Source organism: Mizuhopecten yessoensis, unplaced genomic scaffold (genome assembly GCF_002113885.1).
Source record: "Mizuhopecten yessoensis strain PY_sf001 unplaced genomic scaffold, ASM211388v2 scaffold917, whole genome shotgun sequence".
Classification (NCBI taxonomy): Eukaryota; Metazoa; Mollusca; class Bivalvia; order Pectinida; family Pectinidae; genus Mizuhopecten; species Mizuhopecten yessoensis.
This window is the reverse complement of record NW_018403786.1, coordinates 22357-94445: the sequence shown is the minus strand read 5'-3', so window position 1 is coordinate 94445 and position 72089 is coordinate 22357. Positions and strand designations below refer to the sequence as shown.

The 72089-nt window shown below is 34.8% G+C and overlaps 4 protein-coding genes across 6 annotated transcripts in view; 2 read left to right on the top strand and 2 right to left on the bottom strand.

Annotated features, from left to right (window-relative positions):
• Nucleotides 1–8372, bottom strand: part of LOC110454438 (PI-PLC X domain-containing protein 3-like) — a 17086-nt gene extending 8714 nt beyond the window's left edge. Inside the window, exon 1 of one of the 2 annotated variants that reach the window (XM_021503936.1) lies at nt 8207–8372. In XM_021503936.1, coding sequence (XP_021359611.1) covers nt 8207–8303 — 97 coding nt within the window. In that variant the 5' untranslated portion in view covers nt 8304–8372. Of the gene's footprint in view, nt 1–5917; nt 7461–8206 lie in introns of those variants that run through there. The other variant, XM_021503944.1, reaches the window with a different exon arrangement.
• A 7664-nt stretch (nt 8373–16036) lies between these two features.
• Nucleotides 16037–49681, bottom strand: LOC110454420. The gene is made up of 18 exons (XM_021503911.1): nt 49664–49681; nt 49197–49311; nt 30636–30851; nt 29890–29979; nt 28987–29085; nt 28079–28177; nt 27709–27810; nt 25491–25582; nt 24828–25170; nt 24257–24442; nt 23723–24000; nt 22324–23045; nt 21604–21752; nt 20853–20980; nt 20321–20406; nt 19850–20001; nt 18462–18586; nt 16037–17334 (listed from the first exon to the last, which is right to left on the bottom strand). The coding sequence occupies exons 2-18, from the start codon at nt 49305–49307 to the stop codon at nt 17238–17240; spliced, it is 3075 nt and encodes a 1024-aa protein (XP_021359586.1). The 5' UTR covers nt 49308–49311; nt 49664–49681; the 3' UTR covers nt 16037–17237.
• On the top strand, nt 37177–46208 carry LOC110454428. Its single transcript, XM_021503924.1, has 7 exons — nt 37177–37390; nt 38944–38992; nt 40553–40663; nt 40993–41114; nt 41763–41907; nt 42708–42854; nt 43890–46208. Exons 1-7 carry the CDS (start codon nt 37286–37288, stop codon nt 44342–44344), a joined length of 1134 nt encoding a protein of 377 aa, XP_021359599.1. The 5' UTR covers nt 37177–37285; the 3' UTR covers nt 44345–46208.
• A 286-nt stretch (nt 49682–49967) lies between the features above and the next one.
• On the top strand, nt 49968–59324 carry LOC110454405. 2 transcript variants are annotated; one of them, XM_021503900.1, is made up of 8 exons: nt 49968–50466; nt 51356–51416; nt 51944–52060; nt 53304–53422; nt 54086–54203; nt 56148–56228; nt 57478–57621; nt 58290–59324. In XM_021503900.1, the coding sequence occupies exons 1-8, from the start codon at nt 50350–50352 to the stop codon at nt 58868–58870; spliced, it is 1338 nt and encodes a 445-aa protein (XP_021359575.1). In that variant the 5' UTR covers nt 49968–50349; the 3' UTR covers nt 58871–59324. The 2 variants fall into 2 exon arrangements, with proteins under 2 accessions (XP_021359575.1, XP_021359568.1); XM_021503893.1 differs by having other exon boundaries at nt 57475–57621.
• The last annotated feature ends 12765 nt before the right edge of the window (nt 59325–72089 follow it).

Genomic DNA, 72089 nt, shown 5'->3' with positions numbered 1-72089 from the left:
ACATACTTAACACATGGGACAACAGGGTACTTGATATCTCATATATATCAGACATACTTAACACATGGGACAACAGGGTACTTGATATCTCATATATATCAGACATACTTAACACATGGGACAACAGGGTACTTGATATCTCATATATATCAGACATACTTAACACATGGGACAACAGGGTACTTGATATCTCATATATATCAGACATACTTAACACATGGGACAACAGGGTACTTGATATCTCATATATATCAGACATACTTAACACATGGGACAACAGGGTACTTGATATCTCATATATATCAGACATACTTAACACATGGGACAACAGGGTACTTGATATCTCATATATATCAGACATACTTAACACATGGGACAACAGGGTACTTGATATCTCATATATATCAGACATACTTAACACATGGGACAACAGGGTACTTGATATCTCATATATATCAGACATACTTAACACATGGGACAACAGGGTACTTGATATCTCATATATATCAGACATACTTAACACATGGGACAACAGGGTACTTGATATCTCATATATATCAGACATACTTAACACATGGGACAACAGGGTACTTGATATCTCATATATATCAGACATACTTAACACATGGGACAACAGGGTACTTGATATCTCATATATATCAGACATACTTAACACATGGGACAACAGGGTACTTGATATCTCATATATATCAGACATACTTAACACATGGGACAACAGGGTACTTGATATCTCATATATATCAGACATACTTAACACATGGGACAACAGGGTACTTGATATCTCATATATATCAGACATACTTAACACATGGGACAACAGGGTACTTGATATCTCATATATATCAGACATACTTAACACATGGGACAACAGGGTACTTGATATCTCATATATATCAGACATACTTAACACATGGGACAACAGGGTACTTGATATCTCATATATATCAGACATACTTAACACATGGGACAACAGGGTACTTGATATCTCATATATATCAGACATACTTAACACATGGGACAACAGGGTACTTGATATCTCATATATATCAGACATACTTAACACATGGGACAACAGGGTACTTGATATCTCATATATATCAGACATACTTAACACATGGGACAACAGGGTACTTGATATCTCATATATATCAGACATACTTAACACATGGGACAACAGGGTACTTGATATCTCATATATATCAGACATACTTAACACATGGGACAACAGGGTACTTGATATCTCATATATATCAGACATACTTAACACATGGGACAACAGGGTACTTGATATCTCATATATATCAGACATACTTAACACATGGGACAACAGGGTACTTGATATCTCATATATATCAGACATACTTAACACATGGGACAACAGGGTACTTGATATCTCATATATATCAGACATACTTAACACATGGGACAACAGGGTACTTGATATCTCATATATATCAGACATACTTAACACATGGGACAACAGGGTACTTGATATCTCATATATATCAGACATACTTAACACATGGGACAACAGGGTACTTGATATCTCATATATATCAGACATACTTAACACATGGGACAACAGGGTACTTGATATCTCATATATATCAGACATACTTAACACATGGGACAACAGGGTACTTGATATCTCATATATATCAGACATACTTAACACATGGGACAACAGGGTACTTGATATCTCATATATATCAGACATACTTAACACATGGGACAACAGGGTACTTGATATCTCATATATATCAGACATACTTAACACATGGGACAACAGGGTACTTGATATCTCATATATATCAGACATACTTAACACATGGGACAACAGGGTACTTGATATCTCATATATATCAGACATACTTAACACATGGGACAACAGGGTACTTGATATCTCATATATATCAGACATACTTAACACATGGGACAACAGGGTACTTGATATCTCATATATATCAGACATACTTATCACATGGGACAACAGGGTACTTGATATCTCATATATATCAGACATACTTAACACATGGGACAACAGGGTACTTGATATCTCATATATATCAGACATACTTAACACATGGGACAACAGGGTACTTGATATCTCATATATATCAGACATACTTAACACATGGGACAACAGGGTACTTGATATCTCATATATATCAGACATACTTAACACATGGGACAACAGGGTACTTGATATCTCATATATATCAGACATACTTAACACATGGGACAACAGGGTACTTGATATCTCATATATATCAGACATACTTAACACATGGGACAACAGGGTACTTGATATCTCATATATATCAGACATACTTAACACATGGGACAACAGGGTACTTGATATCTCATATATATCAGACATACTTAACACATGGGACAACAGGGTACTTGATATCTCATATATATCAGACATACTTAACACATGGGACAACAGGGTACTTGATATCTCATATATATCAGACATACTTAACACATGGGACAACAGGGTACTTGATATCTCATATATATCAGACATACTTAACACATGGGACAACAGGGTACTTGATATCTCATATATATCAGACATACTTAACACATGGGACAACAGGGTACTTGATATCTCATATATATCAGACATACTTAACACATGGGACAACAGGGTACTTGATATCTCATATATATCAGACATACTTAACACATGGGACAACAGGGTACTTGATATCTCATATATATCAGACATACTTAACACATGGGACAACAGGGTACTTGATATCTCATATATATCAGACATACTTAACACATGGGACAACAGGGTACTTGATATCTCATATATATCAGACATACTTAACACATGGGACAACAGGGTACTTGATATCTCATATATATCAGACATACTTAACACATGGGACAACAGGGTACTTGATATCTCATATATATCAGACATACTTAACACATGGGACAACAGGGTACTTGATATCTCATATATATCAGACATACTTAACACATGGGACAACAGGGTACTTGATATCTCATATATATCAGACATACTTAACACATGGGACAACAGGGTACTTGATATCTCATATATATCAGACATACTTAACACATGGGACAACAGGGTACTTGATATCTCATATATATCAGACATACTTAACACATGGGACAACAGGGTACTTGATATCTCATATATATCAGACATACTTAACACATGGGACAACAGGGTACTTGATATCTCATATATATCAGACATACTTAACACATGGGACAACAGGGTACTTGATATCTCATATATATCAGACATACTTAACACATGGGACAACAGGGTACTTGATATCTCATATATATCAGACATACTTAACACATGGGACAACAGGGTACTTGATATCTCATATATATCAGACATACTTAACACATGGGACAACAGGGTACTTGATATCTCATATATATCAGACATACTTAACACATGGGACAACAGGGTACTTGATATCTCATATATATCAGACATACTTAACACATGGGACAACAGGGTACTTGATATCTCATATATATCAGACATACTTAACACATGGGACAACAGGGTACTTGATATCTCATATATATCAGACATACTTAACACATGGGACAACAGGGTACTTGATATCTCATATATATCAGACATACTTAACACATGGGACAACAGGGTACTTGATATCTCATATATATCAGACATACTTAACACATGGGACAACAGGGTACTTGATATCTCATATATATCAGACATACTTAACACATGGGACAACAGGGTACTTGATATCTCATATATATCAGACATACTTATCACATGGGACAACAGGGTACTTGATATCTCATATATATCAGACATACTTAACACATGGGACAACAGGGTACTTGATATCTCATATATATCAGACATACTTAACACATGGGACAACAGGGTACTTGATATCTCATATATATCAGACATACTTAACACATGGGACAACAGGGTACTTGATATCTCATATATATCAGACATACTTAACACATGGGACAACAGGGTACTTGATATCTCATATATATCAGACATACTTAACACATGGGACAACAGGGTACTTGATATCTCATATATATCAGACATACTTAACACATGGGACAACAGGGTACTTGATATCTCATATATATCAGACATACTTAACACATGGGACAACAGGGTACTTGATATCTCATATATATCAGACATACTTAACACATGGGACAACAGGGTACTTGATATCTCATATATATCAGACATACTTAACACATGGGACAACAGGGTACTTGATATCTCATATATATCAGACATACTTAACACATGGGACAACAGGGTACTTGATATCTCATATATATCAGACATACTTAACACATGGGACAACAGGGTACTTGATATCTCATATATATCAGACATACTTAACACATGGGACAACAGGGTACTTGATATCTCATATATATCAGACATACTTAACACATGGGACAACAGGGTACTTGATATCTCATATATATCAGACATACTTAACACATGGGACAACAGGGTACTTGATATCTCATATATATCAGACATACTTAACACATGGGACAACAGGGTACTTGATATCTCATATATATCAGACATACTTAACACATGGGACAACAGGGTACTTGATATCTCATACATATCAGACATACTTAACACATGGGACAACAGGGTACTTGATATCTCATATATATCAGACATACTTAACACATGGGACAACAGGGTACTTGATATCTCATATATATCAGACATACTTAACACATGGGACAACAGGGTACTTGATATCTCATATATATCAGACATACTTAACACATGGGACAACAGGGTACTTGATATCTCATATATATCAGACATACTTAACACATGGGACAACAGGGTACTTGATATCTCATATATATCAGACATACTTAACACATGGGACAACAGGGTACTTGATATCTCATATATATCAGACATACTTAACACATGGGACAACAGGGTACTTGATATCTCATATATATCAGACATACTTAACACATGGGACAACAGGGTACTTGATATCTCATATATATCAGACATACTTAACACATGGGACAACAGGGTACTTGATATCTCATATATATCAGACATACTTAACACATGGGACAACAGGGTACTTGATATCTCATATATATCAGACATACTTAACACATGGGACAACAGGGTACTTGATATCTCATATATATCAGACATACTTATCACATGGGACAACAGGGTACTTGATATCTCATATATATCAGACATACTTAACACATGGGACAACAGGGTACTTGATATCTCATATATATCAGACATACTTAACACATGGGACAACAGGGTACTTGATATCTCATATATATCAGACATACTTAACACATGGGACAACAGGGTACTTGATATCTCATATATATCAGACATACTTAACACATGGGACAACAGGGTACTTGATATCTCATATATATCAGACATACTTAACACATGGGACAACAGGGTACTTGATATCTCATATATATCAGACATACTTAACACATGGGACAACAGGGTACTTGATATCTCATATATATCAGACATACTTAACACATGGGACAACAGGGTACTTGATATCTCATATATATCAGACATACTTAACACATGGGACAACAGGGTACTTGATATCTCATATATATATCAGACATACTTAAGACATGGGACAACAGGGTACTTGATATTTCATATATATCAGACATACGTATCCGTTGGCTAATCTTGATACAGTCGGATATGTTTGATAGTAGAGTGGACACACTGGATACATCAGAAATATGATACACATGAATTACATATTTTAATAACATTGCCTTACGTAGTGGAGATGTTATAGCATTGCAAGTTTACCTTCTGTCCTGGCAAAAGTTCTGATAGGGTGTATTTTGTAGCTACAAAAAGATTTACAACGACATTGACACATTAAACATTTATCATTGCAAAATTCTGAAATACCACATCACTATCTATTGCAGTATGCTAATCACAGAAGTATTGGGTAACACCCATACAGTACGACAGAAGACTTCTCTGATAAACAAGCTACATTATCAGTGTCTGAATGGTGTGCATGTTTGTTAAACTATAAACTTTGTTTATTTTACAACAATTATGAAACATATCATGTCAACTTATATCAATCACTCCAGACGTTAGCGCCACAGGGTCTTAATGTCGGAGGAAACTGAAGCGCCCTGGGCAAAACCACTTGCTTATATGGCAGGTGACCCAATGTCTGATAGAGGAATCAAACTCTGGCCATCTTCTGAGAGGCGAGCGAGCTACCCACTGCACCACCCAACAACCCATGTTTGATCCCATAACATCCGAGGGGATGCTGGTTTGAATAGATTTTTTTACTTTCACTATTGGAAAAGAGACTTTATTATTATATAAGAGATATTAAAACAAATGTGGTCTGACATCTACCATCATTTTGCAAACATTTTCATGTTTAAAGAATTCACAATTATATTTTCAGACATTTAGATTCTATCCATCGACAGTGATTTATAAATAGAAATGATTTTTTTTTTTGTAACTCAAAGTATCCACTTGCTAATCATGCTAAGATGGCACATTAAATAACTACTATGAATCTGTATGATTGATTGAGATTTTATGCTTTGGTAAATATCCATGACACACAATGATTAGGATGTGATAGTCCATTTTTATTTGCCTTGAAGAAAATCCTGTAATATTTATTTTTTTTGTGTCAAGTTGCCATACAGGGAGGGAAATCTTGCCATACAGGGAGGGAAATGACTTTAACTGTTCAAAGTAGCATCATGGCATGCTGTGATAGGTCAGTGATTTAAGCTGTTTAAACATGTGTTGCGACTTCACTTGAGGTAATAGGCGACTGGTGACTAGCAGTTCATAGCAAACAGGGATTCGCTGTGACAGGGGTAAGGTGAATCATTTTGAGCATACAGATAATTGTGATTGATAGTATAGACTCTGTAAGTCTTTCATGGAAGCAAGGTCAAGTGTCAAGTTGAGCAACTCAAAGACTATCATGGTTCTTGAAATGCAAACAATAGATATTATCCAGGGTGTTACTAGAGATAGGTGTAAACAGCTATTGTCCCAGGTGTTGCAAGGAATAGCTGTACAAGCAATTCATCCAGGCGTTGGCAGGGGTATATGCTGCAAGCAATTATCCCAGGTGTTGGTAGGGGTATATGCTACAAGCAATTATCCCAGGTTTTACTTGGAATAGGTGTACAAGCAATTATCACAGGTTTTACTAGGGATTAATGTAAACAGGAGTTATCCCAGGTGTAACTAGGGGCAGGTGTCCCAGCTATTATCCCAGGTGTTACTAGGGACAAGTTTAACAAGCATTTAGTAGCCCCATGTGTTACTAGAGACAAGTTTAACAAGCAACTAGCCCATGTGTTACTAGAGACAGGTGAAAGTGTAACTAGCTATCTTTCCAGGTTTTACTAGGGACAGGAGTAAACAACAATTATCCCTGTTATTTCTAGGGATAAGTATTAGCCAGCCACCATCTCAGATGTTACCAGGGACAGGTGTAATCAGCAACATTGTATTGTCCATGTGTTCCTGTGGATACTAACAAATCTCCCAGATGTTACTAGGTGTAAACAGCTGTTTTATCAGGTGTTTCTTGGGATTGGCTGTAATCAGATAATGTTATCTATTTTCATGGACATTACCCAGGTATTGTCAGGAATGGGCCGAAACAGTTGGGAACAATAAATCATGACTCAGTGATTTCCTGTTTTGTCCTCAACCCTACAACCTGTACCTTATCTTCATTTGGAGGTCTAGCCAAATATTTTGACTCCCACAGTAAGTTAGCTTCGCCTGAAATGTTCTGGTTCATTACACCAAATAGGCATTCTGTCAGATTGATTGTCTCCCATATTAATAACAACTAAAATAACACATTAATTCATTTTCTAAGTAAGTCTAATGGAGAGAACCAGATAATTTCGGACCTAATTTGTAGTTGGTCTAATATAAAATATGTAATCTAGGATCTCCTAAACGGGATGCCAGTACAATTTTGAATAGGTAACCTGATCATAATAATTTTACCAACGCCCTGCTTAGGATATAAACAAGGAAAAATATAAAAGCGGAAGCTAAAGGGGATGAAAAGCACACCTGGGATAGCGAGAAGATTTAGCGGTGTCTGTAAGCAACTCTCTGGTAGTTGTGACATCCAGTCTGCTAGTTGGTAATCAGTCTTTAGACCTGCCATTCTGCAGAAGTCTGCAAAATATCAACTCCGCTGTAACGTTACATTACTAGAGTGATCTCCTTTGGTAATTTTCTTCGGAAAACCGCTCGGGACTTTCCGTGGGTTCTCCTAAAAAGCGTCTTCAACCGACATTAGTGTCTTCAAGTGACAACAAGCGTCGCCAGACAAAATCTATAAAAATAACGAATAAAGTAAGCGATATCAGAAGATATGTTTTTAATATGACTATACACCTCTATACCAAATTTCAATTTGATATTTGAAAAATTGACCGAGTTATGATGAATTAATTTATTCATTTTTACGAGTGATGCCAGAATCTCTTTTGTATTTCAGAAATTTGTTATACAATGCAAAGTACATTTGTAATAGCTGAAAATCTCACACACACTAATCTTGCTTCCACTTTCACGCACAAAAAAAAATATTGATTGTCATTTTACTACATTTTTCAAATGTTTACATCTAATGTCACATTGCATTTGTATAAGGAAAGCAGCAAAGGAAAGGTTAATAAAAAGCAAAAAAAGACACTAGTAAAGGAAAACAGGAGGGAGTAAAGAGCATGTGTTGCCAGCTGCAAATGTCAATATTCTTAAAACAAAGTTCAGCAAATCTAAGATTCAGGAGATATTACTTAACTTTTGCCATTTTTTCCAATCATTTTTAAAATTATTACTGTATTTGTCATCTTTACCTGTTGCATTATATTTTTGGGTTTTCCTTGATTGCCTTTTTACGACCATTTATAGATACATTTGTTTGTAGGCATGCTGAATAAATATATTGTTTCATACTCAAAATAATTGTACTGTCTATTGGTGTTCTTATTCCATATTGATTAAATAGTCCAAAGATAAAAGTCTCCTTATTGTAAGCAAAAGAGATCATTAAAGCATTTAATAAAATCTCAACATTTTGTAACATAACTTGCACCTTATCACATTCCCATAGGGTATGTTCTATTGTTTCAATATCAGTTTTACATGAGTTGCAATAAGAATGAGTTTGTTGTCAAAATGTGTTGATTGATTCTGTATTGAAGCCACTGTAATTTTGAATTTTTGGTTATATGAAAAGGCATTTTAAATATTTTCCTCCATGTTTCATTGTCAAAATTAAAAACGTCATCCCATTTTTTTCTTCCAGTGGATATTGTATTATTTTTACTGAGTAAATAATAAAACCTTTTGTCCCTTTTAGACTGCTGAAAACTATTTCTATATTATTGGTATGAAAGGATAGGTAGGACATGGTAAATCTTGTTTCTGTATATGTTTTCGAATAGCTGAAATAAGTCCTGGGTAATTAAGAAAGTATGAATTGGATTTTTACGATCTGTGTGCGGCGTGGCACGTGTGTGTATTAACCTGTACAGTTAAGATAGCGTCGCCAGACAATATCTTTAAACATTCTTACTAAAGTAAGCGACATCAGATGATTTGTTATTAATAAGACTTTTATTGATATATACTCCACCAAGGTACGGGATGTAATGGACAATAGACAAGTTGAAGGTGTGTGAAAAGTGATTAGTTTATCACAAGCTCCGTCTACTTGGAAAATGAACTCCCACATGGCTCACAATCTAGATGAAAACTAATTATACTATGCAACAAAACTTAAGTTAGCTGTGTCCAATTCCCCCCCCCCCCCCCCCCCCCCCCCCCCCCCCCCCCCCCCCCCCCCCCCCCCCCCCCCCCGAAATATATCTCGATCTCTTCTTTGTCCCCTCTCTTCCCTGCATTTCTTTCTTGTCATATGTATATTTAAGTAGCTCTAACATTGCGTGATATGTATTGTAATCAATTAATTTTTTTCGAAGAGGACTTCAATAAGTTGGCAAAACTTGTGTGCAATTCGTTTGCAACATCTGTTATTTGCAATAAAATATGTTTAAATCAAATCCAAATTTTAGCTAGATATACGATCGGTGGCGTGGCACACGTGTGTGAATAGAACTCCGCAGATCGTGAAGCGTCTTCAGCCTTTACATCTAAGATTAACCTATAAAGTAAGCGACATCAGAAGATGTGTTATTCATATGACTATGATACACCTATGTACCAAACTTCAAGTCGATATTTGAAAAAATGACAAAGAAATGACGATGTGAATTTTTACGATCGGCGGCGTTGCACACATGTGTAAAGAAATCTACAGATCGTGAAGTGTCTTCAAACTATATCTCTAAAATGAATCTAAAAAAGTAATCGACCTCAGACGCTATGTTATTCAAATGACTGTAACACACTTTTATACCAAATTTAAGTTTGATATTTGAAAAAATTGACCGAGTTATCGTGAGGTAAAATGTTACGATGTAAAAGTATGAAGATTTACAGCGTATCACACATGTGTGTACACATATATAAGGACTTCGCATAGCTGAACACGGCCAGTCCGGATTAAATTGCTGTGTAAACACTGATATAACATTTTGTTTGCTTTATTATTTGTTGTTTCCCTCATCAGAATGGATGATTTTTTTTTCAGTTCCATGGATGATTTTTTTTCAGTTACATCCTTTGTAGAAGTTACCAGACCGCTACGGACTCTTTGTCTATAATATATGATCGTGTGACTATATCTATGTAATGTGTTTAAAAACATATAAATACTGATTTTTTATTTGTAGACTTATAAATAAGAATAAAATGAAATAAATAACTTTTAATAAAGCTTAATGCTTAATACCGCCGGGTAGCTCAATCGGTAGAGCGTCCGTCTAGAGTTGGGAGGGTCCCGGGTTCGATCGAACCCCTGTCTGTCTGCTGCATTTTCTCTTTCTCCTGTTACAAAAGAGTCAATAATGGAGTAAAAAGACTAGTTAGAAATGTGGCAGGTTTTAATTGTACAAAGAATTAGGGTCGCCTTCTAGCTTTAGCTTATAGTGGTAGAGCGTCCGACTAGGAACCCCGGTGGAAGCACACTATTCTCTTTCCTGTTACAAATGGTGTCCGTGGCTGTGGTGACAGGGAGTAAGAACTTGAGTTGTGGTGTTCAAGGGCAAACACATTTAAAAAGGGGGAGTAGTGTGGCAGGTTTTAATAGGATTAAGGTCGCCTTCTAGCTTTGAGCTAGAGGGGAAATTCCATTTAGCTCAGTGGTAGAACGAGGGTTCGATCCCCGGTGGAAGCACACTATTCTCTTTCCTGTTACAGAACGGATAAGCAGTGGGGTATGAGTTATTAGATTGAAGGAATGGCTAGTGAGTTATAAGAATCACAAGCGGAGTATCCCGGCTAATATTCCCAGACAACTAGCACTAGAAATATCACCGGCACTATTAAACCTTGTTCAAATATCTTTAGATTCATGCACTGTACCACAACGACTGGCGTGTTTCACACATTGTTCCAGTATTAAAATAAAGGTGATAAGGAAGCTGCTGAAATTTACCATCTTCCTCACTCAACTGCATCACATGTAAATTATTGGATCATACTATTCACAGCAACGTTATGGCTCACATCGAACTCCAGATCATCCTTACTCATTAACAACATGGCTTCTGGGCAAAATAAACAAGTTGATAGACAACAGAAAGTCATACTTATCTGTACCAGCTCTGACAGCGCCCCGTCCTTTCCGGAGTACCCCAGGGGACTGTCGTTGACCCACTTCTGTTTCTAGTCTACATCAATGACACTGTCAGATCATTTTTTTTGCAACATCAATCTGTTTGCTGATGATTGCTGACTCTATACAGAAATTAATTATTTACATGACCGTCGCAAACATGATAATGATCTTTAGACTGAATTGGGAGGGTAAATGGCAGATGGATTTTAACGCTAAACATATTCTGTTATCAACACCTCTAAAAGGAAAAAAACCCATTACGTATAGTAACTCTCTACATAATCAAACACTGGGCAATTTAGATTCTATCAAATATTTAGGGGTCACCCTCACCACAGATCTAAATTTGGATAAACACATTCAGTCCATTACTAACAAAGCCAACAATACTCTAGGATTTCTGAGACGCAACCTGTCATCTTGCAACCGAAAAGCTAAAACCCTAAAATATACAACCTTAGTTAGACCAACCCTAGATTATGCTGGAACACTTATACAACAGACCAGGTCCTGGCTATTGGAAATGCACAGCGCAGGACTGCCAGATATGTGTTTAATGACCAAAGATCTAGAGAGCCTGGTTGTGTATCCAACATGATCGGATCGCTTAACTGGGAGCCAATAGCTCAGAGAAGAACATTACCAAAATCGGACATGTTGGTATCGATTTATCCAACTTTTCAAGTGATAGGAGAACACAAGGAGCCCACAGAATCAACCGAATTAACACCAACAAAAATCTTTATAAATATTCTTTATCCCCAGGACTTTTGTAAATTGTAATTCTCTTCCAAATCCTCTAACACAGGAGCAAAACCTGAATTCTTAATTCATATGTGCCCTTGCTAGTTCAAACTACAAACAGAGTAAGAATGATTAATGGAGCAACGATAGTCTAGTGGTAGGACGCCGGGCTCGTGACCGAAGGGCTGTGGGTTCGAGTCACGGCATGGTGACGTGTTGTATCTTTGAGCAAGATACTTTACTCCGTTTGTTCCTGTCTACTCAGCTGTAAATGAGTACGTGGTTGGGCAGTGCTAGAATTGTTGAATCCTAGCTGTGAGCGCCAAAATGGCAGCACCGTCTGTATGCTCCCTATGGAGTTGAGAAAGATGTTGTCTGATTGCAAAGGCCTTATAACCACGGATACTAATTTGTGACCCGCTTTGAGACGACCTACGAACTAGGTTGTGATAAAGCGGTATATAAAACCTCGAATTATTATTATTATTATACATTAAATAGTAGTCTGACAGCATAACATTTCCCAGTTTTGTTTCATAGACACATCTTCTTCACCATCTGCAATATCTCAAATCTCCGGTGAATAGATAGCTCTTATACTGAAATAAAATATATTTTATAAAAGATTATACTTGATATACATATGACCTACTGTAAATATCTTATATATATAACTGTATAAATTTTTACTTATATGATATAGAAGATAATATAATGTATAAGAGATCTCATAAAGTATAGCAGATATCTCATAAAAAAAATATATGAGATAGCTCAAAGTATATCGCATATCTTATAATAAACATTTTCATATATATCATATAATGAATAAAATATCTTACATATTTATGTAATGAAAACGAAAAAATAAATAAATCTCATATTTATTTATGGAACATCTCAATAAGTATACAAGACATTTTTAATCTTTTATGAAATATCATATATATTGTAAATGATATTTTAATAAAAAAAATATATGATTAAATCAGTATTGTACACATGAATCTATCTTTTAAAATATGAATTTGGTTAGAATGTATGAGCACGAAATTATTACTAACAGAACGTCGCACAAGGATAAGTCAAACACAGCCGTTTCTGTTCAAACAATTTATTAAATCTCATTATGGTTCTTTTCTAATGCTGATTGGCTCTGAAAAAACCGAATAAAGTGAAAAACTAAAAGTTGATGCATGAAAATATACTGTACATAAAGTGTAACAGGGTCGGTTTTATGTGTAACATTTCAAAACAATTAAATCTCGTTTCAAATACAGTAATATCATTATTGAATAAAACTGATGTATTTTACACATAAACAGTGCACAGACATACATAGATAAATGTACAATTATCAACACAATTATAGGCAAGACTAACAATTAAGGCTGTGTCATTTATGAATACATTATGTTATATTAAGAGTGAGCTTTCAAATAACACAGGCCGGTTACACCATCAATTTGATTTGGTTTGGTTTGGTTTGGTTTAGTATTGTTTAACGTCCTAACAACAGCTATGATCATTTAAGGACGGTACATCATCAAAACCACATCACATGACTGTGACTGACGAACTATTGTACCCAGCATTTTATCAACATGAAACCCAAATCACATAAATGCATTGTAGACCAAGTCCCAAAATAATACAAATCATCAAACAATGAAGAATCTTAAAAAAAGGAAAATAGAATAAAAAATAGAAAAGAAATGAATAATAACAAATATGTAAACAAAATAACATTTCCTTCATATATCTTCATCGTCTTCATGTTCAAAATGCTCACACGACACTTTAAAACTTGGCCAACCCCAATCTGTAAACAGAGTATTTCACATTCATGCGTGTCAAAATTAGAAACACATGTATATATAACAGATCGACTCCTTCGATTCATTTTTAAAAAATCCTACTCGACTCGATCTGTTATATATACCCCGATCATTTCTAACGGTTGTGCTAAACATTGGTCCCAAGCTTTTCATCTTCAAGCAAACGCTACAACAGCTGAATCTAGACGACCTTTACCATTTCCTCGTTAAGTATGTTCTTGCTCTACATCTTCATACAACAACGGTCAAGCTGGGCATGTGATAAATGGCGATCTAAATGTTGACCATAATGTAGAGCTACAAGAACCTCTCACGAATGGTTCAATTTTCCGAGTCATCCCTACCATCCATTGGAATGTGAATTTCTAGACACTTGTGGATGCTGTTGAATACTGAAACAGGCAATACGCCAAATACGATATGACGAATTCGATTCGCTTGTAGAGTGAATAAAATCTATCATATCCACCATTGAAAAAGAATAGGCAGCTTAAAATGAAAAGTAAAAACATAAAAACAAGTCTGTTTTGCTTGATTCCGACGTATAACCTAGTGTCTGTGCTAGAAGACAAAGAAACTAAGAATTTGACTCTTAAATTCCCTGCTGGAAAAACAAAACAAAACAATTATACTACGCTTGCCAGATCACAAAGTAAACTCTAGACATATCTATATATATACATTTCTTTTTCGAAAGACGAATACCAGCTAAGCATACTTCTGTACTATAATCTTTACGAATACCAGCTAAGCATACTTCTATACTATAATCTTTACGAATACCAGATAACGACGGATGAGATTAACGACCTCCATGTACCTCGTTTGTACTACACAAAATCCTTTCTTAGCATACTGTATCAGGGTTAGAGTCGTATTGTGACCCTGTGTACTCCATAAGTAGAATGAATGGAATGTTTTTAAAAATTTACAAATATGTGTTGATCAATCTTGAACATCATTTCCACAAGAAAGTTTCTTCTATCAGAATATTCTACTTTTCCACTTCATACAAAAACACACATCATGGCTGTAAACAGTTGATGGTATTTATTTTGGAAAACACGGCAAGTCAAATATGAAATATACTGAGGATGAAAACGCGAGACTGAGTTCCTGGATGATATCATCTTTGCTGAATTCGTCTGCAAGATTTTCCAGGAGACTATTTGCACTCCAATGGGAAAAACTGTGCGGTCTTCTGGTCGATTTATTTCGGTTTCATATGAGGCTTAATTTATTGAAGATTTTATAAGGACTGGCCACAAAATCCTTGCCAACTCCTTAGGCTTCACTTTAAGAAGTGTTTGCTTTAAAAAAGGAAGGAAACTGATGGACCAAGAACACAGTTTGTCCCCCCCCCCCCCCCCCCCCTCCTCCCTGAGCTTAAAATGTATGCATCACAGTCTTCTACCTTCTATACCTTTTACATAATCCGCGTACTTTTATCTTTACTTACAACGTGACCAACATTGACGGCTAACAACTAAGCTGTACTATATGCGTGACGATTTCGATTTTCAGATCTTGAATTTTCCTTTTCTTGATAGTAACAACCCTGCTTACCAATCTTAGGTGTTCAAATGATCGTAATTGATTCGGTATTCACGTGTTTACTCCGAATATTATGAAGACCATTAACAAGTCAATGATCTCCATCATAATCTAATTGAGAAATATTACGTTTCCTTTTGGAAATACGATTATGCTTATTAGTGTGTCTTGTGGTTTTGTTGTCATTACCACGTTTTCCACTTTGAGGACGTGCCATATCTTGGATTGACCTACATGGCGGTCGTTGTCGATGAAGCAGAAGACGTTTGCACTTCCATAACCTCGCAATGTTATTCCCGTATTTGCATGGCGGATGTCGTCGACGAAGCAGTCTCTGTGCAAACTCTTCCTCAGTTCATATCTGTCCTAGTATCATCGATTTTCAGTTGGAAGTACGGGTTTTCCAAACAAATGTATTAACTTGATTTTAGGTGGCAATATTTTCTTTCGATAAAGATAAAATGCTATACAAACAGTTTTAAATTGCTAATATAAAATGTATAATAAAAATATCAGTGTTTAATGGCGTATCATTTGCAGTATTGGAAGCAAAACTTGTCGAGTAATTTGTTATAAATGTACATTTTATGTTACACAAGAAGTAATTCACATTTTTCATTGACAAACCACGTATCGACTCTCATACAAAAGAGAGATCAACTATCGCGGGTATGCATTCTGTGTGGCAGAGTTTGAGATTTAAGGATCCCTGTCCCAATGCACGATGGTTTTTAGTATATACAGTGACCTCTGTTGAACTTCCGGTTGAATATAACTGTAGCACAGTTGAGCCGGGACACTTCTGTTGACCAGGTAGCACTATTGGTAAGCGCGATAGCAAAACAATCGTGTTCGAACCCCGGTCTATCCTCGCTGATTTTTTTCTCTCACTCTGAACAATGTTGATGATTATATTTTGTTTCATCTTTATCGTTTCTCATAAAAATCCCACAAGGTATGGTTTTCTCTTCAGAAATGATTTACCAAAGCTATAGCCCTGCTGACAACAAAAAGATTCGATTTTTAGGCAGTGGTACGGGAGTTCCGAATACCACCGATTGTTGGGTTCTCAAGCCTCAGCATGGTACCTCGAGTTCGTCACTTTACACCCCTTCTACCATATCTATAGTGGATCACAGAAGAAAAGCTGGAATTGCGGTCATATCCGGTTCATCGTATCTCAAAGTGAGTTTACCTTACGTTGTGTAATGTGTTAAGATGTCTTAATGTCCTTTGAGGTCCCATATGACTCCAAAATGTCATGTAGTTCCGCCTTGAATTGTGTGTTCATCTCTGTTTTCATATCAAACCTGAAAGTTAACGATGTATTGATGAAAATATATAATAAATCATCCAAGTTCTGCCGTCATTATGGAATATAAGAAGACAATATATATCTTTAAAAAAATGTGTTATAGCAATTAATGTTGATATCTAAATTGTCAAGGCAACAATGTGTCATGAAAATATATATTGTATAATGCATAAAGATATTCTGACGTTAAACGATGCAATACACTTTATACGCAGTAGGTCTTACTTATTACTGGAGTGTTGCAGACAAGGATCACGTAACACCATATAATCATTTACAGGAGGTTCCCGTGGTCACTATTGAAGTGTAACAACGGGCAACAGATAACAAGGCAAGTTATTACAAGGCAATTCATAGGGTGTTAGGAAAGTATTCTTATACATACTTCTTGCACTCCGCATTCCCGAGGTGTCCTTGTACACCGAATCTGGTTACTCCAGGTGAAATAGTGTAGAAGATATACCACAGACAAACTTTTTCTAAAGTTAAGGTCAAAGGTCAAGTAATAGGTCACAGTGACCTAAATTTTGCATTCTGCACTCTGCCAGCCCAAGATGTCCTTGTACATCAAAACTGGTTACTCCAAGTGAAATAGTATAGTGGATATGCCCCAGACAATCATTTACAAAAGTAAAGGTCAAAGGTCAAGTAATAGGTCACAGTGATCTAATTTTTGCACTCTGCATTCCGCATTCCCAAGATGTCCTTGTACACCAAAAAAGATGTGATCCGGACCAACGTTTCGGACGGACGGAATGCAAACCTAAAGTCCTCCCCGGGAACCGAAGGGGACTAATAAGCNCCCCCCCCCCACACAAGGGAATATTGCATAATTATATGCATTCCATATTTAAGAATGTGCCATCGCTACACTTTTACTAATCCTTTTGGTGCATTTACATTTCGTTTGTTGTGACATGGTTGCAGTCCAGCTTGGTATTGAATGGACAAACGGATGTTGAGCAAACCGATCTTTAACAATAACATGTATAAACTACTTCTTAATTCTAATGTCAATAACATATATTAAACTTAACCACCTTAGAGGCCAGGATGCCCCGAGTACGTGTCCCATTCCCTACAAGCGTGATTGCACTATGGTGCCTTTGTCTCGATACTTACCACTGTTTGGAGGCAACCATAGTCCATTTGATCCCATCTTGCATGTCAAGGGTTATCATAGCATCTAGTAACTTCCGCAATGCTACTATATGGCTTTGAGCTCCATCTCGTCCTTGTAGTAAAACCTAAAACGAAAAACAAACATATCATGTACGTACATTTTATTTTCACCTTAAACTGTGGAGGGCAATAACAATAGTAAGTGGTTTTGTTCTTGTGTATATGAACAAGCTATAGTAGATTTCCTGATGAGTGACATGAGTTATAGGCGTGAAATAATAAAGTGTAAGTGTCTTGACTATTATACCATAGATGTGGTAGGATAGATGATAGTTATAAAGTAGATCTTTACAACATAGACTTAGAAGGTATCGTAAATATATATATCCCATCATGAATTAAACGCAATTATACGGTCCCTGCAGGTAGGGCGTACATTTGTAATAATTGGACCTGCTACCCCCATTGCATGATCATAAGAGGCGACTAAATTTAGGATATTATCTTTTCTATTCTTTCTAAACAACCTTCTTCTTCCTAATGTCTCCCTTGACAATGTCTCACTTTCGGCCTTTAGTTGAGCGTTCGTCCCTGTGAGGAAGGCTTTGGGTTCTGTCCCCTGGCCGAGAAATACCAGAGTCTGTAAAAATGGTAGTTTCTACACCTGCTTAACTCTCAGCAATTTATGAGTGGAACGACTGGTTCGCCCGTTGTCAGTATAATTTGACCGGGTGGAGTGACCTGCTGGGTGTCTTCGGCAGTATGTTTCAGTAAGGTAGAACCATAAAGTCGGCATCAGTTCCACGTTATCACAAGGAGACAAACACGAACATACCGCAGCCTCCCAAAACACACACACATACACTACACGCATGCATCTTGCACACAGAGGAGGCCGTCCTTAAATGACCACAGCTGTTGATAGGACGTTAAACAATACTAAACCTAACCAAACCAAACTAACGTGTCTTGGCAAAAACGTTGTAAATTATAAGTATGTAGACAGCTAGAGTAATGTAACACACACATGGGTGAGTGTACCTCTAACAGATACAGTATGCCAACAATGAATTACACTGAATCATACAGCCGTGTCCTCCTCCTTAGACTCATCGATAATGCCAGGGAACAAAAGTTATAAATCCAAATGGGACTAAACTACTGTTGAAAATATCATAGATATGACAGACTATCAATGTGTTACACATATCCAGACCTACAACATATACTTTGCTTTGTTTAACAGAATATATATGTTGTCTGACTGTTAAAACAGTCGAGACAGAATAGATAATAAGTAAAACACATTTTTGCCATTTTCAATATTTTTTAAATAGAACTAAATTGGACATTATACGGACAGTATTTTAAGAATGTAAAATACATACTTTGAGCATTTTGAATTCATCAGAACCGTTTCCTTTCTTGAGGCGCTCCATGTCCGTTTTCTGGATATCCAGGTGTCCGGCGATGTCTAGGGATGGTTTTAACGCTTGGGCCAGGAGCAGCAGGAACTGGTCTGACATTGGCTTTGGGTAATCTAGAATCAACCACAATGAACGTTTTATGTTTAACGAACTAAATAAATAAATAAATAGATAAATGTCAATAATGATAGCTAAAGGAACAACCTTTTTATTCTTTAATTTACCAATTAAATCTGCATTGTATCTGTGTACAGCAAAGGTCACTCCGATGACTCATTACAGGTCTAACAATATCGACTTTATAACTTGATACGACATTTGCACTATAATCATTATATCTTCAGAGTGACTTCGTAATATAAATAGTAAACTCTGTTTAAAAAAGTGTTTTGAAAAAAACCCCAGAACATCTGGGTATTTGATTTGTTTTACCTCCAGGGTTGATGAGATCGGAGTCCTTGAACGCCATTTGAACCCATTTCCAAAAGTTTGATTTCTGATTGCTATGCTGGTCGAACCTATAAATATGTGAGACTGTGTACATCACGTGATAAGACCAAACATACAATTAAAAAATATCAGCTGCATTTCTTATTAAATGAATTGGCAAAACTAATGTATGTTAACCCTTGCAAATTCGGGAATATTGTGCTGCAACACTTCAAATGAAGTGTTTTCGACTTTCGTGGACTGACAAATTATACATAAAAATAAAATTAAAAAATATATAGATATATCCATTTAACCCGAGAACATAATCTGAGGATTTTTCCATATTTGTTTATGACAGACATGGCATGCGCCTTATTCACTTGTAAGTCGTTTGTTTTCATTGACAGTAAGTATTTTCATTTTTTGGTAACTACGAAGATTTCCTCTTTCTTTATGAGGAAGTATTATCCTTTCCAAACCAACATTTAATTTACATTCTTTACAAAGGAGTATGATTTACAATACTACTTACCATTCTTTCATCTGGAGAGACACGACTGTACAGAGATCACGACGACCTCCTTTGGCTAAAGCGGTGAGTAGGTTCGGCAAACCGAGGTCATCACGTGTCCGGCTTTTTTCTTGCCATTCTTTCATGAACTATAGGAAAATGTTAAGACACACTTATATTTTGTTCGTTCGGTATTAACACAAACAATGATCAAGCGATTAACCGATCGTTATACAAAGATAATAATATGCATTATTGGGATTCTTCTGTAATTATGTTCGGTTTATCAGTATGCGCCAGAACGATAATGCACTTTGATCATCTGCTCTGATCTATCAGTATACGGGTTTACAAGGTTCCGATGTGACACTCTAATCTCACCATTAACGCAGTTCTAGCATGTTAGCCTTATTCAGCAGTGTGATGATAAGCGAGGTTCTGCTATTTATCATTGCAATATATATATATATAAAAAAAAACTGTCATAAAACCATGAGTCGTTACTTCAAAATGTCTGAGTAATATATTCAATGATATTGCCATATGTGCAACGTTTTATGTTTTAACCGTCAATATTTTATAGCTGGTAACGTTTAAGCTGAGTTTATAAAATACATATATATATATATATATTTAGCGATAAATAGTTTTAAATGTCCATGTGACGGTAAAAACATAAATAAAATAAAACACGAAGACTAGTATAATCGGCTAGCGCTTTCGCCCATCTTGGGGCTCTTCAGGCGATGTTCTATATATAGTGGACACATACATGCATGATCTTGTCCTGCTGGGTACCGTTTGAATTCAGGAGCTCTTTCTCTACATCCGGGAAGTTCCAGCCCATCATCACCACGATCTTGTACCATTCATCATCCAGTTCCTTAACCACCGTGTAGAGGAACTCGTCGTTTGTAAAAACTGAAACAAATTTCATAGTTGCAATGGTAACAATTTCAGAAATATAATCTATTACTATATTATACTGCAGCGTCAATCACGAGTGCAAAATGAAACAAACAAAAAAAACCACACGAACCTAGGAGATACCTTAATAAAAGGAAGGATAATATGTTGTTCCAATTTGACCCAAAGCTCATTTAGCTTTGCTCCGATTTTCAAAATTCTTTTCTAATCTTTATTTTCTTCTTTTATCACTTTCTCTCCCCTCTTTTCACTCAAATATTCCAATAATTACATTTTCGCGTCGAATGACAAATTTGATTTAAAACCAAACCAGTATTCATCATTTACACCAAATAATTTCGACAACAATAAACTTTTAAAAGGTGTCGGTTTTTAAAAGGTGTCAGTAAGCTAACCAGGCTTTCGGAAAACTGATCTAGATGTTGGTTATATAAAGGCTACCTCCGATATTTTGCCTTTTGTCTACTATAGGAAACTGTTCCTATGTGGATTAGTGTGTCTTATGTTTGCTATATTTATGAAGGGTTTCTCTACGTGGAATAAAAGGTCTGGTGTTCCACTGTACCTTTTTCAGTTCCCTTTCCGCCCTGATATTTGACTGGTTTCGATACTGCCGTCGCTGGCTTAGCCGGTGCCGGTGCCGGTGCCGGTGCCCTTGGCATTGCCGTACTGACTGGAGGTTTGGCGGGTTTCTTCTCAATGTCGGTAGGCTCCTGTACCTGTATCAATGGTACTGTTGCTGCGGCAGTATCCTTTTCCGATTTATCAAAAGTGATGTGAACATTCGTGAGCAGATTTTCCACAGGTTTTGCAGGACCCTCCGTTTCCAATTGTGCTGCTGTCTTATATACAATTTTGTACTCGAGTATTCGCACATTTCCGGTCTCGTTTTGTACATTGTTCTTCACGCTTGCTGTAAACACCGAAAAATTGCTTCTTTTCGGATGAAACTGAAAAATCATGAAACCATCTTCTGCTCCTTGTGGTCTTAGGTTTTTTGATGCTATAATTTTGTATCTTTGTCTCGTTGGTCCTTTATAACACAGTACATCACCTGGTCTTTGGTCAATGAACCCGTCATTTATCCACTTCTTTTTTGCTTCTTTACTGCATTCTTCTGTATTGCACTCAACCACTGTTTTGAAAGTGTTGTTTTTTTTGTCATGTTTTGTTAAAACTATAAACACAATAGAATATTCTCGATGGGTAGATTTTTGAAATACGAGACCGATTTGTGGTTTTAATGCTACCATTTCTGTTCCTGGTTTAGCCTCCATAATTACTTTCCTGTAAAATAAGGATACATCAATAAAATAAAACTAAAAAGTAAGATATAGATAACTACGTCTACATTAAAAACACCAACAGGAACCAAGGAGAAAACAACATGGAAGTCACGTAAAAGATCCGAAGAGAAAAAGATAACAATCAAGCAATATTCCAACATTTTATAATAAAACAAAACATCACTTTAAAACTTGAGGCGCATCAAAACATAATGAAAAACAACAGGAACAATATGGATAAACGGGACAAAATAAACATAAATAAAAGAGGCGAACCATGTCACGGGAATGCATCATATGATAAGGAGATAGCGTCACCAAGGAAGTGTGTGTTCAATATCTACCCCAATCGTCCGACCTTGTTCTGAAAGATTGACCACATCCTTTGGGGACATTTTTGTTGTGATTTGCCCTCACAGCATCCAAAGTCATCTGATGAATTATGCATTTTCTCTTTGTTTTTGTTTTTCATAAACTTTGTCGGTATAATAAATAATTGATGGTCCAGAAAGAGATTCATTCACCGTCAACGATTATTTTTAACTACCGGAAACTGTCTACTACCGGATCAATATTATTAACTGGATTATGTTTCCATTACAAATTTTTGAACAGGACAGAACAAATAACATCATAACAACGACCATTAAATTGATATTGCCTTTTTAACATACTTACATGGCACCGTCGCTGATGTCTAACTCAACTCCGTCTGGTGTAACACTAAGAGGGTCATCTCGGACACTCCAGCCCATATCGGTGACAGAGGCTACTTCTGTAACGTCAGCAGAAACTAATTTGAGGTTTTTACCACCATTTGGAGGAGGAAGACGAAGCTGAATAGGAATCTTTGGGTTTTCACGATTCTCTGCTTTTAAGCTACTGAATGACGTCATTGATACGATGTCTTTCATCCCGTCTGACCCCAACACGCTGGGATTCGGAATTGATATTGTCTGTTGGTAAACCATAAAAGGAAAGTAGTACGTTTTGATAATAAAAATGTTTAATTTAAAAAGACTGCATATAATTGCGGAACAGGACCCCCGTGGTTGTTCTCTGTTTATATTGGCAAAAAAAAAAAGTTTAAACATTGATAGTAAAAGTATTATCATTCTTATGTTATTGTCTGCAATTAATGTTCTTATTCTTCAACGAATATTTTACACTTCTGTTATCAAAACAATTAGAACAGAAGAAATTTTTCCATACCTGTAGCACTAATTTCACGTCTTTGGAAAAGGTATTTGCTTGTACAGTGACTCCGACATTAGGGTTTATCTTAGAGGTAAACGTCCCTCCCTCAACTGGTATCTTAAAGAGGTCGGTCTGGGGTCTACACACCAGGATAAAAGAACTGAACTGGGATATGTCCACTACCGCCACGGCATAGGGAGTCTATGAAAGATAACCACGTGGTAAAGTTAAGTAGGATAGTTCTAGGCATGAAAAGATAGCATCAAATTATTATGGCATTATTATTCACTTGATCCTCAAACTGGTTTAATATAATATATTATCATATAATGGAATGTCATAATCATAATCATTGCTTATCTTAACTGTTCAGAATAGTACTTCAAAGTATTCGTTAGTGGTACTGAAAGTCAAAAGAATAAAAACACAGTTGGCATGTGTTCAAACATATATGAAATACCGTGAAAGGTAATGTGTTAGTACGGCAAAGATGAGGATACATAGTAAAAGGAAAACAAGATATAGTCTATTCAAACAAAAATCTTTTTTCAGATTAGTATCGAATAACAGCTGTTTATTTACTTACATCAGTTTCAACTTTATTGAGCGACGCTGTTGAGAACACGTGTCCCTTATCTGTCCTGAGTACTATTTCCTCCTTGGCGTTTGGGCCTGAGTATATTGGCACCGTGAGTCTAACCGGAGTTGGTTTTCCTGTCCTCCCTAGCCTATACTGGAAAGCATCACTGCATACATCTTCGCTGTTCTCAAATCCAAATCCCAAGTCACTCTCGTCTGTTGTCTGACGTCGACACATCAGCGAGAACTTGTCGTCTGCTGGTCCTGTACTGTAGTCGATCGTGAGGCCGAGTTTCCAACATTCTGTTATGCCACCACCTTGTACTTCAACCGTTTGCATCGTCATCTCTCTGTTAATAGCACGTGATCAATCAAACACATATGTTTCGCAAAAAGACAAGGAAATACGCAGTGACGATGTACATCCAAGTTAATATATATCGAGAGCAATAACGAGCTTCCCAAATGAGGTGCTCAGACAACAAGACGTTAAATACAGAACAGTAATTGTTAACACAAATCACCTGCATATACACTGCTTTATGACTACCAGAAGCCTTTTTACATGTTACCTTGAGTACTTGTTAATCCTAGGTACTTGTCCTTGTCTGTGACCTCCAGAAGACTACATACATGTGATATTAAGTACTATTTCATCTGTTAAACTTACCCTGGTCTGTAACCTCCTGAAGACTGTACAGCTGTAGACAAGAGTGCATGTATTTCTTTGGATCGACACAGCGCTATCGGGGTTCTGTTGTTCTAAAATAAAGGAATACAAGTTAATCTAACAATATGAAAATACTTTTAACAGTTTAATATATTCATGTATTAGATAAATGTCAGTGCTCATACATCCAAACAGACACGTTTCCACACTTTTTAACATCTGTAAACATTTGATGTAAACATACACAGTAACTTAGAGTCGATAGAGAAAAAATCGAGGAAACACCGACACAAAAGGAAAAACAGCATGACCCAATGAAGAAAACCAGAACCGAGGAGACATCAACACAAAAGGAATGACCTCGTGACCCCAAAAGAAAGTAGTTGAAATAGATGTTCCTGAAGGGGAACTTTCTACTGCACCACACGTGTGAGCCTGTCAACATAAGAGACGTGTGTTTGTCACCAACAATCTAAGACAAAATAAACATGTTTTGATCGTGACATACTCTCAATACACATCGATGGAAAACACGTCATTAACGCATAAAAGTGCCGAGTGTTAATTAATATAATATAATAAAGCTTGGTGATGCCTACATCTTCCACTGGCAAAGTAATAATAGGAGTTGCATCCTCTTCATCAAAGACGATAGATTCGTTGTCATCTGGGTAAATCTGTAATTCTTTGGACGGACGATAGTATACATACTGTAGGTCTGCCATATTACACGGGTTATTTTCTCCTCTGAATCTGGTATGTAAACTCTGTGTCCAGTTTAGTGTAACTTCAGTTTATCTATATTAACAGTAACCTGGTGTAAGTAGCGACCTATACACATCTACAGTTCTAGGATACAAAACTGTTGTACTAACACATATCTGATTAATATTTAATTTTTTTCATGTATCGCTACACTAGAACTTTATATTTCTAAATATAGCCATCTCTTGTATTGAAATCAATGACTGAGGAAATTCGATTTTCTGTCCCACATTGAGGAAATATGCACTGTGGTAAATCACTTGCATTGTTTCACTACATATGTTTATGCGGTGAAAAGTTAACCAGTAACATGATGTATACTGACTCTATGAAGAGCTGATTAAAAATGCATTAGAAATAAGTACACAATGGAATTTCCTCATCAAATATGTTTTCATTGTTTTTCAATGATGGCATTCGGTGGTTTTATGGGAATTACTGTTTGTGGAAATACAGCAAGACAACAATTGTTTTGCCACGTTTGGAAACACTTTTGATTTTATTCTTTTAACCTTACCCTCCTTCACAATATAGGTCCGTGACTTTAGTAGTAATGATATACATGGGTGATGCTATTTTTAGCTCCCGTTTTCAATATTGATTTATAAATATCGAATTATCTCCAAACACTATTTTTGTTTACAAGGTACCCGTTACTGTATGACGTTAGTGAGACTTTGTGCAGAGTAATATGATAACGTGTTAAATTGTTAAATTATTCTATATATGTAGCTGAAACTTGTAAGTGAGATAAATTAAGATGGAATGACATTCATGCACATCATTTCATTACTTCTGTACATACAAAAAAGTGCATTTAACCATTTACCTACCTATGAACCACTTGTTATTATAGGATTCCGCATATGTAGCATAGATAAAATAGATAAAAACTGACTACAGTCTGAAGTGTAACACATACAAGATGGAGAGAATCAAGTAATGTGAACAATTTACTACCATCAATAATGTAAAAGACTTCAAAGATCGTTTACATTTCCCTTCATATCAATTTTCATGTTTACCCACACAGAATTTATGGAAAAATTGTAAAAAAAAAAGGAAAGGAAAGGAAAAAGTCTTAAACATCGCTTTCATTGCGAGTAAATAATGTAATCTTTCTCTGCTCTTAAGTTTGATATATTCCTTTCAAATGAGTTACCAAGAATATGCCATGTAGTTATTTCAAAAAAGAATACACTTACTATTCAACCACCATCATCATGCATCCGATATTATATCCAGTCAACTATTAGAAGTCGCATTATATCATATTTGCATTTACTTTGTACTGGCTTGCTATAAAATTATTAACTCAAAATGTTAAAACTGGAACTGTTACATTTAAATTTTGAACTATTTGAGTTAACAAAAAAAAAATCCGATATGGGAATACTAAAATATCATATCTGATGGATGCATTTAAATAAATTGACATTTTCTGAAGGCTTACTTTGTCTTTGATTTGAACACTTGCTCCACTAAACACGAGAAGTTCCACAGTAGCCACATAGTTTTTGGCAACAGCAAAGTGCAAGGCCGTCTGTCCAGTTTTCTGAAAGGAAACAGTACCATTTTTAAAGTTTATCTCTTTTGTTTAAAGACGTACTTCATAATCTTTAACTTTCATAACCAAAATCCGAATAAATAGCCATCTCACAAATAATATCGAACTACTTTCCTGGCCACTGTGTGTTGAATTAATATATACAGGTATATATAACTTTATCAATCGATGGAACTCAATTGGAACACTAAAAATAAAACAATAAAATAAAACAATGAAATAAAATAATAACATAAATAAATGAATTATCCCTCACCTCTTCCGGTAAATCAAAGTGTGCTCCATTGACTATCAGCAACTCGGCAATGTCTGCGTAATCTTTCTTCGCCACGTAGTGGAGGGCAGAATGCCCCATCTGTTCTTAGCAAAATACATACAAGAGATAATAATTTTCAAGCATGATTATACCGAATTGGGACAAAACCGTTATTTTAACTCAAAATCAATGAAACTAGGGCTTAAAAAGGAAATATTTCCATCGAGTCATTGGAAAACGACTAGAAAATAAGACATGTTCTAGGATGTAGGTGTTTTCTGCTTCATCATGGACAATGTACGTCAAATCTACGTAATGTCATGCCTTCAAAGTTGGAACAAAGATAGTGATAACAAGCCAACACAGCACACTAATCAAATACATTTGTGTACATAAAGCTGCATTTCTCATAACTCTGTAAAGTTCACATACAACTGTTCCTATACTCAAGTTAAATAAAATAACTGGCGTCATGAATGCATGTGATTTTTGTCTATAAATGGTACAACACAATACATCACCAGCATACACGCAGGCATACACACATAGGGAGATATTAGCCAGATGGCATAGGACTAGTAGTTAGCCCCTGATAAGGCAGCTCCTGCGAATTCCTCAAAAAAATAATATCCTAATTGTATTAATTGTATATCTATGTACTGTAAAGAGCGCTTTAGAGTGGCTTATGTTAGCTAGCTAGAAATGTTGTATATGTTATAAATACCAATTACTTTCTTTACAGTCTGTGATATTAGTCCACTTCCGGCCTTTTGTAAAGTTATTATCAAAGAGGCCATATAACACCTGCGCAACTACAAGATTCAGGAGGAGATGATTTGTATTGAGGGACGAATACGTTTTATGTTATTATTGACGTGACATGTATTGTAAAAGGTAATTTAACTTACGTTATCAATTCTGTTGACTGGACAATTTCTTTGAAGTAATAAAATCACATCATTTTTGTTACCGACATTTGCACAAAGATGAAGTAGTGTTTTTCCAGACTAAAAATTAAAAAAAAAATCATATAATCTGTCAACAAGGTCATTTTCAGTTTTTTCGATTCCAACAGATATTCATCAATATAAGCTTAAATGAAATATAAATATTACTTCACTGGAGTACAATACAAAGAGAATGCCTTTTTTTTCCTGGTGATATCAGTTATATATTTACACTGACTTGATGGATACTCTATGGGAAAAGTAAGTATCCCACGAGTTTTGTCATTCATCAAATAGAAAGTTTTTATTACATACTTATTAATAAATACGTTTTTTTTGTATATGCGATACGATACAATTTCTCTAACCCATATCAGCCCTCGCCGTATCACACCCCAAAACCCGTATCACCCTCTCCGCATCAGCCCGCAAAACCCGTATCACACCCCTTTTGGAAATGTTTCGTTTTTTCAATATTTCAAAAGAAAAATAGATCATAGGATAGTAGATAATTCCGTATTTTATTAGTAAGTATGTACTAAACAGAATAATAATACCTTTTTTCCATATTACACACAGTATCAACACTCGACCAATATCAGACCTCAGGCCTTCGGTCCTCGGGCTGATATTGGTGTCTCGGTTGATATTGGGTGTGATAGAAGAAAGACATGTATCATTCTCTATACATTCATGCTATGTGAAAGCATTATTGATATCCTATATAAATGTAGGGTTTATTTTCATCCCCTTCCTATATAACAAACAATATACTATTGTTTTTACGCATATCTAATTAACATCAGTTTTCTTTTAAAAAAGAAAAGAAAAAAGAGACAAAACACAATCTATGCAATAACTTACGTCATCGACGAAATTGAGGTTCAGGTTTTGCCATTCTTCCAGTATGGAGACGAACGTGTTGGTATCACACTTTCTCGCAGCAGTGAGAAGCTGAAACATCAAAACTAATTCTGTGCATAAGTCGTATTAGTTCTATAGATGCATGGTATAACAACGTTATGGCGTAATTTAACTGAATACTTTCATTTCATTATTCATAGTAAGATCAATTTGAAAAAATACCACTAAAGATTTAAGGGGTTTTTCATTTTTAAGTTTGTGGAATAGGGAAATTTTGCCGAGGGTTTAAGCCTATTTACTAAACCAGATGTAACAATTTTCCTATTTAGCATACCGATTGATGACTGACTCATTCTTTCTCCCATCTCTTGCATGCAGACTGGGAAATAATCAACAATGACATCGCGAATGCTACAGGAAATATGGAAGGTTTTCTATATGCTGTTCACAGTTCAATATTAAACATATTTGAAAAAGCATGATGTTTAAACAGAAAGATGTTTAAAAGACTATTGTTTAAAAAAAAATCTAATTCGCGTGCGGCGATGCCAGGTTCCGACTCTGTTTGGCTGTCCTTCCACTGGCCAAAATATCATTTTAATGACGTCACTTATCATATCAAATATATTTATCCCACATGGTTATTTAGTTTTAGGCGGGAACGCTTCGTTATATGAACAATATAACAACAACAATACTTCAACAATTTACACAGCAGAAAAAAATTGCAATGCACACACACTCACTTTTTTCTTCACTCCATTTAACATGGGATTATATTCCTCAATCAGTGGTTCTGGACTCTCCACAGAGGCAGGAAGTGTTGCCAAGGATCCGGTTTCCATGTTGATACCACTGACAGACACAATCGACTTCCGGGTGTCAAACGACTGTTTCGACGATGACGTCGATTGTCGTGACACTGGGGACGGTTGCTTCGTCGTCATTTTGTTAGAATTGTGCTGGAAAAAAAGTAAAAAATTATATTTAGATTGAAAAGGAATTACATCGGGTTCTCTCAAGTCAGCTGTTTTATTATGTAATAACAATGAAATCGACTATGACGTAATAATCGTTATGTAACGCTAATTAAAGAATTACAACAAAATAGCATGTCTTTAATGTATAAAATGGGAATACTTGAAAAAACACTCTTTTGATAAGGTCTAGTATGAAGATATACATGAAACATGTACTGATGATATTTATAATATATCCCGTGTTCCTCTGATGTAAGGATAACGATATAAAAATTCGGGGTAGATAACAACAATTATGAAGTCACTCTGTATTCTTGATACCCAATTTTCACTAGAAAGTGAAAGAAATGAAGCACCAATTTGATCAGATAGTGACCTTGAAAGTAGGTCAATGTCATTTTTATTTGAAAACTTTGTTTTGCTCTATCATATGTTATTGCACCATACGACATTCGATTTATTTGTGGTAATTAAGAACAAAAGAATGAAAAATTAACGTATAAAGTATTCTAAAATATATGTAGAATACAGCGAAAAGGGAAAGGTGCCTGTAAAATCCTTTATCACGCTTAATACATTAATAACTTTTGCCTACAACAAAGTTTTGAAACTTTAACTTATATTTCATGTAAATTATGCCAGAATTAAGTCAAGCTACATAGCTATGGTCAACCACCTTTCCATGTAAAATATTCACGAAAAATATGAAATAATCAAGCACGTTTTTTAAAAGATCGTTTACCGATGTAGAAAGCCAAGTCAAATAAACACTTTACTGTAACATATGACCATTTTATTAATTTAGGACTCATCAGCTGTTCTTAATGTCAAAAGAATGAAATACAGCGATTTTGCATTAATTGATATCGAAGCTTAAGCAAATAACGAAAGAGATTATGATCAATCAGTTAAGTTTACACGAAACATGAACACCCAAATTACACGAGGTTTATTGTCGATTCAGACAGGACACTACCCCGTCAAATCTGATAGGATCAGTGTGTCACTGTCTACCTTAAACACGATCACATCGTTCACTGAAGACATTTACCACTGACCGTGTAATATCAATCCATACAACGGACTGAACTATTGTGTTTGTGATATCTAGTTGAATTGCTGGCAGTTCAAAAAGGTCCGTTATTCATTCAGTACAGAGGTATTCATGTTTTATGTGTGTTGTTTATGTTACCATCGGGTTTACAATTTAAGGACCCCTGTCCTTCTACAGACATACGTCTGGATATTAAAAATACAATAACTTGAAACCATATATTGATTTGTTATACATGTATCTCGGTCAGTGGTAATTTTACTGATAAGGCCCCATTGCAATTTTTTACACCAAGAACACTGTTGTTGATATTTGGTAAATTATTTGTCATCACTTTTTCATAAAAGTGACACAAACTATTGTTTTCCATCAGACAAGATTTGTCGAAGCTATAGTCATGAAAGGAAAAAGTTTCAAACGCATTGTTCCTTTTTTTGTAGTGACACATGTATTCTTAAGCATCGAACTGATTTCAGGTTTGTCCATATTCAATGTGAGTGCGAAGGTAGTTTGCAATATGTTCAGTTTGTCTTAAAGTCGGCTATGAGCTCAAATCACAACCGTTCGTTTGTAAAGGCGTTCGTGAGGCGTGAATATGATATCACTTTAGTTTTACCGCTGTGGTGTCCATATCAATTATTAGTGCAGGTATATCAGTGATGTCTATACATGTATATGTTAAGTACATTCAACCGTCGCCTCATGACATATATCACAATTATAGGTTATCAAAGATTTGTCATATTCATATATTCAAGCGTACGTATGCGAATGTAAAGATAACAATGTAATCTCTCACACCTTCACAAATACACAATGGAGATTAAGTTTTTGTATTTTGTATTTGATAAATGAAATATTAGAATCAATTTCGATTATTGCCTTCCGTATTACTTTTTTTGCTTGAAATAAATATTTATATTTCAGAGCTTTTTCCATATTCAATAATGACAAAATTCAGAATTCATTCGTATTAACACACTATCTAATTTGTTATAGCTTTTCTGTCTAAAGTATCATGTACGTATTACAAAAACTTAGTGGGTGTAGACCATGCTTCGTCTCCCGTCAGTCAGATATGAAATGAAACTAAGCGATATATCATCATTGTTCTTTTAAATATCACATGTAAGTCATATTTAGCATGTATTGAACATTCGAACCAGTTGTACGAAATTAAATGTAGTAATACACTTTGTAAAATGATTGAAACAAAAATTCAAAATTGTTCAGTGATTCATCGATGCTAATATTAGTTTAATTTAATTTTTGTAAGTTTGTTTTCTATACTTTTACTAGAAAATTTGTTTTTCCTGTTATTTGTATGCAAGATATTTTGTTTGGATATGGTTTTCCACTCGTGTTAGATAATTGCTGAATTCATTGACAATTGCTTAACACAAGAAATACGGCTGCAGCACTGGCTGCCTTTGTGAACCTCAAGGACAATATATACCCCAGCGTCAAACACAGACAAAATACGTCACAAGGTCACCATACAAAATGTATAACAAAATACGTCACAAGGTCACCATACAAAATGTATAACAAAATACGTCACAAGATCACCATACAAAATGTATAACAAAATACGTCACAAGGTCACCATACAAAATGTATAACAAAATACGTCACAAGGTCACCATACAAAATGTATAACAGCTTTTTTGAAGGACAAAAATATCGCAGTTTCGACAAACAGGGACAAAATATAAGACAGTGTCATTTTACAAGGACAAAATTAAATATAGCATCTTCAAAAATGGACCAAATGTAAGACAGCAACATCATACAAGGCCAAACGATATCATCATCATCATCATCATCATCATCATCACAAAAAGACAAAATATTTCACAGCGTCACCATAAAACGACAGACAATATATCACAGCTGCAACAAACAAGGACAAAATATATCAAATCGTCAGCATACAAGATTTCATCATGAAAAGAACGGAACACCGTCAGCATATGGGGACATACTATCTTAAAGTATCAACACGCAAAGACAAACTATATCACGTCTACGACACTCAATGACAGAATTATATCACACCGTCAGCACAATGAAAAAATATTACCACAGCGTTACAACACAAGGACAAAATCTGACATCAAACTTGATATGAAAATACTAAACTTAAAAGGTCTTTTAGGACGCTATGGACACACTAAGAATAACATCTGTTTCTTGCACTGCATAATGTAGATGAAATGGTTCATCAAAATATATCAGAATCAGAGAAATGTTTACTAAAATCTGGTGAATCAATTTATCTACAAAGTACCAATACGTAATCTAAACATGTCAAATTGACACATAATGCAATCCCCTACTTACTTGCTTGCTTCACAGGTACATTCCAATGTATGCGACTTCAAACAATAAACTCTAAATGTAGAGACATCAAAGAATTATTGATACAGATTGGTCATCAGCGACAGTCGTCTGCTAATGTCAACTATAGGGTTACAAAATGGTTGAAATACAAAATAAACGAAGCAATACGCATGGTCTAATGCATTTGATTATAGTACTCGATGCCACTTGACTTGAATTAGACTTTACGTGGCCTGCATGTAATCAGATATAAGTTAATACGCCAACAAAAGACCTTTGTTTTAAACCGGTTTGGTGTCAGTGGGAGATTTTATATTCTATTACACTAATCAGCGAGCTGTAAAGAGCTTTGATACGATTTTAAAATCCGCATTGCAATACCATACCGTAAAATAACCGAACAAGTCTTGAGCGTCATATACTAGATAGTATGGAGTACGGTAACTGTTTACCTCTAATTATAATGGTGTGGAGTTTATTTATGAAGGCATTAAGAAAACAATGAAAAGAAGAATTAAATTCCCAATCCATTGTCACTCATTGAATTTACATCATACAATGAATTAAACAAGGGAGTTTTGGTTATACTTTGTTTTTGTGCAGTGTTATTTTGACATTCGTGTGAAAAATATTGATTTGCGCCGTGTTGAACTTTCGGATTTGATATTTGATGTGCATTATGTTACCCGGACAGTTCGCTGACGTGTTAAATTCGCGGATTCATCGTATTGGACAAATCGCAAAAAATTGTCTGAATATAGTATGTAAAACAATATACACGAAATAGATATTATTGTATAAGGTACATGTATTGATAAATTCAATATCCATATACACAGTATACAATACTGTGGGCGGAATGCTTAACAATGTATAGTGTAATTGGATATATAAATTCTGTATTACAACATAATACATCAAAACTAACATTGTATACAATATATCAAACAGTGCATACAATGAAAATGACTACGGTAACATAAAATTAAATAATGTTTATATTATATAACAATGTTTAAAGTATATATATTAATTTATACAATATGAGTAACAATGTTAGCAGAAGACATAATCCTGTATAGAAACCTCTTTGTATACAGTACATACATCAATTCATATATCGTCTATAACAATGTAAACAGTGTATATAACGATGTAAACAGTGTATGTAACGATGTAAACAGTGTATGTAACGATGTAAACAGTGTATATAACGATGTAAACAATGTATATAACGATGTAAACAGTATATATAACGATGTAAACAGTGCATATAACGATGTAAACAGTGTATATAACGTTGTAAACAGTATATATAACGATGTAAACAGTGTATATAACGTTGTAAACAGTATATATAACGATGTAAACAGTGTATATACCGATGTAAACAGTATATATAACGATGTAAACAGTGCATATAACGATGTAAACAGTGTATATAACGTTGTAAACAGTATATATAACGATGTAAACAGTGTATATACCGATGTAAACAGTATATATAACGATGTAAACAGTGTATATACCGATGTAAACAGTATATATAACGATGTAAACAGTGTATATACCGATGTAAACAGTATATATAACGATGTAAACAGTGTATATAACTAAGTAAACAGTGTATATAACGATGTAAACAGTGTATATAACGTTGTAAACAGTATATATAACGATGTAAACAGTGCATATAACTATGTAAACAGTGTATATAACGATGTAAACAGTGTATATAACTATGTATAACGAATAATAACAGTATATACAATGTATTTATCAACGTATATAGTATATTTACCATTGTATTGTATATATATCACACACTGTATTTATATATTTATACAGAATGTAAAACAAAATAATGCATTGTATGTAACAGTGTATATTTAACAACAACCTATACTTTATAAATAGCAATGTATATCGTTTATAAACAATATATGCTATGTAAATGATACAGTTTATAAGTATATATGACAATGTATGCAGTAGATATAAGTTTTCGACAATGACACAGACAAATACCTAAGTTTTAAGTAAAAGACATCTTTTTATATAAGATATGAAATTATATTTTGATAGGATAGAGTTGGTCTATGTGGAACCGTTTGACTAACACTACTGTTTGATGTATAGCCTATGACTCTCCTAATATGTATCACAGTAAACTCATTGTTTACCTCCACAAACTATACTCTATTTGTGTGGTCTTACTTTTTAGATGTAAAAGTGTCTTTCATGTTGTATTCTACTAATACATTATTCTCCTAATACATTATTCTTCTAATATATTATTCTTCTAATACATTATTCTCCTAATACATTATTCTCCTAATACATTATTCTTCTAATATATTCTTCTTCTAATACATTATTCTCCTAATACAGTATTCTCCTAATACATTATTCTCCAATACATTATTCTCCTAATACAGTATTCTCCTAATACAGTATTCTCCTAATACAGTATTCTCCTAATACATTATTCTTCTAATACATTATTCTCCTAATACATTATTCTCCAATACATTATTCTCCTAATACATTATTCTCCTAATACAGTATTCTCCTAATACATTATTTTCCTAATACATTAATCAGAGACGCGTAGTTTCAGTGTACAATTTCCCGCCATAGATGGTATGAACTTAATACGTGTGTTAAAAAAATAATCTAGTGTTTGTGTTTGGTTTTTCTATATTATCAAGAATAGTTCAAAAGGCTTGTTCTCATTTCTTCATTGAGAGCACTTTATATACAGTTATGTACGGTATACACATAGACAAGGGTTTGATTTAAACTGACAGTATCGCCGGTTTGTTTTTACATATCGTTATGCAAACTGAAATGTTGTTATCAGATCGACACCGTTATCTATTGTGACTGGTCATGTGGAGTCTATTGTAAACTGTAGGCAGATATAACTTATATCATGTATTTATAACATTATAAAATATATAATTGTTATGGGTGAAAGTGATGTTAACCGAGCGTTCTCTTTTAAGTGGTGTGGATCATGACACATTTTACGGGATTCGGGTTGTCTCTCGTACTCTGGTTGTTTAACCCAGTATCGTGTTCTCTTACTTGCAACAGTACCTGTACGGCAATCGACCATAATGTAAGTTGTATGACTTTTACTCTTGTTTTTTCTTTTTTTTCCCGTGATAAAAAAACCCTGTTTGTTTCTACATGTGTAGGATAGTCCCTCAATGTCTTCTGAATACCTGTACATCATGATGGGTACTACACATTGTATTGAAAACCCTTTCCCTCCCTCAGTAATGGAGTTATTTTGTGATTTCTTCCTTCTTGCTTTGGTGTTCCTCACTTCCTGTTGATTCTATACTTATTCATTATGCGATTTATTTGTTTTGTGTGTGTGTGTTTTTAATATTTCATTTGCCACATAGGGCTATTTAAAGTATAATACATGCTATATCACATGGAAGTTTTATTACTCTATATGTAAGTTCTCTATGGGGCCTCAAATTGACATTCGATTTAAATGTCACTGTAGCGGTTTGTAAGATATGTAAGACTAGGTACACAGCTAATTACTATTTACCCGTCTACAGTGTAAATATACTCCTGTCCCTAACATTACCGACCCATTGTGAGTGTGTTATGTCGATATTGAAAAGTAAGAGAGTTGCTCAAATATTCATAAGCTTAACGGTCAACACATATACAATTGTTTTTACTTATCATACATACGTTTATTTATTCCTATCTTAATGACATGTGTTAAACTTCACAATGACAACCATTGGAAAATAAACAAGAAAGTAAATATATATATACATATACTCTCACTGTCATTCAGAGCAGTAAGGAAAGTGTCTACTGAAGTTAACGTAGCTGATCAAACATTTTCCCGATCATGATCTGATCTAACCAGATACAAACAAGGTTTTGTCAGACTCAGATGGGAACTGATTAGCATAGTGTGATAGGTATAAAATCGTATACATTGCATTCACCTAAATTAGTGTTTCATACATGGAAACTAACTGTACACTGTTCATAATTATGTTATATCAAATACATAATAACTTAAGTAAACACATGCATATTGATTAGCTGGATATTCACAACTGTATGTTGAAAGACATGCAAAATATAGTTTATATTGTTCACGTTTAAGCATGGTTTAAATAACCTGGATTATAGGGAATATCCGGATTTTAAATTGTTTTTTTGGAAGACAACAGAACTGCATAGATCCCGAAGCGCACGAAACAAAGCAACATCGATTAATAGCCTTTCAATGAACCATTCACTAGGAGATATCCTTGTTGCATTACACCAGGGTATGACAATATTCCTNGGGGGGGGGATGGGGGGATGCGTAATTGTTTCACACTCACTGGCTACTGGCTATATTCACATAGACATATATAAAACGAGTAAGGACATTTAAATCAATAACAATTGAACGTTTGGCACTCCGTGTGTAACATATGCTTACATTATCGGGTACAATGAAACCTTTGTTTCCAGTATGATATTAATGTCAATATTGAAGGAATCATACATACGTTGTATTTCCGGACATGTTATCATCAGCAGGCTCTCTAACACAATACTTATAATATCTACATATCCAAATAAACCCCATACTTATTTGCATGAAAAAAAATACCAAATGAACTACTCACTTTTATGTTTTAGGTGAACGTCACATTTGCCTGCACATTGCTGGAAATACCCGAAGAAACAGGTACATTTTGCTCCCTTGTTGTGTGTTGATATTGTGTAGCAAGGTCAGAGATTTGTTAAATATAACTGTATTTAAAATGTGAAAGAAATCACCAATAGTGTATGTGTATAGCCTTGTCAATCTGACATAGTACACGCACCGTTATGCGTATGTGTGAGTTAGCTGTATTGATTCCCTACGCGGATTCCACTCCAATGAAATTATCTAATAGGAATACACTTAATTCATAACCCAAATGGGCGAGGCGGACCTTTATTGATTTCCTGCAATTGATTTCTTTCCATTCAGAATTAAATAAAGTTTTCGTAATCAAAATATGTGAATGAACAATATCTGATGCAATAAAAGACAAATCTTTAACTCAAATCTGCATTAAGATTTAACGTTTTCTGGAAGCATTTTTTATAAGCAGTAAATAGGGCACACATAAAACCATGTGATTTGTGTGAGAGTTATATCCCTTAAGGATACATGTTACCCATTATACCTGTGGTTTGTGTGAGATTTATCTCCCTTAAGGATACATGTTACCCAATGTACCTGTGGTTTGTGTGACAGTTATCTTCCTTAAAGAATCATGTTACCCATTATACCTGTGGTTTGTGTGAGATTTATCTCCCTTAAGGATACATGTTACCCATTGTACCTGTATTTTGTGTGAGATTTATTTCCCTTAAGGAAACACGTTACCCATTGTACCTGTGGTTTGTGTGAGATTTATCTCCCTTAAGGATACATGTTACCCATTGTACCTGTATTTTGTGTGAGAGTTATTTCCCTTAAGGAAACACGTTACCCATTGCACCTGTGGTATGTGTGAGAGTTGTCTCCGTTAAGGATACATGTTACCCAATGTACCTGTGGTTTGTGTGACAGTTATCTTCCTTAAGGATACACGTTACCCATTGTACCTGTATTTTGTGTGAGAGTTATTTCCCTTAAGGAAACACGTTACCCATTGTACCTGTGGTTTATGTGAGAGTTATCTCCCTTAAGGATACATGTTACCAATTATACCTGAGTTATCTTCCTTAAATAACATGTTACTCATTGTACCTGTGGTTTATGTGAGAGTTATCTTCCTTAAGGAAATATGCTTACTACGTTAAGGATAAATACTACATACTTTACCTGTGGTTTGAGCTAGAGCTATCTTTTGAGTTAGGATGACCTATACCTTTTATGAATTCACTATTACATTGATGTTAGTGTTTCATGCATTCGTAGGTACATTTCAAATTTGTTTATGAATTGGAGTCCAAATTACCTTTTATAAAATACAAAATACAGGTTTAACGGGAGACATCATGATGCTTATCACGTGTGGAATCGATAACGCTTACCCATCCGGAACACGTGGTTTCACGTCCGGTCTCTAATGTTCTTTTACGATTACATATATTCTTTTTACTATTTTACTTTCTGGGTAACATACATCTGTAAGGGAGCTAACTCTCACACTGAAAGTGTAACACTTTCTGACGGAAAGAAGATTCATGTCACAATTAATAAAACTTACTTATTGAACCTAATTCTAATAATAACTTCGTTTCATTATAGACTCATGGGTACCAGAATGTGGTCCAGACAAACCTAGCCAAATTAGCTGTGATCAAGTACACATAAATAACAAAACGCAGCTGGGATTTTCATGGCATCCCCCTGGAGACTGTAAGCAGTACTATATCTAACCCACTCTTTCAGGCGTTAAGGATTCCCCTTTGTAGTGGTTTATAATATTTAAGTTGTATCAATAATGGTAAATATTAATTGTGAACTTGATTAACTCAACCATTTAGCCAATACACCTGTAATGATTGCAAAACAAAAATGGAACACAAAACGATACATACGTTTGTATACAACATCCACAATGCGTGTTATGACGATAGCATCTGCTACCAATATTTTATAATCCTTTATAAGACGTATCACAGTAGATCTGTTTTGTGTTTGTATACGCTACCCGTTCAGTGAAGTATTTCTGTTTGAATTTGAAGCGTCGGCCAAAGACATAACGGGTTTCCGGATATTAATATTCATAACAAATACCGGAAATTTTTACCCGAGGAAATCCTATAGAATGAATCTCACGGAGTGGAAAGCATACCTCACACATCCTGTACGTATCCATACTACAACAAGAGAATTTAATTATTTATTATAAAATTTTGTAAAAGAATTGATTCCTCCCCCCTCCCATGTGATATTATACTTATGTCAACTGTAATGTGATACCAATACATCAAGTATCAGTTATATATANCACATATATATATATATATATATATATATATATATATATATATATAAAATCATGTCACTGCAAGCGATAAAATCATATGTATAATACGTTAGAAATTTATCATGCTAAATAAGTAAATATAAAATATTATGAAATACTTCTGCATTTTTATAGATAATTATATAACAAAAATGTGACATCATCTTTAGGTCTAGTCCGAGTTTCCTCTGGCCCCAACACCAGACTTAGACATTTTGACAGATAGATGTCCCACACCAGACATCTATCTGTCAAAATGTCTAAGTCTGGTGTCGGGGCCAGAGGAAACTCGGGCTTCTTAAGGTCTTTCATCTCATCAAAGGGGTCCTTTCTTAAAAGAGATTGTATATTTGAAGAAACATACACCTGAGCAAAGATATAATTGTTTTCAGAATACATTTTGATAATATGTTCTTCAAAAATGAGTGGAGGAAAATTGTTCAATATTACAGGGGAATTGTGTCTGAAACATTTGTGTAATTATAGCAATCTACATTTACGTTGAGGTGCTTGTTTGACGAGGAAGGTGACAGGCAATATGTTCCCGTTTTTGCACACGTATTCAGTCTTCCGAAATCAAGCAAAAAGTTGTGCACACGAAATTCATCTTCGTGTGAAAAAAAGGAAAGATGTAAGTATTGAAACATAATGAAATGGATACCTTTGTTTTTTTAATTTGCGGTATTGAATATTATTTTAGTTTTCTTGCAGGCATCAATTTTGCAATAGTGATGTATCATATACATGTATAACTTATATATATTTATAGAAATGCCCATAGTTACTTCCAAAACATACGTATCATTAATATATTTCAAGATATTAATTAATTGCTTGCACTTGAAAATAAAAACGGCTTATAAGTAAAAAGGAATACAAATGAGTTAATTAAAAGGTCCTTAAAATAAATCGATGATGAACAAATATGGACAATAATGCAGCTTATAATTTATTCGGCCTAGAAAATAAGGGATGTATTTCTGATTTAAAACGAAAGTAAAGTGTGGCTTATTTCGAAAGCTTTATCGTAGCTATATGAGTTCAAAGACTTTAGAAATATACGGAAAATACAAATACATTACGTGAGATTTAAAACAAACGTAGGTCGTCAACACGGCCACCAATTTTTCATTTCAAACACCTTATGGGGTGGTCGGGTGGTCGGGTGGTGCAGTGGATAGCGCACTTGCCTTTCACCAAGACGGCCGGGGTTCGATTCCCCGATCGGACGTGAAAAGGTTGGGGTCACCTGCCCGAACACGTGGGGTTTCTCCGGGTACTCCGGTTTCCTCCCACACTAAGACCCCCACACGCTAACATCCGGGCCAACAAGAGTGATTAATATAAGTTGAAATAACTTGTTTCATAATTGTTGTTAAATAAATAAAGTTTATATTTAAACACCGTATTAAAACTTATATGCGTTTCCAGTTACTCCAGCAACAGTCCATACAGTGACGGAAACAGTCCATACCGTGACGGAAACGAAAACTGGGCTTGGAATTTACATCGGGGTACCCGCAGCCCTTGTTGTATTTCTTGTGTCAGCAATATTGGCGTTCAGGTGGTTTCGTACAGGTACGCATTTTATTATACATTTCCCTCACAACCACTATTCCGTCTTTGCGTATTGCAGAGTTATCTGCTCTTGTGAGCAGGTATTGATTGTTACGTCATTGGTTTGTGTGAGAAAATTACGTCGTTTTCTCAAAGATTGATGACGTTACTCTCACAAACAAATGACGTAACAATCAATCCCTGCTGACAAGAGCAGATAACTCCGCAATACGCAAAGACGGAATAGGTTTCCTCACTCCCGACTCACTGGATAAACCTGACAGGGTCCCGGAGTTGGTTAACATTTGAGGTTACCCGCAAGTGGGTTACATCCTAGACGTATTTCATTGGTCTTTCTTTTAACTATTACATCAAGCAACTTCCATCGTGATGTTATATTTCATGGCAATTGTTTCCCAATATAATGTTTTCCCAGAGAAACATGTCTTTTTTCTAACAATAATCTGAACGTGGAAGAAAAACGTTCAAAACTCGTGATGGTTAGTACTAATGTTTATCTAAATCTCGTTAGCTAATTTTTAAAAAGGGCAGTAGACACTGGTGTCTTTATGCAATTTGAAAATAAACTAGTTCGAGTTAGAATAAACCTGATAACCAACCTACACTGATTGGGGAACCTCGATACTAGTATATTTACCTACTTATAGCTGAAAGAGATATCTTAATGACATATACTTTGGAATATAACCAATATTTTAACATCACGAAACAATGAACATGCCAGCACGTGACTTGTATCCAAAGTCTATAATGTACCATATCATAAAATCTTAACATTCTTTTTACAAAATAGCATAAATCAAATTAAACATAAACGATATATATTGATTCTTGAAGATTATTTATATCTTTGAGTCGAAATAAAGGTTATAATATATATCTGCCGGTGAAAAATATTTGAAATATATACCAGACATAATTTTTTTACCTTAAATGGAGTTGATTTTCGCACTGGAAATATATCAGCAATATTTTCATTATACCTTATATTTCACCACCGAAACTGTAATTAAGAATTTTTATATCCATTTGAAGGTAAAAGGAAATCATGCTCGGTATCACATATAGAGGAAAGAAATGGACACAACTCGGTCTCAACAATATCAGGAGAACCGCAATTTACACAAACGGTGCCATTCGATCCACATCCTGGTTTAAGGACAAAGCGTGATATTGACGCCCAAAACTTTGAGTGTTTTAAAGAGGAATCGATCCAAAAACATGGAAAAGATCTGAAAGTTTTTATTAGCTCTGAATTACAATTAGAGGAAATCCCACGGGAGACATTTGGTCGAGTGGGAAATGATGACACGGGATACAGTTCTGGATCTGACAGAGTGTGTCCAGTTCATGGGTATTCAACGGAGGCAAAACATACAGTACCAGACCTCGACTATAGTGATTGTATTCCGCCACTTAGTGACGAAGCAACACAGCGGGTAGCATTGAGTCTGGCTGCTTTCAATGAAAAATCAGAGAACCATCAATAGAATGAATATCACTTTGGGTGCGACAAAGAAATCCCAACAGAAGGGGTAAGATTCTTTCATGTTCAGCCAGGAGTATGACTGTTAAGCTATTCCGTCGCACCCCAAAGTGATGAATGCTTATTTTCCTCCCAACCCCCCAAAATCGTCTTGGTAAACATATTTGGCGCCATTTGAGGTTAATATGATGTCATTTACCTGTTTTCATTGGGTACACCCAAGTAGTTGATAGAACAGAAATGAACTGTTGAAGTGTAAGTATTCGTAAAGCAAGTCACTGGTAACATCTAAACACCAATCATGGTTCTGCATCCGTGAACATCCATACAGGTGTAACACAAACTAGTGGATCGATAATTACGATTGTATATAAACTCGTGTTCAAAACACATGATGAGCGTACCTAAGTATTTCAATCACTACTACGACCTTCATTATTAGGACTGAGACTCAACAGGTGTAGCTTCCTCTGAGGTCCTGTACATTTTCAGACACGTGACCGCTAGAGAGAGCAACCATCATCAGTATCGATAAAGCCACATAACTTATGCATGACTAACACTTCAGCCGTATAACGGAATTCCTGGACAATGATATACATGGGTAAATTAGATGTGGTAGAAATGTGATATAAATACAAATTCAATCGTATGAGTTTCCATTTAACACTATATCTATGAAATTAATGTAAAGGTTTCGTTTTAGCGAGGCTACGCTGAGACGAAATGAAAACTCCGGGAAGAGTTTGATAACTCTGATAAATTATATGATTTGAAATTAATATCATTAGAACGAAAGTCTGTCAACATTCGCAGAAACATTTTTCGTACCACCGTCCAATCTTCAACGTTGACTATGCAATGTCAAAATAGTATGACTTTTTTCTTACCTCTGACGTCACAATATATAGTATAACACGATAGTATACGGTATAAATGGCATTGTTATGCTTACTGCATAAACAGAGAACTGGTATGATAAATACTGTCTCATGACATTTTATCTACATTTAAAATAACACACCTGTCTTCTGAAAGTGACAGTTGCATCTCAATAACATTTAATATTTTTGTACGAAAAGAAATAGAGAAGACTACATAAAACCGCAATTTGAAATCATAATTGATGTTACAAGCAAAAGCTGAACGACTCAAAGATTTATATATGAAGTCCCCTGAAAAAAGTACAAATTCTGGAAGGGTAAGTGTCTCGTGCTTCATCGACAATACCCGCCATTTAAAGGTTAAATTCAAGATAAACAAAAAATTGGTAACCGGGCATTTCAAAATCTCAGAATGCTATAAACAGAATTTTCAATCGACTTCTCGTTGAATATTAAATATATTTTTTAACTCATCTGGCAGATTATTTATTTGGGAAAATATCATAAACCTGTGAAACGAGTGAAATATATCTGAAATTCAGTGTTAAACGAATTGAAACCCTCTCTTTACATAATTTTGTACACTGATAGATAATTGATTGCTGTTTGTCCTGCCAACACGATAGAATTATATTAACGCTAAAACCAATGAAGTGCTGAGATATAAACGTGAATATTCTAAATCCAGTTATCAATAACCAGACAAATGTAAGGAACTTAACATTCTACAAGATGCGTGTAATCCTGGTGCCTCTGGTGCAATGAAAGTGATATTGATTCAAGGTAGGGGTAGCACAAAAGAGGCGATAACTGTAGTCCACAAGCAAATTATATTTCATGGTTCTGAAGAGGAAGATGTTTCATTATACAAAACAAATCATAATGATAATTTCATCACTGATGTCATCTACAACATATCTTGTCTTCAATTGTGTAAGAGCTTATGTATATTTATTATTACTGTATGTTGAAATAAAATACTGTGTCACTTATTTTGGTCATCATCTTTGAAGAAAGGACTTGGGTTATGGATTTTGTCTCCCATACTAATTGTTTGACAGGAACATGCAAAAGTACATAAAACAATCAAGGTTAATGATGAACCAAATATAGTTATTTTGAAAAAATGTGTTCGAAGTGGCTGTAAAATTAATTTTGAAGCAGTATATGATGTAAATATAACGTCATCATGAAATCATTAGCAATCACAGCGACCAATTCTCAACAAAGTGTTATGTTGAAGATACGTTTTACTTAATCTACAACAATTATAGAATAACTTTTCCATTTGATATAAATCACCTCATCACGTCTTATCGAGGAATCGAACCATGACCGTCCTAGCAAAGATGGGTATTGAAGCATGTTTCAATAATAAACATGATTAACTTTCAAACATTTGTTAACAATAATTTGTGACCTTCATTCACGTTAACTTTTAGCGTATGATATCATTACTCGTTCGTAATATAATAAGAGAAAAATATCCCTACCTCCTTAGCCCTTATTCGTATTAAGGAACGTTCACTAAAAGGACATTACTTCACTAGAAATGAGTAGGTTTAAGACATACATAAACAAACATCTATGATGGATTATAAGCCAAGATGTATTAGTCAAATGTAAGCTAGAGAAACTTGACTTTAAATATAATGACGTAGATTATAACTTGGTGTATATAAACAGAAAATTAATGAAATAAAATTAAAAAAATGTAAAAAAACCCTCACCGTTCTCTTGAAATGCATTATGTTTTCAACGACTAATAGTGTTTTGATTACATATGTACAAGTTGTGCCACGATTGGTTTTCAAGTTATATTTATAGTGGTGTAATGACAATTTCCTTTGAAGACAAAGGGTTAAATCATATAAACTATGTAAGTTATGCTTGTTGGATATTCTGAAGACTAAGCGTGGCTCAAAATAGATAAATATTGGTTAAACATGCAATTTCATGTAAACACATGCGTAAGAATGTCTTTAGATTTCGGTTATGAGCCAAAAATAAACAAGACCACTGTAATTTTTTTTTAGATTGAGTGCTTGTGAAAATTGCGAGTTACCTCCCTTCAAACATCGCACAGGTTAATAGTTGTAAGTTTTTGTGTTTAAAGCAATAATACATGGAAATGAAGGTTAATCAAGCATTAAAAAGCAATTTTCAAACAAAATAAAAAAGAAATCTCTGTGTTAAAGGTAGCAGTATCCAGTAGAAATATCTTCATCCTAAAAATAAAAAAGTCAGAGATACACATGGATTTTAAACCGCGCAAATAGGATTTTTCTCTCAAAACCTATTAACTACTCGGTGATTAGTAAATGGCCAAATCTGTGTGAAAAAATATGTAGCCCACATAATCCACTTCATTATGTATATGCAAATTTATTGCTGATATTTCCTTAAAGTTTGATGCATGTAATATTACAGGGGTTATTCATTGTACGAAACATCCCTCATGGTAGCTGTCACTATAGTTGACCTGACAGAAGTGACTCCCTTCATAATCATATGAATGGCTAGCAGTAAAATTTAAACAGCGATTTATCTTATCATGGACAGACCGATATGAAACATCCTTCTTGCGTTGTTTTTTGAAAGAGTATATCGGTACCATACGAGGCTCCTGTAAGAAGTGTCGGGGTAAATACTGCGCCTTCCTGTGTACCATTGACCGCAAGTTCTGATAACCTATACATGTGTTAAAACAAACCCACCTCTCGGTATTTGTTGTCAATGTACACAGTGATAAAATTTGCACTGATATGATTCGATTAAAGACTAAGAAATTGTTTCACATAAAAATAGATCGTCAGAAAATATAAAATGATATAAAATAGAAACGTGAATTTAAATTAAACGATATTTTACTTAGATACATGAATTATGAAAAGGAAATATAGATTGTTTTGATTTTAATATAAAAAGAAAATTGTAGACATGACACTCCCATTATTATAACAAAACTATAAACGCAAAACATACCACGCCGATAATCTTATCGCACATTTAATGTAAAGATGCGTGAGTAAACTTTTTTACTTCAAAAGATTATAGAGTAAACAACCTGTAACTACTGATATACTTTTTTTGTATTTTTTTTTTACCAACCTTAAACTGAGTATAATGAATTTAGATAACTTTGATACGTATGACTGTTATAACTGGAAGGATTTTACAAAAGTGCAGCTCAAGAAAGTTATTTGTATTCTTTAGATTGCATTATGTCTAACCTTCGAATTAAGGTAGACATATTGTTTTAGTACTGGTTCTACTTCTGGTTATTTTTGTTCTTCTGGTCTTTCTAATAATTTCTTGTCCGGGCCGTAATTTAAACCCTATCACGAAGAAACTTCACAGACAATGTGCAGTGTACTCATTATGTCACATTGACCTTGATCACAAGGTTAAAGGTAAAAAAAACCCACCCAAATTCGGGTCCGTAAGTTTATAACCGTTAACGATATCTTAATGAATCATCCGGTATATCTTCATCACCCACATATAATTTGCGTTGCACTGTCATCAGGTCATTGTGACCTTGACCTCAAGGTCTAAAGTCAAATAAATGCAAATTTTTCAGTTGTAACTTGACTGACTGTATTTCCATGGAAACAAACTGTGTCCCTCTTCTGACTGACTTGATTTCCTTTTTACACAAGACAGAAATTATTGAAGAGCTTAACAGATCTTGTATCAAAAACCTCTTTTAATTTCAATTTAAGAAACTTCAATGATATATCTGAATGCTTGGGATATGACGATCTCGGGGATAGATGTCAACACCTGATGGAAATACTGTAATACAACGTTTCGAGAGATACAGGTCTTATTCGCCGATCTCATTGGGAAATTGCATGCTGTAAACTTCATTTTGTGCCCTATACCTGATGACACACAAGCGAACAAGATAAGTCTTCTGTACCTATTGAAACAATATGGATCTGTGTATTTCTCTCTATTTCATATGACCTTTAATGTTTCCATTCGCCTTGCCCGGTAGATCCTCACTTTGGCCTCAATGTTGATATTTGTCCAGGTGTGGAAGGTAATGGGTTCTGTCTTTAGACCAGGATATACCATAGTCCTAAAATGATTTCAATGAAATGAAATGAATTGTCAAATGGCAAATGGATTGGGCAGCAGGCATTCCTATTTAAGCCCTCTCCAAATATAGTTACAAACAGTGGTACAAACATAGACACAGACAATGATTCCTGCATGATGAAAATCACAACAACTGGTTAACCTGCTGTCTGTATAATGTGACCGGTTGGAATACAGTGTTGTGGTTTGGCAAAGTGAGATAGCACTCTAAAGTTGGCATCAGATATGCGGTATCGTAAGGAGACACATAAACCAACATACTACCCCCAACACACATTGCACACATGCATGCATACATTAAACACATGTTGGCATGCCTTTAGTGAACTTACCTGTTTATTGGACGCGAGACCGTGTTAAACCAAACCAAGAGTCGCTATCATTACCCGGTTTCTCACTTTGGGTACGTGGTTGGGATGAGACCTGTATTTATATTTTATCTTTTTCCGCTACTGTTATATTTACTCTTTGATATTTTCTTGTTATTTTTTCAACTTCGTAAAGATGACGTACCGAACAGCGCGAATAAATGTAATACCCTTTAAACTATGTCAAAATATTTGAACAATAGATAATGGATCCTGTCGACGTAATAAGTCAACATCTGGGTCAGTATCAGGTATTTTGTAGGATAGACAGATTACAACGTTATCGCTCTATGCACGGATTTGTTCGTAGTATGCTGAGATTATCTTTAATATATGTGTCTCCTCCGTTCGCCACACAATATTCACGTTTTCCAACATTTTCGTGGAAGGATGAGTTCATCTGATGGACATTATGCAGAATTTAATATATTGGAACACCAGCAAGTTTAATATCAGTAAGCGTATAGTCAATGTATATATAGAACGTCATTATCAGTAGGCGGATGATCGATATACAAAATAATGACAACCTTATACTGTTAGAATCGTTAGAAGAAAGTGCCGAATGATATGGACTGCGTTTTCAAACGGACACTCCTTTGCATTTACAACAAATACCAACATTTGAACAAGAGTTTCATTAGCGCGTGATGTACTGTAGAGGTTACATGACGAAATCCGAGGCTCTCTTTGCCAGAATCGTGTTCCTTGTGGAGGTTGCTGAAGTGCTTGCGGCTCTGACTTGTATGGGGACGTGCCGGGATGAGGTGAGTGGTTAAACCACACAGTACGCTATCTTTTCCTACTGTATGCTTGACATATAATACGCACCCATGTCCATTAAATGTGTATCAATGTCAATTCTATACATGATAAATAGAACCCATAAATGGGGCGAAATCGCAAGTAGCTCTGTATATTATATATTATGTATTTATATAAGAGATGACAAAAAGGGTTTCTTAATACCTTCCTAGTACTTTTACCTCTTTAGAGATTCATCAAGGAAATATGTATTTATGTTGACAGTTTTGCATATACCATTGCATAAACAACATTCCGAGATCTACAGTTCATTCTTTTTCGTTAGTTATTTGTTTCCATTTTTGAATGGAAACTCTTCTCCTTCGACAATAATATTACAAACACCACATCTTGGTTTGTTACATTTCGACACGCGTACCTTTTGTTTGGAACCAATATACTTAGTAGAAAACAATAATGATTTCATTTCATTTTTTTTTTTTTTTTTACAAATTATGACTTTCTTTTTGCAAAGGACTTTTCCCATATGTTTATTATGTCTTCATAGCGTTTTCATAGCATTACATGCTTTTTTGAACGAGTTAAGGCCCTTTATTCCTAGCCTTTTGAATACCGTGTGATGTAACTTCATTTGTATAATTACAACCTTTCAAAAACAAAAGCAAACAAAAAGCTCCCGTAATCTGTGTTCCAATTTATCTGAAACACGTACTTTATTAATTTATCTAGAAGCTCAATCAAAAGGTATGTTGAAATTGTGTTTAGCATGACTAAAGAAAAAATGTAAGTATGAATGAGAATTGATATCTATTTATATACTTTTCATAAGATTACTATTTTTTGATATCTTTTTAATTTATATTAAACGTTTAACACATGCTATTCGTTTAGATGAATGGCTCAGTGTCCTGTAGTCAAGAGAACTACACCGACTACGACATAAGACTGCTTTGTAAGTATGTCTTTAATCAGGATCTACAACACAGTCGCCGTAGCAGCTCTTTCAATTTAATCTTGACATTTATCAATTTCTGAATTACCCTTTTCCTACAATCTGAAGGATAAAAACATGTGTTGCATAGACAAACATGTCCTTACAAACACGAGAGTCAACGTTCACGAGTCAAATTCATACCCTCAAAAGTCTTCTGAAAGTCCTATAATGCAACTGCAACAATATATCTTTAAAGTACTGTTGGTCGGGTGGTGTAGTAGCTTGTGCACTCGCCTTTCGTCGACTCCATTATCGGACGTGAAAAGGTAATTGGTCACCTGCCCGACCACATGGTTGCTTTCTGGGAACTCCGGTTTCCTCCCACTTTCAGATCCTCTTGCAGATTTCGTTCAGGACAAGAGGGATTTATACATGTTGGAAAAAGCTGTTTCGTTAATGTAGTAAACAAAATCATGTATTAGGTATGATACATACGTTAACATGGTTATTTTGCTTCTACGCTTTCTGTTTGGCTTTTCATATAGCACCAACTGTTCAACCTTGTGGTCCATCCGAACCGGTTGGTTTTAAAGGCCAGGTGTCGTACCCAACGGATCGTCAAAGTGCTAAACTCATGTACACGTGGAAAAGTCCCGATGATAGTGAGTGTTTCAACGCCTCCTATTACTGTACATATCCTAGTCTGACAAAAATTGAAGGTCTAATTTCTTGGTGTAATGTTCGTATTCGGTCTCATGTAAGTAGGGTTGTAGAAAATCTTTAAAAAATCCTAAATATATAGATTTGAGATACTTTATGTGAAAATATATATCTCGTGAGGTTTTTGTGTTCCGCCATGTATAAAAGTTGCTATTTATATGTGACCCATTGTGACACACATGTGTGTGTCTGAGTGAACAGTAAAAGATTGAAAAAAAACATTGAGTGGAATACTGTAACCGTACACAATTTAGCGGTTGTATTATTTTAGCGCTTTTCGCTATTTAAAATCGTGTGAAACTTTTATAACGCTGATTAAAAAAAATGATTTTTTTTATCCCTTGCATTTATTTTGGTGCACCAGTTCACCTATACGCTAACCAATTAAATTCTATGATACGCTAAAATTTGCGCGCGCTAAAATAAATAATTTTATAATGTCATAATTTTATATGCATGGAACAGAAGAAGTATTATAGAAAATATTTAAAAATTACGGAATATTATTTTTCAAATCGCTCATTTCCTCATTATATTAGTAATACACAAGCATGAGAGAATTAACATATCATGGTTAATATGCACCTCATGAATATGCAGTATCAGGACTTCCTGAAACTACTATGTTTCATGTTGAGTTATATTGCTAGTTAAGAGCCGGGATATGCGAAAGCGCTGAAACTACCATGTTTCATGTTGAGTTATATTGCTAGTTAAGAGCCGGGAAATGCGAAAGCGCTGAAATAGATGATGTTTATCTTCAAACCTTGTAAACTTGATTTATATATAGTTAATGATATTTATCAGTAATATGCCCGTTAAAACCGCATCATGTCTTGTATTTATTAAACAATGGTGTTAATTGTGATATAATTCATATGGTGAAGTCATCAAATGGAGTGCTAGATCGATGTTCACATCACCTATACGTCATAAACAACAACAACAATAACAACATGGTGAAACATGTTATTGTGTTGGTGCTCACATACTCACGTTTGTTGCGGGTATGAGCGGATTCAAGCAAAACAAGTACCCACAACTATAAGCAATCCTAAATAACCAAGACATTGTCTTAGACTATCATGTATCTGTAATTGTGATATCATTTTACGCTAAAGTTTGCACTATGATGTCGCCAAGTTGATGTATTCTTATTTCGTAATTGTTGGAATTATGTTTCAGCTTCCGTTGACGACTTGGTTGGATTCCAGATCAGCGTCGGATTCCCAGGAAGACCGATAAAATCACCAACACGAGTTTTTCGAATAAGGTTTAACAATTCCTCGACACACCGTGGCTGGGTAAGCAATGCTGATATGTACAGTCGTATCTGGTTGAGCAGCTCTCAATGTGATTATTCAATAAATAGACAGAAACGTAAGATGATGCTACGGATCTCTGATGCATACACGTATATCTTATTATTCTATTGACTTAACTCTATCTGTTGAATTCATATTTTTAAAGTTTCTTTTATTACAATAGAAATAAAGGTTAATATTGTAATAAAGTCAAACTTATAATTGTCTTCAACATAATTCGTTTACGATATCTTAATCTATACAATAGTAGAGTATTACATAATGAGAGCTCAAAAGCGAGTTCTACATATAAAAAATACGCATTTGACTTTCTTGAAAACAATTACATTTCGACCTCCAGCATTACCGATGACATTTAATTAGAAAATATCGGCGACCGTGTCACTAACATCGCGTATCAATGTTTGTTCGTATATTTAAGTATCTGCACTTTACACTGTGTTGAAAAATATGAAGAAAAAGAAAATAAGTTTTAATAATGCCCTTTATAACGTTACAAAATCTAAATTTAGCTTCCATAGCTAATTCATACTTTATGTTTATGGTTTAACCTCAACTATAGAGTTATTTTGGTTACATGTGTTTGATGCACGGCAGTGCAATTGATCGGTGCCTCTATATTTTTCACCCCCGTTATTTCAGTCCTTCCAGTTGAGTTGTACATACAACGAACCGTCCGTCAACGTCAGAGTGCACGCGATCTGTACGAGTCTGCCCTTATGTAGAAACAAGTATTCAGACAACAGTCTGACCGTAAACAGTAAGTGTTTGCAAATATCGTTTAAACAATAGAAAAAATGGTCTTTTGATATCTTAATTACAATTGTAGAGTAAAGGTAATGATACTTGTTTTTATCTTCAGAGTTTCAAAAGATAACCCTTCCCTTATCTTTAATAAGATTCACCAGTTTGGAAATATGTGATATCAAAGTTTTACTTTCCACACAAACAATGTACGTGGTAAATGTGTCGCAACGTTTCAAGACCGACTGGTCCCTTTGTCAAGCAATGACTGAGTGCTGGAACCAGGTTTGTGTAGAAAGTAAAACTTTGATATCATATCCCTTCCCTTCCTTACATCCAGTTTGGAAAGGTTTATATAAACTTAATGATGTATTTGCGTTATATGAGCTGATGTTTATATTTACCATATAGCATTTCAAAGACTAAAATAAGTTCTCTTTAGTAACGTCAGAGACACAAATCTGTTGGGCTCACATGAAAGATATTTTCAGACATCGATATTAGATATGAACCTGATTACACTCCGTATTTCACTGTATTAGAACCACAACGTCTTGTTTCATTCTGAAATTGTCGCCTATGAAAGATAAAACTGTGTATTTATGACGTGGTTTCTGAAGTTAAAGTTATGATAAGATTGATAAATATTGTGTAATGATATTTATGAAAAACAAAACAATAAAAACCATCCCATCCAGTGCGAGTGTGTCGCCGGTGACAGGTAAAACCTTATAATCATGCGATGACGTAGCATTCGAAGTAAAAACATTGATACTGTTTCACCTGCTAGCTTATTGTGTAATGACCTTTTCAAGAAATCTTTATAAGTAACCGCATCCAGCGCGAACGCCTTAGAAACGTATTAACAGGAAAACGCAACATTCAGCCTCGAAACATTAAGCGTGGACGAAACGTGATTATATTAAAGGCAATATATAGTTGATATGCAACGGAGCGTAGGTACTTTAGCCACAGATGTTCTCGGCAAAATTGGTTTAGCTGTTATAGTGCTTGGATAATAGGACAACTCTTTTGAGAAAGAATAAACTGCAAGTCAGTACCTTATAACATCGGCTAGATAGTGACACTAACAGATTAGTTGTCTACAGAAACAGGGTTAAGGATCTCTGTGCCGTTACAAAAAAACTGTAACTAAGTCAAAAAAGCAAACCATATCTTGCGCCGGACTTTATAAAAAAAATAGTAAAAATGAAAGAAACAAAAAGTATTCGTCATCAATGTTATGAGTGTAAAACATCAGCGGGGCTTGACCGGGATTCGAACCCTGAACTTCAGATTGTTATACTATCACCCAAACCGACTAAGCTACCTGGTCAATGGGTGTCTTGGCCCAACTGTTCTACAGTTATATCTAAAGCGAAATTAAACGGGGTTACTGTTTATATGAACAATCACAATGCAGTGTGTGGTACAAGTATCCTTCAACTTACACACCAATGAAACGAACAAATTATTAATTGATCGTCGTAGTTATTGATCTCCAAATATGTCATTAAAAATATGATTTGGTCAATGTCTGCCAGTAACTGTGTGACACGATAGCTTATATAAAATGATATTAAAAAATAATAGCTGTTAAAGTGTTTTTGTGTGTGTTTGATTTGAGAAGTGCGAATGTATTTGTATTTCAATTATGTTAATTAAGAATGAGTAACATCCCTTTAATTAATGCTAGCTTAAGAGGCGTTAACTCCAATTTTCAAAGTGTGTCATTAGGTACAGTAATTTAATGAAATTGTAGTTACTGGCATTTAGACATCATGCTATATTAGGACAGATTTTACTGCGAATTTCAATAAAGAGAGAAAACAATTACAATTAAAAATTTCAGTTAAAGAAATAGGAAATATACAAGTATTGTAATCAAGTATACTTAGGTTTCCTTCTAATGTACAAATGATGTGCTATGGACTATTTACTGTAACTTTCTGTTTTGTAGTATTGCCCAAGCCGTCCCCTTCTCCCTACTCACCAACAGAAAATGGGCAGAAAGATGACCATGCACTTACGACTGTAAACAGTTAAGTTTTGGAAATATATAATCTTACCAATAGAAAAGATGTGTCTTATGATATGTAGATTATAATTAAAGAGTTAATCGTAACGTTACATACCACTAACCTTCCTTCAACGTCAGAGTGCACGCGATCTGCACGAGTCTGCCCCTATGTAAACACAGGTTTTCAGAAACAAACCTGTTTGTAAACAGTATGCTTTTGTAAATATATTCGTAACTTAAGCAAAATTGTGTCTTTTGCTATCTAGATTACAATTATCCAGTCAAAAGCAACGATCTATAGGATAACTCTTTGCTTTTACAACCTCTACTTGTGAAACTGAAAACTTGAGTATAAACCTATATGAAATACTCGAGCTGGTGTTTATATATTGTATGTGGCATTTTTAAGATGGTACAAGTTCTCTTTAGTTACGCTTGAAACACAAACCTATTGGGCTCACATGAAAGATATTTTCAGACATCGATATTAGATATGAACCTGATTACACCCCACATTTCACTGTATTAGAACCACGACGTCTTGTTTCATTCTGAAATTGTCGCCGATGAAAGATAAAACTGTGTATTTATGACGTGGCTTCTGAAGTTATGATTAGATTGATAAATATTGTGTTATGACATTTATGAAAAACAAAAACAATAAAAAGCATCCCATCCAGCGCGAATGCAATTCCTATGTATATGATGATCGTTTTTCAGCCCCTAAAAACGGTTGGCATAGACGAAAAGTGATCCTACTATTAGTATAAGTGTAAATGAACTTCAGGTGATATGTAATTTTATAACATACAGTTGGGTCGCTAAGGAGACGGACATGTTATAAGTCCGATGAACTATTATTACGAGAACACCGCCTTAATGCCTTATTATTTACTTGGTTAACCTCGCTATGGAACATTTTAATAGCTAATGTTCAAGTTCAATATATTCAAATTACATATAGGTATATAAGTTCCGATTTTTGATTGAGGGTTTTGAATATGGCTTATCATGAAATTCAGAGTATTATAACCTCTGACAGGGGGCTTGCTGAACCTAAAAATAAATACCATTGCCCGTTTACTTAAAGCCCTCAATCAAGATCGAGTTGTTTGAGGCGCAGTTAACTGAACGGAAGTCATATCTCCAATTATTAAAATACGTCATTATTTAATTCAGTGAAATATTACAAACAGTTTCATGTTATCAATGCTCAGATATCATGTCAAATATGAACAGATTTTAATTACTTTAATTCTCTGTTTAGTAGTATCGCCGATACCCACCCCTACTCTCAACTTACCCGCAGGAAGTGGACAGAAATCTGACCCAGCACTAACCTCTGCTGCTATCGTAGCTTCAATAGCAGCAGTGGTGGCTATTACCATTTTAGTTTGGTTCATCCGGCGCAAAGGTTGTATTATACTTTATCAAAATACAAAATCCTATTTGAGTTCAAGATCAATACTATTCCGTCTTTATTTTTTAATGTAACTGACAGCAGAATGATTCAGATTTCAAAAACATATTCCATAATAATTGTTTGTTCCGCTTGTTTTGGATTAAATTAATTCGAATGGGGATAATTCTTCTGTATATTAGCGGTAAAAATCTCTTTCAGACATTATTGAAGAACTGAACAGCTTTCGGACAACTAAAACGTGACAAATTCCATGACATGCAATAGCGGTTGACTATAACATTGGCTAAGAATGCTAACTGAAAACTGTTTAATACTTACATTTGCTTTTTAAATTTTGTTTTATCAAAAACCAGCACATTGTTCATATACATGTAGGTATTTGGAATCTGTATGTTTGTTTAATGAATTAACAGAATGATTTTTGTATCCAAAGTTACAATTATGACGTCATTATAATGATTACGTCAACAAATGAACCAGGGTTATATGACGGCAGTGCCATAGAATGGTGAATATAATAACTATGTATTAATACTTTGGTAGTGCAATGTAGGGTTGTCTCCTAATTTTACAGCTCATTGTTAAAATGAATAAAATCAAAAATGTGAAAGAAATGAATGTTTACCGTATATAATTGTTTGTATCGTTTTTCACATCAGCATTGGCAACTAAGAATTTGAGAACCTTGGACAACGCAAGGGAAGGGAGAGAATCCATTGAAAGCCGTTCTTCAAACATACGCTATTATAACAACGCCTGCGAAACGAGAAACATCGCCGAAAACACACGAATAAGCCTTCATAATGGATACAATAATTACGGAGATAGCGGTGAAATTGATATACAGCGCTATAGTTTAAATGGAAGAACGTCTTCCACAGTGCATTCTAACGATCCGTGTCCCTTACATGGGTATCTTTCTTCAGTAGTCGCGGATTCACCAGATAAATCAAACAGATATGTTCCTTACACGGTGTCTAATGGTACCGCCGTAGTTACGTTCATACAAACCAACCCTAATAGGACGCGTACTGATAACACGCTTGAAATGTTTGAACTTGTTCCAGATAATCTTTCGAGAGAGAAAAAAACATCGGGAGAAATGCCGGAGGGTGTTTATAAATTATTAAGAGACTCCCAGAGCAGTACCATGACAGGGGAGAGTGATGAGGAGAACGGAGCATATGCTTCAACGACCATTGAAGAAAGATGGCTGCGGTTGAATGAAGAGGCTCCTTAATATTATATATGAGTTATGTGTAAACTAAGCCTCAAAATTTCGTATTCAAATTCAAAAAAAATATGAGATATTTCATAAAATATTCAAACTGTACATATGGCTGTATCGTAAGATGTAAAGAATGTAACAATAATTAGAAAAATAAATCGTAAATGTGATTAAAAAGATTCAATAATCTATATGAAATGATTGTTTTCTTTAATTGCATGTATGGAAAATATGCATTTAGTCTCTCATCAACTCTTTTGTTTTTTCATGTTGGCGTCATTCCGTGTTGCACTAGTTATCTCCCTTTAATCACTCCGCGCTCGACCGACTGGTTGTTTTGATAGTTTAGTTCAAATGCTATAATTTAGTTCCACGATAAGAATTAAATACTTATTTGATTGTTTGCATGAACTAAATCTCTAAGAATGTATGTCTTCCAAACAAAAGATTTGAATACATTGCTTGAACACTGTTTCCTATTTTTTGTTATTTTTTTGCTCTTTTTCTTTCGGCAGCTACATGAATTGAATTAATTCAATTTTGAATTGAAAAATGTATAAGAAATAGGTAGAGGGAAATTTCGCTATCTGTGCCATAAAATAACCATGTTATTATAAAAGAAATTATACAAATTCGAATTGCAACATTATTCGAAAGAGATAATTTATGAACAGATTTAGCTTTCAGGTCTATGAAGTACAAGATGGCTTTGGATTCTGATTAGACGGACTATGTTTCTCTGTCAATTTAGCTCAATATTAGGTATGTGCACGTACATTAGGTACATGTATTATGGTAATGAACTGTGACATCCGTATTTCTATTGGAAAAATGGCTGTTGAATTTGGAACCTATGGAAATCTGTCGCTAATGTTATTGTGTAGAACCAATCGTGTGTCTTAGGTTTATTTTTCGAGACACAAGGTGGTAGACTCAGCTGGTGGATTTCTTAATCCCCGAGGTTTGCCGTAATTTTGATGCCCAACAGCTATTTGATTGGAGAAGTGACATGGTTATTTAAAATATACACTTTGATCGTTATTATTTATTTAAAAATAACAAGCATTCCTCCATTTTTTTTTTAAATTTTCGTTTAATTAAGGGGTTTTACTCGCTCCCCATTCCGTTACAGCAGTGGTTTAGAGAAATTTGGATTTCCAACAGTTTGGCCCCTATCATCACCGATGAATCCTGATCGTTAGGGTTTGCAGTGTACTCAATTTTACCATGCTGTATCTGTCACCATTATATTAAAAGTACAGTCCAATGTGTGTGTCTAAGATGGATCTTTGTAGACCGAATGTAATTCATGTTTTACTATGTTTTTCCGGGTATCGTATAGAGCAAAAAATCTTAAGTAATTCCATAAATGTAGACATGGGCACTTTTCTCTGTTTTGCGATATGAATTGTTTTAGAAAAAAGCATTGAGTGGTTCTTTCTTGAATTTGTGTGATACTCTAATGGCCCAATGTTACATAGCATTAATCATTTTAATGATTACTTCCTTCCTAATTTAACAGTACCATAGCATTCTCACAATATTGTGATATTATAGACACATTGATAAAAACATTTAATATATATATATATACGAAAAGGGATTGTTTATTATCAGTGGTCGAAATTGAGTGTCAAGAAAAATCGCTGACGAATTTAGTTTGATAGGTTATCGAAACCACACCTTCACACTAAGAAGAATTGATAACACGTTTATGTCCCTGAGAGCACAATAGAAAATTGTTTACCATGTTCACCGAGAAAGCCTCTGATTGAACTTTCACACTGTGTTAAGGATGGGTGTGGATATCGGTTATAAATTGATGGAGAAACAAATAACACTGTTTTGCTGCCAAAACAACAAACAATATGTTTAAATCGTAAATTGTTTGTCTCAAAACACGGCCACTTCCGCTTTTGAAATAATACTGGATGGTATAATGGGTGCTTATCAGAATACAGAATACGAACTTAAATTGAAATGTCGCGGACCGTATAGTGACAGCCATATCGGTTGATCAAGAAGAATTATACTATATATAACGCTCTTGATCACGCAATATTAACAGACATTTAGATAAGTATTGCTCTAGATTGCTTCCAAACGAAGCCATGACGGTTAGGCAATTTCTTTATCAAGGAGTCAAAAGTGCATCCAAAAACGAATCCAAACTAAATCAAAAACGTGATTTGTGGAATAATACGTTTTTCTTAAAGGGACAATTTAGTGAAGTAAGTTTATTTTGATTACCTGAAAATCAAGTCGATACTAAACATATATATCACCGAACAAAAGTTTACGTAGTTGATAATGACATGGCCTGACACAAACGTCCAGTGTGGTCAGTTTTATCTTTTCCCGCAAAATTTACCATGCAATTGACAGTTGAAATGTGCAAATGTGCTGTTTGTAAAAACACAGCTATGAATGTTTGTTTATCTCAATTCAGAATTATTCTAGCTAATAATAAATTTATTTAAAATATGTTATATAGTATTTATATTAATTGACAGTCGATATCTAATTATTTTTTGTAAACAGCTACATAAATCCTTGTGAAACGAATAAGCACATTTTTCATTGGTCATATTAATCAAATTGTGTAGGAATAGTGTGACATGATAATAAAATTGCATCTCTTTAAACGAAAAGTTTTGCTGGAATAGAAAACGAATGGTTTTATGTTACAATTGCTTATTTTAAAACTGTTTATATGTTCACAGACATGTTATACCATAAAAAGACAGATTTTGGTCACTTGGATAATCAGATAACCTACCTTTATTATCAAAGTACATATGCTTTTACAATTGAAGTGCGGAAGTATTTATTATTATTAACATATACCCTTTTTCGATACTGCCAGGGTTTAGGCCCTGGTTTCCTCATGAAAAAGGTCTCATTCAGTCATTCCGACAATCACTTCACTTTGAGTTCAAAATAATAACGATTAAAATAATATTTAGTTAAGTTTTTATAAGTAATGTGTTAAAGTTTGAATATGTGATATTAATATAATTCTGCATATATCAATGTTCTTTTTGAGGATGTTAAATATCATTATTCGGCACTTTGTTTTGAAATAATGAGAGCAATTATTTTGATTTAATATGTAATGTCATGGTAGCGACATCTCAAACAGACGTTGTGTGTCCTGCCGATGAAAATAGAATTACTTACATATGTACTAAATAAGTTATGTCCTAAGGCTCAATGCTATGGTTCAGCTAAACATGTACGGATATTATTATCTTAGAAGATGTTCATGTAAAAAGGTACATGTCACAATGTTACAATTATAAACACAGTTATCAAAGTATTTCCCTTAACTTTATCAAAATCATTTAATTGCCTAAATAATTGTATTACAAACAGACATCATTATGTCTTTCCTCGCTTAAAATAACGAAATGCACATGCATCATAGTGTTGCAGTTTTCTCCCAAATCATTATACTGTGTAAAATAATGATAAAAACAGTTGCCATAATTTATCAAATGATCATGTTGTTTATAGTAATAATGATATAAAACGTAAGACAGTTAGATTTTGGTACGGAGCAACATGGACGTGATTTTTGTAACTTTCCAGGTTTGTTCACCGTCCTTAGTTAGGAAAGAAGAATAAATATAATTTGGAACTTAAAACATCCTCAAGTTCCCTCTATCCCCCGTAAAAGCTCAGTGATAAACAACACGGTTCCCATAATTTTATCAAATCATTGATCTTTCTATAAAGAAGATAAATACCCGGATCATCATGTTTTCTGAAATTTCAGAGTTTGATACAATGTCTTTAATATTGATAAACACACAATTATCAATGTGTTTCCCGTAGATCCATCAAACTATTACATTACCTGTTGGTACTTGAAATGATATAATATCATAAAATAATAAGGTCTTAAAATACCTGCGATGGTTTTGAAATTTTCCGTTGAATCACTCAAATCGTAAACGAGCTTCGTCAAAATGTAAAGCCGAACCTTTTCTGACATTTATTACAATGTTCTATGTTATTAACTGTTTTAAGTATGAGAGTGCCTTTGATTTTCATCGTTAAATCTGATGTGTCAATGCTGGAGTTTCGAGCGGATATATTTGCAGTGGTCAAACCCAGGATAACGAGGGTTCCGGACAATACATTTTAGTGCATTTTAAACATTTTAAGCAGCGGAAGTGCCCTTTCATTAAAGAAAATATTTTATTAAGTGTGGTCATTTGATTGGCGTACATTTGTCACACGGCCCTAGAAGCAATGCTAAATACGCTGCATTCTTGTAAAGTTCGTGCAAGAAGGAGTAGATGATATACAAATAAAAGGCAACAAGCATTGTCATTGTAAAGTAAAATAGGAAGAAAAATGTCACATGGTCAATGCACAAAGACAAAATTTGACCTCATAGATGATACAAAATGTAGCATTTTCCCAGTATACAACGACAAAATCTGACATCAAGGCGAAGCAATGTAGACCACATCCTCAATACCTAAGATCACTATTTGAACTCAGAGTTGGTAAAACTGTATACATTCGTTAATATACAAGGGGAGTGCCAACTAAAAGTCGGTACTAACAACGCAACATGTTCCATACACACGAACACAATGTGAACTCAAATTCGATACAAACTGTACTTCTTCGCGAATATACACTAAGACAGAATCTGACCTCAAAGGCGATACAAAACATACTACGTCGTTAATATATATACGAAGACACAAGTCAATATAAAAGAACACAATGTAGACTCGAAGCATACACAAGAATCCAGTCCAGTCGATGTAAAAGTAGCACATCTTCAATACACCAGGCCTTAACTCAGAGTTCATTCAAACAGGAAACAATAGACATAAAAAAGACATTTCGCGGCAACCGAAAAACTTTAAAATGAGAGAAAGCGTACTGTACCATTCGGTTTGGATTAAGCAAAATATTTTATAATACAGATTTTCTCTTTGTACATTTTGCTGTAATATCTTTCTTCTGTTGTAGTTTTCATAACATAACTTCCCAAAAAATATTTTTTCGTTCATATGCATTTTTCTTGACAAGCTACCAGCGTATGTTTCTTACAAAAATAACTTTCAGTACCCAACACGTTAACTGGGGGTTCCCGTCGTAAATATATCTTGTTGAAAGGTTGAATGTCTTGATTGTAATCGTACCTGGCCAAGCGTCTCGACAATTAGTACCTGGGCGACACAAACTGCTTTCAGTTTGTAAAGTACCCATATCTGTTGTCAGTATCACATGACACAGTGACACCCGGACACGTGCCTTTTCATCTTCTGTATCAACTTTTTTAAACTACCGGGCAGGTGGGATTATATGTATACGGATATTTGTAGAACGTACCTGTATATTTAGGGAGATTTGGGCATGACACATATATCTTTCTATTTAGAGAGATATGGGAATGACTTATCTATTTGACTATACATGGAATATGCGTATAACATATCTACCTGTATATGTAGGGAGATATACGTATGGCATATCTACCTGTATAGGTAGGGCAATAACGTATGACGTATCTTCCTAAACATGTAGGGAGATTAACGTATGGCGTACCTACCTGTTTATATATGTGTAGGGAGATATACGTATGACATAACTATCTATATGTGTAAACTTGTCAACACTGTTGGAATTACTTCTTTGCCCCATATATGTATAGGGAGATATACGTATGACATATCTTCCTATATGTGTAGGGAGATAAGTAGGGATATAAACATATGATATATCTACCTGTATATGTAGGGAGATTTACGTATGGCGTACCTACCTGTATAGGTAGGGAGATACACGTATTACATATCTACCGGTTTATGTAGGCAGATATACGTATGACATATCTACTTGTATATGTAGGGAGATATACGTATGACATATCTACCTGTATATGAAGGTAGATATACATATGACATATCTACATATATATGTAGGGAGATATACGTATGACATATCTACTTGTATATGTAGGGAGATAAAAGTATGACATATATACTTGTATATGTAGGGAGATAAAAGTATGACATATCTACTTGTATATGTAGGGAGATATACGTATGACATATCTACTTGTTTATGTAGGGAGATATACGTATGACATATCTACTTGTATATGTAGGGAGATATACGTATGACATATCTACTTGTATATGTAGGCAGATATACGTATGACATATCTACTTGTATATGTAGGCAGATATACGTATTACATATCTACTTGTATATGTAGGGAGATATACGTATTACATATCTACTTGTATATGTAGGGAGATAAAAGTATGACATATATACTTGTATATGTAGGGAAATATGCGTATGACATATCTACCTGTATATGTAGGGAGATATGTAGGGAGATATACGTATGACGTATCTACTTGTATATGTAGGGAGATATACGTATTACATATCTACGTGTATATGTAGGGAGATAAAAGTATGACATATATACTTGTATATGTAGGGAAATATGCGTATGACATATCTGCCTGTATATGTAGGGAGATATGTAGGGAGATATACGTATGACATATGTACCTGTATATGTAGGCAGAAATACGTATGACGTATCTACCTGTATATCTACCTGTATATGTAGGGAGATATACTATTACATATCTACCTGTATATCTACCTGTATATGATGAATTATTGAAAATGCCCAAGCGTAATAATGTTTTTAATTGGTTGTCCTTTGTGAAGGATAAACTTTTTTCACTCGGGTTTGGTTATGTGTGGTTAAATCAAAATTTCGTAATATATCTGAGGTTTTACCACTTATTAAACAACGAATTTTTGATCATGCTAGACAAGAACTTTATGAAATGTTTGAGAATTCACCAAAATGTCACTTGTATAGACATTTAGTAAATACTATAACATTACAACATTATCTATGTAAATATATACCCAAGAAACATAGAATTGCACTTACAAAGATACGTTTGTCTGAACATACATTGCATATTGAAACAGGACGATATAGAAATATTGTAAGGAATGAACGCTATTGTAAAATATGTAATTCTGTAGATATAGAGGACGAATATCATTTTTTGCTTATTTGTCCTATATACCAAGAGCTCAGATCAAAGTGTGTAAAAATGTATTACTGGAGAAAACCATCTGTTCTTAAGTTAATACAATTACTGTGCTCAACAAATGTAAAAGAACTAACCAGGTTTAGCAAATATATATATGATGCCACTAAATTGAGGAAGACTATGATATAATGACATTTAAATGTGTCAAATCTTTTGTCCATTCTCCACTGCGTTTTGCAGTGTCTGCCAATGTATTTATATTGTTACATGTACACTGATGAGCTGGAAAGCTTAAGGTTAATAAAGAATGAATTATATGTGTAGGTAGATATACGTATAACATTTCTACCTGTATATGTAGGCAGATATACGTATGAGATATCTACCTGTATATCTACCTGTATATGTGTAGGTAGATATACGTATGACATATCTACCTGTATATGTGTAGGTAGATATACGTATGACATTTCTACCTGTATATGTAGGCAGATATACGTATGAGATATCTACCTGTATATGTGTAGGGAGATATACGTATGACATATCTACCTGTATATGTAGGGAGATATGTAGGTAGATATACGTATGACATTTCTACCTGTATATGTAGGTAGATATACGTATGACATATCTACCTGTATATGTGTAGGGAGATATACGTATGACATATCTACCTGTATATGTAGGGAGATATGTAGGTAGATATACGTATGACGTATCTACCTGTATATCTACCTGTATATGGAGGGAGATATACGTATGACATATCTACCTGTATATCTACCTGTATATGTACGGATATATAAATATATCTACAGTACCGTACCAGTATATGTTAATTTGTGACGTTTCATTTGATGCTTTTTTTTCAACTGTAAAAACTGCTCTTTGATTTGTCAGTTTGCTATAAAATATAACAGAAACGTATGATAACAGTAGTATGAACGGTACAAATTGTTATTAGTCCCATTTACACTTGTACGAACGTAACAAATTCTTTCCCTAACGGACTGATTATACTAATAGGGGTTCTTCCTTTGTCCAATGTTTGAAAGCGTACTAAACTTTTCCCTTTAAAATATAATGACTTTTATAAATAAATACACATTATCCAAATCCATCCGGCTCATGCATTAGAGTAAAAAATTATACTTAATTAAAACATTTTTATTTAATGACGGAGTACAATTAAGGCATCATGGACCTGGTACACAGGTCGATCCTTTGACTGTTGACTCAGGGCTCGAGTCAGTTGGACCAGAATTAAAGTGTTTCCTTTCAAGCGTCTGGCTCTGCAATCAATACGGATGGACTGACCTGGTCTGAGCGTCTTTATGTGTAGTTTCTGGGAGATATATTTAGATAATATGAACAGCTAATCAGCTGATAAAAGACGGCGAAGCTAACTTTAATAGATTTTCCATTTACCAATTAGGGATGGAGCCATGGCTGACAGGCCCCTTCCTCCGTATAAATACACGCCTGTCGTCTGGCAGCGGCAAGCGCCGTGCATCGTTGCGTGTAAACCCCGACCGGAAATACGGCAAGTACCGGAAGTGTACATCCATCATTTGAAGTTTTCTACACAGGAAGTTGTTGTCGTCGGAAGCATTTCTTGTGCTATCATAATTTAAACAAATGGCGCTTTCCATGAAAGGGGAAACGCATGTATACGCGGTATAAAAATTTCGTAATTGAAAATATGGCCGAATCACATGACGTTTGCCATGTGATAGAAATAATCCGCCAGATATAGAGCGAAGTAGCATGATAGCAATGACAATAACAGTTCGGTTTTACTGGCAGCAAAATTATCACAGACTTTTTATTTGTCAAAATAAATTACAAACACTTGTTAACATATTCGTATGGACAAGACAAGAAAAATTAAGCAAAAGAATACTGTCGCCATATGCCTCGTTAGCATAAAGGCAAATTAATACGCCTGTTACATGTGAGCATATAAAGAAGAAAGCATTATGTTTTAAATAAATAGAAATGTGTTATTTGATGATTTGTTTTAAATTAGGTGGTATATAGATAAACGAGTTCCCGATTTTGATAATTAGACTCTCATCAAACGGCAGTAGTAAGCGATAGGAGACAGTCATAGAGGTTGTATCTCCCTTGTTTGTACATAGACTTAATTGGGAGACACCCCTACCAATTTCTTTCCTTAATTCACTAGATTGCTCTGTTGAATTCAAAAGGTAAAGAATGTAATTCCTTTAGATTCATCACATTGAATTGCCTGCAAAGTTCCAGTTTTTGCACAATTTCATGAATTTTATATCAAATGTCAACCATTTTTATTTGAGTAATGCATTTTACAGCGTCAAATAAACTGGCAATACTGCTCTTGCTTAATTCAAAATCAATCGTGTCTCGATAGATATTTGTATTCTGCACTTTTCTAGATTGGAAAACAACGCCTGTATGTGTTAGTTTGTTTAGGGAGATCGTCTTTCTTGTCGAACATGTTACGCAACCTATTACTACGACTGTGTGGCCGATATATTGTAATGTCAAATCAACTGCCACGTGGTCCCCGTGCGGGAGTCGAATGTTTGGAGTTCGAGTCCGCCGGGAATATAGACGGATAAGTAATCCAGAGTTTTCCTATTTCCCCAATTAGTCTTGTGCTCCGGGGTGGCTTCATATCACAGTGTAGCATCGTGCAACCTGAATAATTCACGCGTGTTTAATATCCTTGCGCATTTAAAGCTCTTTGACATTTAATGCCGGGCACGTCCTTCCCTGTAAAGGTCAGCTTTACACTGCACATTCATTACTTTATCTGTCCCGACCTTTTCCACCCCTATCTGTTGAAGTGTGGCGTCGTGTCAACATCCCGGATGATAAGGGCTCGGGAGGATCCTTCTCTGTCTGTACAGGATCACAGAGGACGAATAACTTTCTGGCCCACAAATGGTCTCGGGAACGCCACAGGTCAACACTGAAATCAGTAATACATAGACAAACGAGATATTTTATATATATCTTTCAATCTTGTTAAAGCATTCCAGTCGTATCTGACATAAGTCATACTATTGAATCTGTAACAACATGTTATTTAGCTTTTAATACTTGTGTCACTGTTTGTTACTAACTGTCTTTGCTTGTCTCCAACTCAAAACTATAGAACATATAACTGTCTTTGTTTGTCTTTCACTCAATAATTACATAACATATAACTGTCTTTGTTTGTCTCTCACTCAAAAATTACATAACATATAACTGTCTTTGTTTGTCTCTCACTCAAAATAGCATAACATATAACTGTCTTCGTTTGTCTCTGAATTAAAACTATATATCAGGGAACTGCCTTTATGTGTCTCTCACTGAAAACTATATTACATAGAACTGCCTTTGTGTCTCTCACATAAAACAACGTAGACAACACGGAACTCCATTTGTGAGTTTTTCACTTAAAACTATATTACATGGAACTGTCTTTACGTGTCTCTCACTTAAAACTACGTATACAACATAGAACTCTCTTTGTGTCTCTCACTTAAAACAACATAGACAACACGGTGTCTCTCACTTAAAACAAAACTATATAAACAGGAACTGCTTTTATGGGTCTCTCACTTAAAACGATATAAACAGAAACTGCCTTTATGTGTCTCCCACTTAAAACTATATAGACAGGAACTGCCTTTGTGTCTCTCACATAAAACAACGTAGACAACACGGAACTACCTTTGTGAGTGTCTGACTTAAAACTATATAGACAGGAACTGCCTTTGTGTGTCTACCACTGAAAACTATATAAACAGGGACTGCCTTTATGTGTCTCCCACTTAAAACTATATTACATATAACTCTCTTTGTTTCTATCACTTAAAACCCCATAGACAACACAGAACTCCCTTTGTGTGTCTCCCACAGAAAACTATATTACATAGAACTCCCTTTGTGAGTATCTCACTGAAAACTATGTAAACAGGAACTGCCGTTATGTGTCTCTCACTTAAAACGATATAAACAGAAACTGCCTTTATGTGACTCTCACTGAAAACTATATTACATAGACCTGCCTTTGTGTCTCTCACATAAAACAACGTAGACAACACGGAACTACCTTTGTGAGTGTCTCGCTTAAAACTATATTACATGGAACTGTCTTTATGTGTCTCTCACTAAAAACTATATTACATATAACCCTCTTTGTTTCTCTCACTTAAAACAAAATAGACAACACGGAACTCCATTTGTGAGTCTCTCACTGAAGACTATATTACATAGAGCTCTCTTTGTGTCTCTCACTTAAACCAACATAGACAACACGGTGTCTCTCACTTAAAACAAAATAGACAACACGGAACTACCTTTGTGAGTGTCTGACTTAAAACTATATATCAGGGAACTGACTTTATGTGTCTCTCGCTGAAAATTATATAAACAGGAACTGCCGTTATGTGTCTCTCACTTAACACAACAGAGACAACACGGAACTACCTTTGTGAGTGTCTGACTTAAAACTATATAGACAGGAACTGCCTTTGTCTGTCTCCCACTGAAAACTATATTACATATAACTCTCTTTGTTTCTATCACTTAAAACCCCATAGACAACACAGAACTCCCTTTGTGAGTGTCTCGCTTAAAACTATATTACATGGAACTGTCTTTATGTGTCTCTCACTTAACACAACAGAGACAACACGGAACTACCTTTGTGAGTGTCTCGCTTAAAACTATATTACCTAAAACTCCATTTGTGAGTCTCTCACTATATAGTCTTTCACTTAAAACAACATAGACAACACGGTGTCTCTCACTTAACACAACAGAGACAACACGGAACTCCCTTTGTGAGTGTCTCACTTAAAACTATAGAACAAGGAACTGCCTTTGTGTGTCTCCCACTGAAAACTATATTACATATAACTCTCTTTGTTTCTCTCACTTAAAACAACATAGACAACACAGAACTCCCTTTGTGAGTGTCTCACTTAAAACTATATATCATGGAACTGTCTTTATGTGTCTCTCACTTAAAACTACGTATACAACACGGAACTCCCTTTGTGTGTCTCCCACTGAAAACTATATAAACAGGAACTGCCTTTATGTGTCTCCCACTTAAAACTATATAAACAGGAACTGCCTTTGTGTGTCTCCCACTGAAAACTATATAAACAGGAACTCCCTTTGTGTGTCTCCCACTGAAAACTGTATTACATAGAACTCCCTTTGTGTCTCTCACTTAAAACAACATAGACAACACGGAACTCCCTTTGTGAGTCTTTCACTTAAAACTACGTATACAACACGGAACTGCCTTTGTGAGTATCTCACTTAAAACGATATAAACAGGAACTGCCTCTATGTGTCTTCCACTTAAAACTATATAACAAGGAACTGCCTTTGTGTCTCTCACTCAAAACTATATTACCTAAAACACCCTTTGTGAGGCTTTCACTTAACACTAAATAATCTGAATCTGCCTTTGTGAGTCTCTCACTATATAGTCTTTCACTTAAAACAACATAGACAACACGGAACTCCCTTTGTGAGTGTTTCACTTAAAACTGTATAACATGGAACTCTATTTGTGTGTATCCCACTTAAAATACATAACCTGAAACTCCCTTTGTGAGTTTCTCAGTCAAAACTACTTTTCGCGCTTATTTTATTGAAGATCCCGTAAACAAGTGCGCGTTTTCATTAATGAGTTAATCTCTTCAAATTCAATTAAACACTAATATTTGAGACCGCTAAAATTATAAATTTTAGAGTATATAACATGTTAATCATTGAGTGTGTCTCTCTCACAATTCTTCAAAAATGTTTTTTGAAATAAGATCATTTGACCTTTCCCCATAACTTTGTACCGTGTCATTTCCTTACACCAGATAATGGTGAGAGATGGATGCGATCAGTGTGCTTGGAGCAGATTGTGTGAAAAACGACCCTTAGACTGAGGATGTTTGCCTTTTATTAGCAAGAAAATAATTGACAAGGTCGATCGTGTATAGAAAATCCTAGATATTGGAATAAAGGGCAATACAGCCAGTACTTTCAATTTCCTACTTTGATATATACTAACTACATGACCACCATAGACAACAACACTATATGATAAGCGTGACCATTCCAATTTTCCGATAGAGAATTGTCCCTTTAATAATGTCTCTCGTACAAAAAGATATAATCTG

What these genes read in the sequence shown, in the direction of transcription:
- LOC110454428 (XM_021503924.1), top strand. Translation starts at nt 37,286, where the DNA reads ATGACACATTTTACGGGATTCGGGTTGTCTCTCGTACTCTGGTTGTTT. An exon ending in GTACGGCAATCGACCATAAT is followed by an intron (nt 37,391 to 38,943) that starts GTAAGTTGTATG and finishes TTTATGTTTTAG; the next exon opens with GTGAACGTCACATTTGCCTG. An exon ending in ATGGCATCCCCCTGGAGACT is followed by an intron (nt 40,664 to 40,992) that starts GTAAGCAGTACT and finishes TTGAATTTGAAG; the next exon opens with CGTCGGCCAAAGACATAACG.
- LOC110454420 (XM_021503911.1), bottom strand. Translation starts at nt 49,307, where the DNA reads ATGGTATATCCTGGTCTAAAGACAGAACCCATTACCTTCCACACCTGG. An exon ending in GTGTTCAAATCAAAGACAAA is followed by an intron (nt 25,583 to 27,708) that starts GTAAGCCTTCAG and finishes CCTTTATTTTAG; the next exon opens with AACAACAGAACCCCGATAGC. An exon ending in TCAGGAGGTTACAGACCAGG is followed by an intron (nt 25,171 to 25,490) that starts GTAAGTTTAACA and finishes TGCTATTAACAG; the next exon opens with AGAGATGACGATGCAAACGG.
- LOC110454405 (XM_021503893.1), top strand. Translation starts at nt 50,350, where the DNA reads ATGTACTGTAGAGGTTACATGACGAAATCCGAGGCTCTCTTTGCCAGA. An exon ending in TGCACTTACGACTGTAAACA is followed by an intron (nt 56,229 to 57,474) that starts GTTAAGTTTTGG and finishes TTCTCTGTTTAG; the next exon opens with TAGTATCGCCGATACCCACC. An exon ending in TTGGTTCATCCGGCGCAAAG is followed by an intron (nt 57,622 to 58,289) that starts GTTGTATTATAC and finishes TTTTCACATCAG; the next exon opens with CATTGGCAACTAAGAATTTG.